This window comes from Pristiophorus japonicus, chromosome 6 (genome assembly GCF_044704955.1).
Source record: "Pristiophorus japonicus isolate sPriJap1 chromosome 6, sPriJap1.hap1, whole genome shotgun sequence".
In the NCBI taxonomy this organism is placed as follows: domain Eukaryota; kingdom Metazoa; phylum Chordata; class Chondrichthyes; family Pristiophoridae; genus Pristiophorus; species Pristiophorus japonicus.
This window is the reverse complement of record NC_091982.1, coordinates 215944085-216005032: the sequence shown is the minus strand read 5'-3', so window position 1 is coordinate 216005032 and position 60948 is coordinate 215944085. Positions and strand designations below refer to the sequence as shown.

The following is a 60948-nucleotide window of genomic DNA, read 5'->3' as shown; positions in this document are numbered from 1 at the left end:
AAAGAAAGCCTGGATCCACGCCTCACGCGCTAAACGAGCACCCGTAACTGAAGCTGAAATCTAATAAGGACAATTACTTTTTGCCAAAATGTATAAATTTACTGTATTACTGATTGTAGGTATTCTAGGCATAGGCCTACTTTTACTAGCCGACCCTCTGCACCAAAGAGAAATAGTAGAGTACCAAGGGAATTACATATATATATGTAATTTTTATATATGTCATATATATATGTCATATATATATGTAATTTTTATATATGTCATACATTTATGCCAAACAAGGTAACATTTCTAGTTGTTGGGTGTGTGCGCATATTCCTATTCACTCAAAGGGAGGGATTACCTTGAGGCCAGTTCCCTTGAATATCTCGGAAATGGCTGAGTGGATAATTAATCAAAACAAAACAGGCAAGGCATTTCAGGATACGGAAAACTGGGCACGTAAATGGAAGTCAGCAGGTTACAATCTGACTACCTTTGAAGGGGGTACCAACCGTGCTACAATAATTCCAAACAGCCCCCATTTTTTGTTATCACTAATACAACGGGAATAGGAAGACCGGGGGAATCGGTATGTCTGATTAGAAACATCAAAGGAGGCCAAAATATGGGGTATACTAGATGCTCCCGGAATTATAATGTAATCAAGCCACGGAACCATCCAAACTGGGCCAATGTGGGAATTCTTAATGTAACGGGGATTCTGAATAAAACAGATGGAAAAGCCTGGACAGGCCCCAGAGTGTTGCTGACAGAGAAACAGCTAACCTTCATTGCCTATAATGGCACCTATTGGGTGTGCGGCCACAAGGCCTACCCTTAGCTGCCCCAGAATTGGACGGGATCCTGCTATTTAGCCTACATTGTGCCATATATGTATCATATTAAGTCACTGTCAGAACATTTACACCGTCCTAAGAGAGCTATCACAGAAACAGAGAGGTTCTTTGCCATTCTGATCCCCAGGTATGGGACGCCAGACTGGCAAGGGAATCCATTAACATGGCATCCGTTGTGGAACGGGTAACCAATGATACCTCAGAGGCCCTAGTTAAAATCAGTGCAGAAATGGTAGTAATCCGCACAGTAGCCCTGCAGAATAGACTGGCCTTTGACTACATCCTGGCTGAAAAGGGAGGTACTTGCGCCCTACACGGAACTGAGTGTTGCACCTATATCCCAGATATCTCCGAAGAAATTACCCACTTAACGGCGCATATCCAAAAGGAGGTAGAAAAACTTAAGCAACCCCCATCATTCACTTTGTGGAGCGGAGCCACTGAATGGCTAGGTTCAATAGGAACTTCATTGGTGGAAGGTTTAATTCTATTAGTTGTAATTATTTTACTTTTATATTATTTGTTTATGTTGATTAAATGTTGTTGCGACCAGGCGGCTGTAGCTGCTGTCCCGCAGGTGAGATACCTTGCAGGTCCCAGCAGACCATCTGTATGTGGCACAGGGGTATGTTATGCTTAAGGGAAGGTTGGTTACTGGTTGAATTAAGATATTGATTTGGATTAAATTGGAATAAGGTTAATTAACCTACTAAAACCAGACTTCCATTGTGGTCACGATGGAATTCGGGTTGGTGTAAATTTGTGTGGAAGCTACTAGTCCGGACATGTGGCGAAACACATCAACACATTTTAGAAGGAAACTCTATTAACATATGTGAAATTATTTTGTAACCAGTGATACCTGATGTTTTATGATTCAGTTTGTGAAAGAATCAAAGGGGGAATTGGTATAGAATTCAAGCTCTGCAGCCTGGCTGCAGTTTTGAGAAAACACAGACCACATTGCATTAAGTCATCAATCAATTTGACATTTTAGGACCTTTGGTAGCGAGCCAATTAAAGGTTAACAGACTATCAATTGAGCCAATAAGGTCAAAGAAGGCGCGTTCTTTTCTGTAAATTGAGTCAGGTATAAGTACAGCCATTTTAGCCATGTGGTCTCAGAAGGACAAAGGCCTGGCTTAAAGCCAGAAGATTGTTGCTGCTGCCAGAATAAAATTACATTAAAACTACAACCGGAGTTCGCATTTCATTGAAAATAAAGAGATCTAACATGGGCGTAAGACGGATCGCCTCCGTTTTGGATTCGGTAGGCCAGATCCCATCTGCGGCTGATGGCACCCTTGGCCGTGCCCAGGAGCAGTCCTACGAGGAGGCCTTCGGACCTACCCGCTCCCCTCCGCACAGGGTGCCCAAAGATCAGGAGAGTGGGACTGAAGTGCAGCCAGAATTTCAGGAACAGCCCCTTCAAATAATAAAACAGGGGCTGCAACCTTGTGCATTCCATAAAAACATGCCCAAAAACTCGATCTCTGGGGCCAAAAACACCCACTTGGCCTTCTTCAGCCGCAGGCCTAACTGGTCCAGACCGCGTAGCACCTCCTTCAGGTTGTGGAGGTGTTCCTTGGTGTCTCGACCCGTTATTAGGATGTCGTCCTGGAATACAATTGTGCTGGGAATGGATTTCAGCAAGTTTTCCATGTTTCTCTGAAAGATGGCGGCCGCCGAACGGATGCCAAAAGGACACCTATTGTAGATGAATAAACCCTTGTGCACCGTGATGGTGGTCAGAAGCTTGGATTCTTCAGCCATTTCCTGAGTCATGTAGGCCGAAGTGAGGTCCAATTTAATGAACAGCTTGCCACCTGCCAACGTGGCAAAAAGATCCTCCGCCCTCGGGAGCGGGTATTGGTCCTGCAGGGACACCCGGTTGATGGTGGCTTTGTAGTCATCGGAGATCCTAACTGAGCCGTCCGCTTTAAGGACAGGAACAATGGGACTTGCCCAGTCACTGAATTCAACGGGCGAAATTATGCCCTCTTTGAGCAGCCTGTTCAGGTCACTCTCTAATTTCTCACGCATCACGTACGGCATCGCTCTGGCTTTTTGGTGCATTGGCCTGGCGTCTGGGGTGATGCGTATAACTACTTTTGTGCCCTTGAACATTCTGACACCGGGTTGAAACAGTGACCCAAATTTTTGTAGTACCTGTGAGCATGAGCTTCGCTCCACAGATGAAATGGCATGCACATCCCCCCATTTCCAGTTCATCTCAGCTAACCAGCTCCTTCCCAAAAGCGCAGGGCCATTTCCCGGAACAATCCAGAGTGGCAGCCGGTTCTGTGACCCATTGTGTGTTACCACCACGTTTGCACTGCCTAGCACAGGAATGATCTCTTGGGTGTACGTCCGTAGCTGCGTATTATTTTGTTCCAGTTTGGGCCTGCTAGCTCTGTGTGGCCATAGTTTCTCAAATTGTTGTGCACTCATGAGGGACTGGCTAGCTCCTGTGTCCAGCTCCATGTGCACCGGGATGCCATTCAATAAAACTTTCATCATCATGGGTGGCGTTTTGGTGTATGAGCTGTGGACGTCAGCCACATGAACCCGCTGAATTTCAGCATCCATGGCTTTACCCCAGGCATTGTCCTGAACTGCAAGCCCCTCGCCTGATTCCTCTGTTTCATAGATTAGCCTCGCTACCAGCTGTTTGCAAACCCTAGCCAAATGTCCTCTGGCATTACAATTCATACAGACGAACTGCTGAAATTTGCAGCTTTTCGCATAATGTCTGCCCCCGCATCTCCAGCATTGGCTGAGATCGTTGTTCACAAAAGGACTGTTAGCAGGCATTCCTCTCTGATTGTTCCCTTGGTTGTTTCTAAACACTCTGATGGTGGGTGTTAATGGTCCCCTTGATGGCGTGAATTGCCGCTCCCCTCTCCATTGTCTCTGTCGGGGGCCCACCTCAGAGTCGGTTTCAGCTTGGGCAGTTACAAAATGGCTTTTGTGTGACTGCTGCAGTTTCAAAATGCCTTTGCCTGACTGCGAGATCTTGAGCCGCGTTTATCACGTTAATTTCTTGGTCCGTCGCCACGATGGACCCAGGACTACTCGCATAAATTAGCTTGGTCTCTTCTTCCCCGGCTATGAAAGTTTGAGCTATCAATGCTGCCCCTTCTAGAGTTAAGTCCTTGGTCTCTATGAGCTTCCTGAAGATCCCGGCATGGCTAATGGCCTCAATGAAAAAATCCCTTAACATCTCCCCCCTGCAGGCATCTGAGAACTTACAGAGGCTGGCCAAGCGCCGCAAGTCTGCCACGAAGTCCGAGATCATTTGCCCTTCCCGATGTCGGTGTGTGTAGAACCGGTGCCGGGCCATGTGTATGCTGCTCGCTGGTTTTAAGTGTTCGCTGATCAGCTGGCTGAGCTTTTCAAAAGACTTGTCGGCCAGTTTGTGGGGTGCGAACAGGTCCTTCATCAGCGCATACGTTTTTGTCCCGCAGCTTGTTAGTAGACGTGCCCTCCGCTTGTCAGCCGCATCCTCTCCCAGCCAGTCCTTCATAACAAAGGTCTGCTGGAGTCTCTCCACAAAATCGTCCCAGTCTTCACCCACACAGTAACGTTCCTCTGAGCTACCGGTGGCCATCCTCTGGGTTCAGTGATTCCCGTTTCCCGTCGCCAGGTGTTGAGTCCTTAACTCTTAAACATTATCACACGAGGCACGTATTGCAGACACAGTCACTCTGTGACCTTCACCTTTATTACCTGGACCAAGGAGTGTTGGCCCTGCGAGGGACCTCCCCTATATACCTGAATCTCCAGGTAAGGAGTGTCTCCCACAAGTACACCCCCTGTGGTCAAGGTGTGCATTTCTAGTGAGTATGTACAGTATGTAGTGGCTACATGAGGGTTACAATTGTATAAGGGTTACAGTAGTATGCTGGTTACATACATGACAGACATGATGGGAACAAGGGCTAAGGGAAGCATGAGTGATTAGGAGAGGGGTGTAAAGGGAGCTGCTGGAGGCTACATTTTCCCCATAAACTCCACCCCTGTGCTATTTGCAGCTGTTGGTGGCTCCTTTCTTTTTCACACCATGAATACCTCCCACCCAAAAGGAAAGGGGAAAAGGCAGAGGCGCAAAAAGACAAGTTAGGGAGAGAGAAGCAGAGCAGAAAAGGCAGAAGGGAGACAAACAGCTACACAAAGACAGATAAAAGAGGAAACATATTCTCTAGGGTATAGATTAGTGTGTATAATATGTATCAAATGATAATCCATTCAACTGAATTAATACAATGACAAACAACCATGCAAATATATACAATAACTGCCATTTACGCAGACGTGTCAAAACAGATAGAAATTAAAAACTTCTAAATGGCAATCTTGTTTTTCTTTCAAACAATTTCATTGCGACTCGATATATATTCTGTACAATCTATGATTTTCAATTACAACAGCGTCTATTTTGTTGTATTTTGGCACGCAATCAGTTAATTCCAGTGTTAAAGAAGCAAGATTATCTGTCAAGTGTAAAGGTGTTCCCATTCCCCTCCTCCCCAACACACGCACAACTTCTAACTAAAATGTGCAGTTTGCATCAGATGCATACGGTGCAAATTAGATGTTTTTACCTCATAAAAACCTTTGACACTGTCAACCGTAAGGGATTATGGAGTGTCCTCCACAGATTCGGTTGCCCTCAAAAGTTTGTCACCATTCTCCGCCTGTTCCACGATGTCATGCAAGCTGTGATCCTGACCAAAGGATCCACCACAGACCCATTCCCCATTCGGACTGGGGTCAAGCAAGGCTGTGTCATCGTACCAATGCTCTTCTCGATCGTCCTTGCTGCGATGCTCCATCTCACCCTCAGCAAGCTCCTCACTGGATTGGAGCTAAATTACAGGACAAATGGGAATCTGTTCAACCTCCGCCGCCTCCAGTCCAGATCCAAGGTTGTCCCATTCTCCATCATCAAACTACAGTATGCAGACAGCGTCTGCATCTGCGCACACTTGGAGGCCGATCTCCAAGCCAATGTCAACACCTTCACTGAAGCATACGAGAGCATGGGCCTTACACTAAACATCTGTAAGACAAAGGTCTTCTACCAACCTGCCCCCACCACACTGCACTGCCCCCCTTTTACCAAAATCCACAACGAGGCCTTGGATAGCATGGACCATTTTCCATATCTTGGGAACCAACTGTCAACAAGGGCAGACATTGAAGACAAGGTTTGACACTGCCTTCAGTGTCCAGCCTTCGGTCACCTGAGGAACAGAGTGTTTGAAGACCAGGATCTCAAACCTGGCACCAAGCTCATGGTCTACAGGGCAGTGACAATACCTGCCCTCCTATATGACTCAGAGACATGGACTATGTACAGCAGGCACCTCAAAACACTGGAGAACTACCACCAACTCTGCCTCTGCAAGATCCTGCAAAGCCATTGGCAGGATAGGTGCACCAACGTCAGTGTTCTTGCTCAGGCCAACATCCCCAGCATCGAAGCACTGATCATGCTCAATCAACTCCACTGGAAGGGCCACATTGTCCACATGCCTGACACTAGACTCCCAAAACAAGCACTCTACATGGAGCTCCAACATGGCAAGTGAGCCCCAGGTGGGCAGAGGAAACACTTCAAGGACACCCTCAAAGCCTCCTTGAAAAAATGTAACATCCCCACCAACACCTGGGAATCCTTGGCCCAAGACCACCCAAATTGAGGAAAAGCATCTGGGAAGGCGCTGAACACCTCGAGTCTCTTCGCCGAGAGCAAGCTGAAGCCAAGCATCGACAGCGGAAGGAGAGCGCGGCAATGCAGGCACCCCAACCTCCCATTCCTTCAACCACCTTTTGCCCCACCTGTGACAGAGATTGTAGGTCCTGCATTGGACTCTTCAGTCACCTGAGGAATTATTTTTAGTGTGGAAGCAAGGCATCCAAGGGACTGCCTATGATGATGATGAAGTTTATTTGCTTGCGTGTTACTGGACCAAGATTTAGTTTACAAGCAATATTCTCTGAATTAATAACAAGACCGTGATGACATGTATTATACCAATGTAATAAAAATTGTTTCCAGAACGACTTGACATTTGAACGCAATTGGAATGCAGTTTCCAGTAGCCATTGCCTCTCATGGTACTGTTAACTGAACACATTTTAGGGTGGCATTCTCTAAAATCGTATTATCACAACATTTGATGCACATTTCTGTGGAAACTCGTGATATGGACATCCTTAGATCTTTATATGGGGGTGGGATGGGGAGACAATTAGTAGGTAGAAGGTACTTCTGACTATGCTAGACTGTTGGATAACAGTACTACACTGGGAGATTTTCTAATGATGATCTTGCTTTAAAAACTCCCGCATTTTTTCTGCCCATTGTAAGAAACAGCCAGAGCACACTGATTAAATGCTGTAGATTTTAATTGGCACCATTGGCTTTAATTGCATTGTTCTCAATCTATTGCACTGAATGGACATTAACCAGCCTCATCTGGCCAGGAGCCTTATTCTGGAAGATATAGAACTATCAAACCGATAGACAAATCTATCGACAGTCTCAACATATTAATGTGTGCTCTTCGAAGTGTACAACTACACCCATACATAAAGCAACATTATTTTATTTTAAAAATACCGAAATAAACATTAAGAATGTGCACAAGATTATTTTATTCATTCTTGGGATGTGGGTGTCGCTGACAAGGCCAACATTTGTTGTCCAACCCTAATTACCCTTGAGAACATGGTGGTGAGCTGCCTTCTTGAACCGCTGCAGTCCGTATGGTGAAGGAACTCTCATAGTGCTGTTAGGGAGGGAGTTTCAGGTGACCTAGTGACGATGAAGGAACAGAGATATATTTCCAAGTCAGGATGGTGTGTGACTGGGAGGGGAACTTGCAGGTGATGGTTTCCCATGCTCCTGCTGCCCTTGTCCTTCTAGGTGGTAGAATTTGCAGGTCTGGGAGGTGCTGCCGAAGAAGCTGTGGCGAGTTGTTGCAGTGCATTTTGTAGATGTTACAGACTGCAGCCGTGGTATGCCAATGGTGGAGGGAATGAATATAAGGTGGTGAATGGGGTGCCAATCAAGCGGGCTGCTTTGTCCTCGATGGTGTCGAGTTTCTTGAGTATTTTTGGAGCTGCACTCATCCAGGCAAGTGGAGAGTATTCCATCAAACTCCTGACTTATGCCTTGTAGATGGTGGAAAGGCTTTGAGATACTTGCCACAGAATACCCAGTCTCTGACCTGCTCTTATAGCCACAGTATTTATGTGGCTGGTCCAGTTAATGGTAACCCCCAGACTGTTGATGGTTGGGTACTTGGCGATGGTAATGCCATTGAATATCAAAGGCCGATAGTTAGACTCTCTCTTGTTGGAGATAGTCATTGCCTGGCACTTGTGTTGCATGAATGTTTCTTGCCACTTATAATTCCAAGCCTGAATATTTCCAGGTCTTGCTGCATGCGGGCATGAACTGATTCATTATCTGGGAGTTGCGAATGGAATTGAAGACTGCAATCATCAGTGAATATTCCCACTTTGACCTTATGATGGAGGGATGGTCATTGATGAAGATGGTTGGGCCTAGGACACTGCCCCGAGGAACTCCTGCAGCCATGTCCTGGGGCTGGGATGATTGACCTTCAACAACCACAACCATCTTCCTTTGTGCTGGTTATGACTCCAGCCAATGGAGAGTTCTCCTCCTGATTCCCATAGACTTCAATTTTACTAGGGCTTCTTGATGCCACACTCTGTCGAATTTGATTTCAAGGGTGATCACTCTCACCTCACCTCTGGAATTGAGCTCTTTTGTCCATGTTTGATCCAAGGCTGTAATAAGGTCTGGGTCTCAGTGGTCCTGGCAGAACCCAAACTGAGCATCAGTGAGCAGGTTATTGGTGAGCAAGTGCCGCTTGATAGCAATGTCGATGACACCTTCCATCACTTTGCTGATGATTGAGAGTAGACTGATGGGGCAGTAATTGGCTGTATTTGTCCTGCTTTTTGTGGACTTGATATACCTGGGCAGTTTTCCACATCATCGGGTGGATGCCAGTGTTGTAGGTGCACTGGAATAGCTTTGCTAGAGGAATGGCTAGTTCTGGAGTGCAAGTCTTCAGCACGATAGCTGGGATGTTGTCTGGGTCCATAGCCTTTGCTATATCCAGTGCTCTCAGCCGTTTCTTGATATCACGTGGAGTGAATGGAATTGGCTGAAGAATGGCTTCTGTGATGGTGGGGTGTCAGGAGAAGGCCAACATGAATTATCCACTCTGCACCTCTGGCTGAAGATGGTTGCAAACGCTTTTGCCTTGTCTTTTGCACTTCCATGCTGGGCTTCACCATCAGTGAGGACAGGGATAGTTATGGAGCCTCCTCCTCCCCTTACTTGCTTAATGGTCCACCACCATTCACGGACTGGATATGGCAGGACCGTAGAGTTTTGATCTGATCCGTTGATCCGTCTATTGTATGTCTATTTCCTTGTTTAGCCAACGCTCTCTCATTTGTCATTTACACTTTTTGTTTTATGGGAATTAAAAATCTTACGGTAAGTATTCGAGATGAACAACTATCGTAGTATCAATGGTAGACTTCTTGTTATCGCTTTTTTCTATCATTGCAATCTTTGTATGGGGGAGAGAATGAGCCGATTGAAAGTTTGTCCATTATCAGTGCTCTCTCTGTCTTATTGAATTTCATTTAAGAGCAGGGTTCACGCCAAGCAGACGTCACAAAATTGAGTTGGCTTTGCTGCCAATTTTTTTCCCAGCTTTTGTCAAGCGTTGTTCTCACCCGAAACTTGACAGTGAAGTGGATCCAGATCTTCATCTCAAAGTTAACTTCCCTTAGCACGTGATGGTACGCAGTGAAATCTATATAAAGGTCTGCAGTTTGCACGGACAGTAAACGGAGGCAGATAACTGGGCATAGCTGACTCGTCTCAACGGAGCTCCATGAATTCTTAACTAACTCCATCATTTGTTGGAAGTTTTAGAGACGCCTTTTATAACCAGTGGTAAGTAAATACCTTGTGATTTAAAAAATATATATACTGCAGGTTTGATTAATTTTCTGGACGACAGTTTCACCAAAATTACAAAAATGAAAGTTTGCTGTATTCCGGTTTAGAGTTTAATTATTTTAAATATAAAGTGCAAATATGCAATCTTAGACCCTTTTAGCATTGCAATAGCATGTAGCATTATATGCAGTTTAAAGTGCGTGAACTTGTAATTTGAACTGACATGCGCATTCTTTCTGCGCCAGGCTCATTCTCTGAAGGGAATAGCAGTCTGAGAACTCAAAGATGGAGAATTCAAACGAGACCAACTTCGCTGAAATACCAACTCAGACGGCCAAGACTGCAAGTGGCTCCGAAGATAACGAGTATCTGTACATTTTAATAGTCATGTCTTTCTATGGAGTTTTCCTCCTGGGAATAGTGCTGGGCTACATCAAATCCAAGAGACACGAACGGAAAGATGACATGCTGTTCCTGTATGATGACAGAGGGGAGTGGGCTGGGCTGAAGTCGGCGCACATGTCTTTGGTGTTCAGCGCCTTGCCAGAGAGCGTGGTGCCCGCTCTGTCCTGCGCTATGTGTTCCATGGAGAGCAGCGTGAGCTCGGAGACAGCACAGGACATCCAACTTACTGTCGAGGAAGAGGAGGTAGATAGAACTGAAAACCTGCTCAATGACATTTCAGGTAGCGGTGAGTGCGGCACTCATCCGCCAACTGAAAACACTTGTTAAAACAATTGGAAGTGGGAATTATCATGCTTAAAGTCACAGTAGGATGGGCAGATGGTGAGCAACCCCCATGATTTTGCAAGGACTGGACAGATGTTGACCAACTCAGTCGTACGCAAGTTGCCTGAATTATTCAGCACTTCTTCTGCTGTATGGTAGTAGCAAACAAATATCAAATGTCAATTATCACTTCAGTTCCAGATCCCATTGCACACAGCACACACATAATGATGTGTTGTTTCGTGTTTTCGTACACATATCTCCTTTCCAAAGAATTTGGAAGATGCACATCCGTTGTCACTCTTATTAGTCAAGATCTGCAAACATATTTGCACAGTTAGCACCAATCATATTAGGTGCACAGTATACATATTAACACATCCCATCGTAGCTCAACTAGAGAGTTGCTATTTACAGATTGTTAATATTTTTAGATTAGGAAATACCAGCGATTCTTTTCTTTTAAATGAGTAATCTAAAGATGATATTCTTTTATCTGCAAAATAAAAGAAAAGTTAGGATACTCAATATATTAGCGGGGACTAAACAACTACACCGTGTATACAATGTACGAAGGACACGCTCTTATGAAGTTTAAGCCGGGGATTCGGCAAAGTATTGTTTGAAACGGCAAGGAAATCTTACTGGCAATGAGCCTGGAAGCACTTGAAAACTGTAAACTCTTCCAGATTAAACTGACGTATGAGTGTGTCAAAATTTCCATAAACTCTCCTGTTAATTTTAAATTAATTTGTACATAATGTAAATAGGTTGAACTACAAAACATTTGTAAATATTTATTACTGAGTTGGATTAAAATCTTCTGAATTTAAGATCATCAGTTGTCTGTGTTTATTTAAAATGTAAAAGTCAAATGTAATGAAACCCGGTGCACCGCCCCATTTGGTGCCGAGCCAAGGAGGTTCCAGGTTCACTGACCTTGCTGAGTACACTAATCGCAAGCCAGCTGGGTCTCGATATTCCCAGGGTAAAGATGTGAAAGATCAGGCAAGGGTCGCACTCCTGATTGCCAGCATGAGCGATTTGGCGTGACGCAATGTGCCGTGACAATCCCTGTGAACATTTATTAGCCCGTAATCTGTGTTCAGCGGCGAAGCAAAGGCGCTTGCCATTGATCTCAAAGAAAGCTGCCCACAGAGATCTCGCTATCCCTGTGGCGAAAACCTGAGGTTTCTCAGCATGTAGCCCTGTGAATAGGGGATTCCTGGAGCGATGCAGCCGTGACATCATCAAGCAGCCAATCACATTGAAAAATTCTCACAGATTGCAAACCAGGAAACAAAAAGCAGCTTTTATCCTCACTTTTTCAGTGTTCCGGAGTAATGAATGACTGACCACAACTTAATGATTTCCACGTTTAGATGCTCATGTGCTAAATCCTGAAGTTGTGGTCGGTTTTAAGAGGGGTAATGATGGTGAACACTGCCAGTTTGCCATCATTACCCACCGCAAAATCTGGGCTATTGAGTGTGTGCTGCTTGCATACTTCACAAAACAGGCCTCCTAAACATGCTCATTTCTGAATTACCTGAGTAATAAACTATTTGGTCCAGTGATTACAAGGCTCACATATGATCAATGGCCACTTGGGGAGGGGGCAAAGTAGTGGAGTGATACTGAGGTCTTGCAACACCACGAGTCACTGCCTTCAGGAGAGCACAGAGAGATCACTGAAAATCAAATGAAATTAAATAAAATGGATTTGAGGGGAGGCTTCTTCATGCATAGAGTTGCAGGGGCCTGGAACTCACTGCCTGGAAGGATGGTAGATGCAGAAACCCTCACTACATTTAAAAGGTGCTTGGATGGGCACTTAAAGTGTTGTAACCTGCAGGGTTACGGACCTAAAGCTGGTGAGTGGGATTAGACTGGATAACCTCTTGTTGGCTGGTGCAGATATGATGGTAAGTACTGCAGGGAATCAAATATGGCCAGGGTGATCTCCTGGACTAGTTTCGATCGCCTGGATGGGTCGGAGAGGAATTTTCCCAGATTTATTTTTCCGCAATTGGCCTAGGTGTTTGTCAGGTTTTTGCCTCTCCCAGGAGATCACATGGCCCTGGTTGGGGTGGAGTGTAGAATGCTTCAGTGCAAGGGGTGTCGCAGTCATGTGGGGCGGACTAGTTGTTCTTTACCTGCCTGCCATTGTTCTTTGTTCCTAGGTTTATATGTAACCTTCAGGCCTGCTGACCAAGGGCCGTATGGTTCTTTGTCAGCCGGCGCGGACATGATGGGCCAAAATTGCCTCTTTCTGTGCTGTAGATTTCTATGTTTCTATGTTCTATGTTTCTATGAATATTGAAACGGATTTTGCAATTTAATTCAGATGATCTTGGTTAAAAAAGACTCCAAAGGAGCTTTATTAAAAATATATCTGACAATCATAAAGGATAGAGAAAAAGATTAAAGAAGCGTCGACTTCACAGAATTACTGGCAAACTTTTAATCTTTGTTGAAACATATAATGCCGTTATGTAAATCATACCAATACATGTCATTACATCACTTGCATGTGACAGTATCATAAACGTTCTGGCACTTCTCATCAGTCAAATGAAAAAAGAGTTTGTTAAATTACTTCAAGGAAAGAGTGCCCCTGAAATATTTCGTCAAAAGAAATCTGTGTCACAACAGCAGTTCAATATTGCCAATGTAAGAACTTCAGCTACAATTCGTCTAGTTTACACAAAGACTTTTATATCAAATCTTGCTTCAGTAAAGGAATGCACATCCTGGATGGAGCAAATTGATATTTGCAAAGATAATCTTTGCATATATTTTTACACAGAAAGTTCAGCTAGCATATTCGAAATACAGATATCAATGAATATTTTTTTCTAATTTGTTTAAAGCATGTAAGTTATATACAAGCCTATATAGTACTGTTAGGATCGGTTATACCACTATAGACATAGAAACATAGAAACATAGAAAATAGGTGCAGGAGCAGGCCATTCAGCCCTTCTAGCCTGCACCGCCATTCAATGAGTTCATGGCTGAACATGAAACTTCAGTACCCCCTTCCTGCTTTCTTGCCATACCCCTTGATCCCCCGAGTAGTAAGGACTTCATCTAACTCCCTTTTGAATATATTTAGTGAATTGGCCTCAACTACTTTCTGTGGTAGAGAATTCCACAGGTTCACCACTCTCTGGGTGAAAAAGTTTCTCCTCATCTCGGTCCTAAATGGCTTACCCCTTATCCTTAGACTGTGACCCCTGGTTCTGGACTTCCCCAACATTGGGAACATTCTTCCTGCATCTAACCTGTCTAACCCCGTCAGAATTTTAAACGTTTCTATGAGGTCCCCTCTCATTCTTCTGAACTCCAGTGAATACAAGGCCAGTTGATCCAGTCTTTCTTGATAGGTCAGTCCCACCATCCCGGGAATCAGTCTGGTGAATCTTCGCTGCACTCCCTCAATAGCAAGAATGTCCTTCCTCAAGTTAGGAGACCAAAACTGTACACAATACTCCAGGTGTAGCCTCACCAAGGCCCTGTACAACTGTAGCAACACCTCCCTGCCCCTGTACTCAAAGCCCCTCGCTATGAAGGCCAACATGCCATTTGCTTTCTTAACCGCCTGCTGTACCTGCATGCCAACCTTCAATGACTGATGTACCATGACACCCAGGTCTCGTTGCACCTTCCCTTTTCCTAATCTGTCACCATTCAGATAATAGTCTGTCTCTCTGTTTTTACCACCAAAGTGGATAACCTCACATTTATCCACATTATACTTCATCTGCCATGCATTTGCCCACTCACCTAACCTATCCAAGTCGCTCTGCAGCCTCATAGCATCCTCCTCGTAGCTCACACTGCCACCCAACTTAGTGTCATCCGCAAATTTGGAGATACTACATTTAATCCCCTCGTCTAAATCATTAATGTACAATGTAGACAGTATAATTTCCTCTGTTAAATAAATAATCATACATTAAACTGCCATTACTTTATTATGACAATTTAGTAAAAGAATCTGGGGTAGATGTTGCACTTTGCACGCAATCAGAAGATTGTGCGCAAAATGCATTTTAAATAGCGCAGGTTAGGTTACACCTCAAGTTTCTGCTACAAATAATTTGCATAATCACAAACATAAAGGCCCGTATTTTGCGGTCAGTGGCAAAGCAAAGGCATTTGCTGCTGGCCCAGAAGTAAGCTTTCTACATAGTTCTCGCGATCTCTGTGGCCAGAAGTTAGGTTTTTCTGACGTGCAGTTGAAATCAACGTAGTGCAGTGAGTATCCCACAGTGCGAGCTGCTGTGATGGCAACAAGCTGTACAAGCAGTATAAGCAGTCAATGACAATGCAGAATTCTCACAGATCGAGAACCAGGAAGTGAGTAAACTCCTTTGATTCTAACTTTAAAAAAATGTTAATAGAGAACAAAACAAAGATTGGTGCTCTCACATGGGGAAAAGATAAAGATGAACAAACTTCTAAAAAAAAACATTTTTTTTAAGTTTCTTAAAAAAATAATTTTTAACTAAAACGGATAAATTTGACACTGTACGAAATTAAAATTAGTCTTTCAAGATCTTAACATTTGTCTAGCAGTAGTTATTACTCAAATCGATGTTTAAAAACTCAGTTACACCTCATTTGAATGGGTCTAACTTTGTACGGGGTTTCTAACAGCGATATTTTCTTGAAAAAGAGGAAGTCTTAATCGAATCAGTGATTTCATTGCTTGCTGCCTCTGAGGGGGTCCACAACGCAGCCTGTGGAGGAGCAGTGAATGGCAGACCGTAACTGCAGGATTGCCTTGTTCGGCTGCGCATGCGCTAAAACCTGAAGTTGCAGTCAGTTTCAAAGGAGAATTGACTGCGAATGCTGCCAGTTCGCCGTCATCAGTGTTATGTATGTAAACAGTGTAACTGTGTAAGACTTGCCACCAGAGGGCGCAACTGCTGGAGGCCCAAGGGTCACCTGCACACCTCGTGCAAGGGTATAAAAGGTTGTCTGCCATGCTGCTTAGGCAGTCTGGAGTTGTAATAAAGAGATTAAGGTCACATCAGTTTTAGCTCACAGAACTCAGTCTTGTGGAGTTCTTCTATACTTAACAATTGACGATGAGTAACAGATTACAAATTTTCATGCGGTCATGGTTGCCGTTGGTATTTTAGAGAGATTTGTAGAGGGTGATGATTGGGAAGCCTTCGTTGAGCATCTTGACCAGTACTTCGTGACCAATGAGCTGGATGGGGACGATAAAGCGATCAAGCGCAGGGCGATTCTCCTCACCGTGTGTGGGTCCACAATATACGGCCTCATCAAGAATCTGCTAGCACCGGAGAAACCAGCGGAAAAGACATATACAGAGTTGTGTACACTGGTTCCGAAGCACCTCCAGCCGAAGGAGAGCATCTTAATTGCCAAGTATCGCTTCTACACGCACAACCACTCCGAGGGCCAGGACGTGGTGAGTTATGTCACCGACCTGAGACACCTTGTGGGAACTTGCGAGTTTGCTGGATTTTTGCGGGAAATGCTGCGGGACTTTTTTGTGCTTGGCATCGGCCCCGAGATCATTCTTCGCAAGCTGCTGTCCGCCGAATCCCTAGTCCTGAGCAAGGCTATCACGATAGCCCAGGCATTTATATCCATGAGCGATAATACCAGACAGATATCTTCCCAGCATCGAAGCTCACTGGCAAGTACTGTGCATAAAATAACGTCGCTAGCAGGCAGAACTGCATATGGCAGGGTCTACACGCCTGCAGCTGCAAGACCTAGGATGACTCAGAGTCCGCCATCGGGTGTGAATGCAATTCCATTAGCACCATGTTGGCGCTGCGGGGGTAATCATCAAGCGCATCAATGTCGATTCAAGCACTATGTGTGCAAAGGCTGCGAAACAACGGGGCACCTCCAGCGAATGTGCAAGAGTGCTGCGACTTACTACATGGCAGAGTCAGCAGAGGATGATCGATCGGCGTGGATCACGCAGAACAAACAAGAGAGGCAACTCAACCCAAGGAAGAAGTGTATGGGGTACACACCTTCGCCACCAAGAGCCCTCCTATTATGCTGAAAGTCAAATTGAACGGTTTTCCGGTATCAATGGAGTTGGACATGGGGACGAGTCAGTCAATTATGAGCCTTTTGAGAAACTGTGGGGCAACAAGGCACAAAGGCCCAAACTGAGCCCGATTCAGACAAAGCTGCGCACCTACACCAAAGAGTTCATACTAGTCATTGGCAGTGCGGCAGTTAAGGTATCGTACGATGGAGCTGTGCATGATTTATCACTGTGGATTGTACCAGTCGATGGCCCAACGCTATTTGGCAGAAGCTGGCTGGGAAAGATTCGATGGAACTCGGACGACATCAAAGCACTATCTTCAGTGGATAATGCCTCATGTGCCCAAATGCTGAGCAAATTTCCGTCGCTATTTGAACCAGGCATCGGCAACTTCACAGGCGCCAAGGTGCAGATCCATCTAGTCCCCGATGCAAGGCCCATTCATCACAAGGCTCAAGCTGTTCCATATACGATGAGGGAGAAAGTCGAGATCGAACTGGACAGACTTCAACGAGAGAGAATCATATTGCCAGTGAGTTCAACGAGTGGGCCAGTCCGATTGTTCCGGTGTTGAAAAGCGATGGCACAGTCAGAATCTGCGGAGACTACAAGGCAACGATCAACAGAGTCTCGTTACAGGACCAGTACCCAATACCCAAGGCAGATGACCTGTTCGCAATGTTAGCAGGGGGGAAGTCCTTCACCAAGTAGGACCTAACCTCCGCCTATATGACACAGGAGCTGGCTGAATCTTCGAAAAGATTGATGTGCAGCAATACACACAAAGGACTGTTTATATACCACAGGTGCCCTTTTGGGATTCATTTGGCTGCTACCATCTTCCAGAGGAACATGGAGAGTCTGCTAAAATCGGTTCCACGCACCGTTGAGTTTCAAGATGACATCTTGATCACCGGTCGTGACACCACCAAACACCTGCACAGCCTGGAAGAGGTTCTAAGTCGACTAGACAGAGTGGGACTCAGGCTGAAACACTCCAAGTGTGTTTTCCTGGCACCAGACGTCGAATATTTGGGGAGAAAGATTGCGGCAGACGGCATCAGACCCACGGACTCGACGACAGAGGCCATCAAGAATGCACCCAGACCACAGAATGTGACGGAGCTGCGTTCGTTCCTGGGACTCCTCAACTATTTTGGTAACTTTCTACCCGGGTTAAGCACTTCACTGGAACCATTGCACATGTTGCTACGTAAGGGTGATGACTGGGTTTGGGGTAAATGTCAAGAGACAGCCTTTGAGAAGGCCAGAAACCTACTTTGTTCTAATAAGTTACTTGTAATGTATGACCCGTGTTAACGATTAGTGCTAGCTTGTGATGCATCTTCGTACGGGGTCGGCTGTGTGTTACAGCAAACCAATGTACCGGGCAAACTTCAACCGGTTGCATACGCGTCTAGAAGTTTGTCTAAGGCTGAAAGAACCTACAGTATGGTCAAGAAAGAGGCGTTAGCATGTGTATATGGGGTTAAGAAAATTCACTAATACCTATTTGGACTTCGGTTTGAGCTTGAAACCGACCACAAACCGTTCATTTCGTTGTTTTCAGAAAGCAAAGGTATAAACACCAATGCTTCGTCCTGCATCCAAAGATGGGCACTAACATTGTCCGCCTATGACTATGTTATCCGCCACAGACCAGGCACGGAGATCTGTACTGATGCCCTCAGTCGGCTACCATTGCCTACTACCAGGGTGGAAATGGCGCAGCCCGCAGATTTGCTTCTTGTCATGGATGCTTTTGAGAGCAAGGGGTCACCCGTCACTGCTCGCCAGATCAGGACCTGGACCAGCCAGGATCCTGTGCTATTACTTGTAAAAAGTTGCATCCTCAATGGGAACTGGTCGGCCGTTCCCGGAAAGATGCAAGATGAAACTGAGCCGTTTCACCGACGCAAAAATGAAATGTCCATCCAGTCGGATTGTCTCTTATGGGGTAATTGCAGTGTTTTGCCAACAAAAGGCAGGGAAACGTATATACATGACCTACACAGTACCCACCCAGGCATAGTCATGATGAAGGCTATAGCCAAGTCGCATGTTTGGTGGCCCGGCATTGACTCGGACTTAGAGTCATGCGTACACCAGTGCAACGCATGCTCACAATTGGGCAATGTACCAAGGGAGGCTCCATTGAGTCTGTGGTCATGGCCCTCCAAACCGTGGTCCAGGAGCTACATAGATTTTGCTGGCCCCTTTCTCAGAAAGATGTTTTTAGTTGTGGTGGACGCATACTCTAAATGGATTGAATGCGTAATCACGACATCCAGCACATCCACTGCCACCATTGAAAGCCTCCGGGCTATGTTCGCTGCCCATGGCTTGCCCGACATCCTTGTCAGTGACAATGGACCGTGTTTCACCAACTTGGAATTCAACGAGTTTATGACCCGCAATGGCATCAAGCATGTCAGGTCTGCCCCGTTTAAGCCCGCATCCAACGGTCAAGCAGAACGGGCAGTCCAAACTATCAAGCAGAGCTTGAAACGCGTGACGGAAGGCTCCTTGCAGACCCACTTATCCCGGGTTCTGCTCAGCTACCGGATGCGACCCCACTTGCTCACTGGAGTTCCCCCTGCAGAATTGTTAATGAAGAAAGCACTCAAAACCAGGCTCTCCCTAGTCTACCCGGATCTAAATGATCACGTGAAAACCTAGCGTCACCGACAAAACATGTACCACGATCGCACGGCTGTATCGCATGACATTGATGTTACCGACTCTTGAATTACGCTCATGGTCCTAAATGGGTTGCTGGCACTGTCTTGGCCAAGGAGGGGATTTGAGTGTTTATAGTCAAACTATTGAATGGCCAAACGTGCAGAAATCATTTGGATCAGACCAAACTGCGGTTCACTGACAACCAGGAACAACCTGAAGAGGACATCACCATCATTGATCCACCAACACACACCCAACCAGCAATCGACCTCACTGTCAATCAAGAGGATGAACCTACCATTCCCAACAGTCCTGTCAGACCAGCCGCGCCGCAGTGCAGGCAACACACTGCCCATTTGGACTGCCCATTTGGACTGTTAGTTTGCGGGTCATAAACTCGTCCGACCAACTCACCCATGCCAGAGTTTGAACGCAGATGATCAACCAGGGTGTGTAAGGCGCCGGATCTTCTCAACTTGTAAATAATTTGTATCAAAGACTTTGGGAAGGAGTGATGTTATGTATGTAAACATTGTAACTGTGTAAGACTTGCCACCAGAGGGCGCAACTGTTGGACGCCCAAGGGTCATCTGCACACCTCGTGCAAGGGAGTATAAAAGGTTGTCTGCCATGCTGCTTAGGCACTCTGGAGTTGTATTAAAGAGACTAAGGTCACATCAGTTTTAGCTCACAGTACTGAGTCTTGTGGAGTTCTTCCATTCTTAACAATCAGGACCCCAGGCCAATATCTTCCATGAACCAGCACAATCGAGCAGTGTAATAGAATTGTTTATTTTTAATTTTCATTAAAAAAGAATTCCTTGATGTATTTAAGAGTGGTAACTTGGTGCAGTTTTATTAATACAGCTAAAAATGGTTTATCACCAAAATAAGCATTTTTAATAAGTAACCTGATTTAAAATCACTGAACATGACTTAAAAAAACTATACTGAACCATTTAATAGTTTCATTGGTGTACACTAGTCAGTTTCTTAGTAAATTAAATATTTTCTGATATGAAAAAACTTTTAAAATGTGCCTACTAGTGCCTGTATGCCTAAGAAAATTAGCATAATTTGAAGAGCCTTTCTGAACCAATGCAATCGGTAGAAGCTTGCAATTTTGATCTGGGGCGGCAGCCAGTTTTCTAGGCCGGGCCTGATCCGAGCAAATTACATCTTGAACCAGTGTGAAAGATCATGAAAAACACAAGCCTAACTGCTTTTGGGTGTAACTCACTTACATTTAAAATTCCCTGATATTTTGTGCTGGTTCATGCGATTCCTCCCAAATTGAACTGATATAACTAGCGGAGGCAAGTGGAAACTCAATCACCTCTTTCTTTAACTTTACACACAGAGAGAGGTTCATTATACCCTTTGGTGTGTCTGAAAAGTCCCGAGGAGAAGAAACCAACCCCCAGGAAAGTAGCCAAGAAAGCCAAGAGTAAAGTCACAGCATAGGTAGGTAAGAAACGGAGAAGGTGGAGGAAGGAGAGTTAAATCTAGAGAGTTAGCTGGTCTAGATCTATAAAGTGAGGAAGCAGGTTCACCCTGATACTGGCATCTCCTTCAAGGCTATGAGCATCATGAACTCATTTATGAACAATAAATGATTCTGACCCGCTGTCAAAAAAAAACAACTTTCCCCGACCCGCCACCGATTGCACCCACTACCACTATGGAAAATTCAGCCCAATAATGTTTTTTAAAGGCTGTTTTTTCCTCGGAGCATTGTTTTTGTAATGATAGACTACAGTGACGTGAACTGCTAACAATCATTTGTGGTCTGGATTCTGTTATGTTGATAAATGTAGTATGTAAGTTTGCTAAATATTCATGCTCAAACACATTCATTGTATTGTTTGCTTTACCCTGATATGAAACAAGGCCCCTGAATTTACTCCTGATTTAAAACAATGTTTTACCATCATGAGAATGGCACTATAGCACTTTGTGGGCTGCAGATTAGGATGGGACCCTTTTATGCTGGGTTTCTGCCTCATTTCCGGTCCAACTTGGGAGCTGTTTTCTCTGCACCATCCACCAACCCACCCCTCCTCTCATCCCGCCCCTCAAGTGGGAGCGCATTTAAATTTATGCAAGTCACAATGATTGTGCTGGGAACTGGAAATCCCATGATTTGTACAGCCATTGTATCCAGTGTAAGTGATGCCGTGATAAAAAAGGTGAATATGTCGGCAACATAAGCTGATGCTCGTGGAGTGTTTCTTATTTGCCGCTTCATATCTGGAGAAGCTACTTAGGGTTATATCTGGACATAGGAGATGTATTTTTGAGAACTGTTTTTGCTTTGGTGATATACAGAGATATGCTTACATCTGACTGATTGATGACCTATTTGGGGCAGTTTTGGTTCCAGATTAAGGCTTCTTATCAATCAACATGGATTTCCCTGGAGGAATTGCTTTGTTCACCATATTAATGGAGGAGGAAAACTGCATGGAGGAAAAGGCAGCACCTTAGGAGGATGTAGCTCACTCAATAATACCTCTAAAAAAGGGTCTGTAGGCCACACAGATTTTATGAAGAACTGAGTGAGGAGCTCTGCATGAGAAGAGTGAATTTCAATAAAGAATGGACTTCAGTCTGTAGCTGAACCCTGCCAGTTGCTGCGAGAAACCTTCAGCCAAGATCATCAGCCTGACCATCTCTTCCAAGAGCTATCAATGTCACGGCCACATGCAATTTGTTTGCCACTGTCATGTATCTTACATTATTATATCTAACTGTATCCTAACATGCTATACATGACTGTAATAAGATATGACCTGTAACCACCAGCATACCTTACCACCAGGGGTGCACTTGCAAGAGACAGGTATATAAGGACAGGTCTCAGGCAAGTGCAGCATTCCAAAGCTGTGAAATAAAGGTGCAGGATCAGAGTGACCTTGACTTCACTACATGCCTCGTGTGAATCTGTACTGAGGGGACAGGACTTTACAGCCACTAGCTCTTTTCAAGTGTTACGGGGGCGGGAACCTAGGGTGCAATCTGGGCTTGCATTTACCAAGTCACAGATACAATCTTCAGGAGAACTGGGGAATCCATACAATTTGGGTAACAGCATGAAAGGACTATACAGTTTTATTATGTTGCTACTTTGTCAAAAGTTCAAGGTGCAATAGATGGCATTCATGTTACACTTGATGCAACAGTTAGCCCTTTGAAATTCTGTACATGAAATGGCTATTACTTGCTTAATGTGCAAATAATGTGCCTCTTCTGAGGTGGGTTACTGTAATAGCCACATGCTCCATTGATGTCTGCAATGATGAAAACATTTTCTTGATGTTACTAGCAAGAGCATTAGCTCTTTGATAGCAGTAATATTTCTTCCTGCCACCTGTCTTTCATGGGCATTATGAGCTAGTTTCTCTTGAAACACGATGAAGTGCATTTGGTGAAGAATAGCAAGCGAAGGATCCAGGTGGCACCAGGTGGCACCAGAAAGCTGATAGTATAAATTGGCCGTTAGAAGCTCGTTGAAGAAGATGAAGATTGTGGGTTCAATTCCCACTTCAGAGATTTTAGCACAAAATCCAGTGCAATACTGAGAGTGTACAGCACAGTTAGAGGTGCCATCTTTCAGATGAGACATTAAACTCTGCTCTTTTGGGTCGGCTTAAATGATCGCATGGGAATATTTTTTAAAAGAGCAGGGAAGTTCACCCCAGTGTCCTGGCCAATATTTATCCCTCAACTAACATCACTAAAACAGATTATCTGGTCATTATCACATTGCTGTTTGTGGAACCTTGCTGTGCACAAATTGGCTGTCACATTTCCTACATTATAACAGATACTACACTTCAAAAAGTACTTCATTGGCTGTAAAGCAGTTTGGGGCATCCTGAGGTTGTGGAAATCACTATATAAATGCCAATCTTTCTTTCAGGGAAACTGAATGCAAAATTCCATCGTAGGGGACAGTGTTTAAATATCCCGTACACTGAGAATGTTTGAACAGGTTTGATGCTTATTTCTAGGTTGTTCCATTTTGGAATTTCCAGTGACATTTTTCTGATTTCCCTTCACTCTTTATTCCCTCTCCCCCCTTAGCATGCAGCATTCCCTAACAGGTAGAAGGAGTAAAGAGGAGAACTTCTTTCACCCAGAGGGTGGTGGGGATTTGGAACTCACTGCCTGAAAGGGTGGTAGAGCCGGAATCCCTCATCACATTTAAAAAATACTTGGATATGCACTTGAAGTGCCATAATTTATAAGAATATGGACCAAGAGCTGGAAAGTGGGATGAGGCTGGATAGCTCTTTTTCGGCTGGCACAGACACAATGGACCGAAGGCCCTCGTTCTGTGCCATAAAATTCTATGATTCTATGATTATATGGAACACATGCAAGCAATCAGCTCCCATTCCTCTATCAATACCATTCTTTTCATACCCTCAGTGTGAGGAATGATTTGGTTTTCAGTCAGTGTCTCCCTATGATAGATAGCATGCCCAGGATCAGAAAGTCACTACTTGAATCTGTGGTACAAATGATGAAATGATTAAAAAATTACCTGAATCAAAATCATTGCATTAGATCCAGTTCAGGAATAGATATACATTCTTTTTTCAAAACTAGTTAATTGAGTTTAAAAGCATTAACTTGTAAAATAATGTTTTCCTCTCCAAAAGGTCTTGTGTTGTTCAGTTTCTGGTTCAGACATCAGCACAACTGTTACAACTTCCTGGCAGGCGATTTATATAGCAAAGGTGTCTGTGTGCTATTACGTACTATTGTAATAAGCCAGGGCAGCTATACACATGCAGAACAATACCTGATTGCATCAATAGATAGTGGGAACACTCTGAACTATTTACAAACCTATCTTGCTTTCAAGCCAGAAAACGTGATGGCACAGAGCCCTGAAATAATAGATTCAGCCTATCTTGATTATAATAGAAACATAGAAACATAGAAAATAGGTACAGGAGTAGGCCCTTCGAGCCTGCACTGCCATTCAATGAGTTCATGGCTGAACATGCAACTTCAGTACCCCATTCCTGCTTTCTCACCATACCCCTTGATCCCCCGAGTAGTAAGGACTACATCTAACTCCTTTTTGAATATATTTAGTGAATTGGCCTCAACAACTTTCTGTGGTAGAGAATTCCACAGGTTCACCACTCTCTGGGTGAAGAAGTTTCTCCTTATCTCGGTCCTAAATGGCTTACCCCTTATCCTTAGACTGTGACCCCTGGTTCTGGATTTCCCCAACAGTGGGAACATTCTTCCTGCATCTAACCTGTCCAAACCCGTCAGAAATTTAAATGTTTCTATGCGATCCCCTCTCATTCTTCTGAACTCCAGTGAATACAAGCCCAGTTGATCCAGTCTTTCTTGATATGTCAGTCCCGCCATCCTGGGAATCAGTCTGGTGAACCTTCGCTGCACTCCCTCAATAGCAAGAACGTCCTTCCTCAAGTTAGGAGACCAAAACTGTACACAATACTCCAGATGTGGCCTCACCAAGGCCCTGTACAACTGTAGTAACACCTCCCTGCCCCTGTACTCAAATCCCCTCGGTATGAAGGCCAACATGCCATTTGCTTTCTAAACCGCCTGCTGTACCTGCATGCCAACCTTCAATGACTGATGTACCATGACACCCAGGTCTCGTTGCATCTCCTCTTTTCCTAATCTGTCACCATTTAGCTTTCCCTCAGACTTATGCTATTATTTGTGCTCATGAATGATCTTACAGCATTTTTTTTTGTGTTTATGTACAGTACAATTGGACTCCAATACATCTACAAACAGGTTTTGCTTCAGCATCATGTTATGTATTGTGGGTGAGTAAATGGGTTAAAGTAATGCTACAGAGATGACAGAGAGGATAATGCTAGGCATCATTTTTTTTTTGGGGGGGGGACTGAACTTAGACTTACATTTGCGATGTCAACTGCCCTCTACTGATTTCAGATCTGACAGTTCTCTATAGTTTTAAGAACATTAGAACATAAGAAATAGGAACAGAAGTATGCCATTTGGCCCCTCAAACCTGCTCCGACATTTAATAAGATCATGGCTGATCTGATCATGGACTCAGCCCCACTTCCCTGCCTGCTCCCATATCCCTTTATTCACTTACTGCTCAAAAATCTGTCTATCTCCGCCTTAATTATATTCAATGACCTAGCCTCCATAGCTCTCTGAGGCAGAGAATTTCACAGATTTACAACCTTTTGAGAGAAGAAATTCCTCCTCATCTCAGTTTTAAATGAGCGGCCCCTTATTCTGAGACTATGCCCCCTAGTTTTAGTTCCCCTATGAGTGGAAATATCCTGTCAGCATCCACCTTGTCGAGGCCCCTCATTATCTTATATGTTTCGATAAGATCACCCCTCATTCTTCTGAACTCTAATGAGTATTGGCCCAACCTACTCAACCTATCTTCATAAGTCAACCTCCTCATCTCCGGAATCAACCTAGTGAACCTTCTCTGAATAGGCTCCAATGCAAGAATATCCTTCCTTAAATACGGAGACCAAAACTGTACACAGTACTCCAGGTATGGCCTCATAAATACCCTGTACAGTTGCAGCAGGACTTTACTGCTTTTATACTCTATCCCCCTTGCAATAAAGGCCAACATTCCATTTGCACTTGGTTGTTACAGTACTAGCTGACAGTAGTGAGAATGAACCTAATGGGTCTGAACTGGGGGACTTTACTGCCACTGCTGCCGGCTGCCGCCGGGTTTTTTGGCCGGTCTCTCCTCGGTGCAAGTTTCCATTAAGCCTCCCGCCGGCGGATGGAGAGTACTGCTGGGAACTGCCCGCTGACAGCCATTGGTGCGCAAGTCGCATAAATATCCTCCTGCCTGCCGAGGTGCCATATTGGTATGGGCGGGAGTCGGCGGCAGCAGGGGGAAGGACCACGCGTGGAGACAGGTCTAACCCCAACGGTAAGTAAGAAGACCTGCAAAAAAAGGGTAGTGAACTTCTTTTAATTATTTTGTTTTCAGCGACTTATGTGTATGGAGTCCCCTGAAGGTGTTCCAGAGGGTTTATTTTTGTGAAAATGTTTATTTCTATGTGCTCCCCCTTCCCTGGGCCCAACTCAATGCTCGACGGCACTTTGGCGAGGATTGCATTTGCCGCTGAGATTGGGAGCTCCTGCCCGTTGCTGCCCACATTCACGGTGTAAGCCATTAATTTGCCACCGGGCGATACTGCCGTATCTTTTAGAGGAATCTTCTTGGCAAAGTACCGCTAGGTCTCTCGGCGGTCCTTTGGGCGGCACTTGGGCAGGCCTTGGCTTTCACCAAGTTCAGGCCCATTAATGACTTCATTTAATTGGCTTTAAGCCTCTTACATTACACATTTAAAATACTGTAATGCGTCTCCATTCAGTTAAAAAGTGAAAAAAAGTAAAGCACTTTTACGCTTGTCTCCTGAGCTTTTTAAACTCCCGTTAACAGCTGTCACTTGTTACTATCATTTTTCTTGTCAGCAAATATGAGATAGACTGGAACTCTCTTCACATCTCCCATTCCCAAATTCAAATGGTAGTGCCCTGATTTCAATGTCTTTAGAAACATAGAAACATAGAAAATAGGTGCAAGAGTAGGCCATTCGGTCCTTCGAGTCTGCACCACCATTCAATAAGATCATGGCTGATCATTCCCTCAGTGCCCCTTTCCTGCTTTCTCTTCATATCCCTTGATCCCTTTAGCCGTAAGGGCCATATCTAACTCCCTCTTGAATATATCCAATGAACTGGCATCAACAACTCTCTGCGGCAGGGAATTCCACAGGTTAACAACTCTCTGAGTGAAGAAGTTTCTCCTCATCTCAGTTCTAAATGGCTTACCCCTTATCCTAAGACTGTGTCCCTCGGTTCTGCACTTCCCCAACATCGGGAACATTCTTCCTGCATCTAACCTGTCCAGTCCCGTCAGAATTTTATATGTTTCTATGAGATCCCCTCTCATTCTTCAAAACTCCAGTGAATACAGGCCCAGTCAATCCAGTCTCTCCTCATATGTCAGTCCTGCCATCCCGGGAATCAGTCTGGTGACTCTTTGCTGCACTCCCTCAATAGCAAGAATGTCCTTCCTCAGATTAGGAGACCAAAACTGAACACAATATTCCAGGTGAGGCCTCACCAAGGCCCTGTACAACTGCAGTAAGACCTCCCTGCTCCTATACTCAAATCCCCTAGCTAGAAAGGCCAACATATCATTTGTCTTCTTCACCGCCTGCTGTACCTGTATGCCAACTTTCAATGATTGATGTACCATGACACCCAAGTCTCGTTGCATCTCCCCTTTTCCTAATCTGTCGCCATTCAGATAATATTCTGCCTTCGTGTTTTTGCTACCAAAGTGGATAACCTCACATTTAATCACATTGTACTGCATCTGCCTTGCATTTTCCCACTCACCTAACCTGTCCATATCATGCTGCAGCCTTTTAGCATCCTCCTCACAGCTTATACCGCCGCCTAGCTTCGTGTCATTTGCAAACTTGGAGATATTACACTCAATCCCTTCATCTAAATCATTGATGTATATTGTAAATAGCTAGGGTCCCAGCACTGAGCCCTGCGGCACCTCACTAGTCACTGCCTGCCATTCTGAAAAGGACCCGTTTATCCCGACTCTCTGCTTCCTGTCTGCCAACCAGTTCTCTATCCATGTCAGTACATTACCCCCAATATCATGTGCTTTAATTTTGCACACCAATCTCTTGTGTGGGACCTTGTCAAAAGCCTTTTGAAAGTCCAAATACACCACATCCACTGGTTCTCTCTTGTCCACTCTACTAGTTACATCCTCAAAAAATTCTGGAAGATTTGTCAAGCATGATTTCCCTTTCATAAATCCATGCTGACTTGGACCGATCCTGTCACTGCTTTCCAAATGCGCTGCTATTTCATCTTTAATAATTGATTCCAACATTTTCTCCACTACTGATGTCAGGCTAACCAGTCTATAATTCCCCATTTTCTCTCTCCCTCCTTTTTAAAAAAGTGGTGTTACATTAGCTACCCTCGAGTCCATAGGAACTGATCCAGAGTCGATAGATTGTTGGAAAATGATCACCAATGCATCCACTATTTTCTAGGGCCACTTCCTTAAGTACTCTGGGATGCAGACTATCAGGCCCCAGGGATTTATCAGCCTTCAATCCCATCAATTTCCATAACACAATTTCCCGCCTAATATGGATTTCCTTCAGTTCCTCCCTCTCACTAGATCCTCGGATCCTAGTATTTCCAGAAAGTTATTTGTGTCTTCCTTCGTGAAGACAGAACCAAAGTATTTGTTCAACTGGCCTGCTATTTCTCTGTTCCCCATTATAAATTCACCTGAATCTGACTGCAAGGGACCTACGTTTGTCTTCACTAATCCTTTTCTCTTCACATATCTATGGAAGCTTTTGCAGTCAGTTTTTATGTTCCCAGCAAGCTTCCTCTCATACTCTATTTTTGCACTCCTAATTAAACCCTTTGTCCTCCTCTGCTGAATTCTAAATTTCTCCCAGTCCTCAGGTCTGCTGCTTTTTCTGGCCAATTTATATGCCTCTTCCTTGGATTTAACATTATCTTTAATTTCCCTTGTTAGCCACGGTTGAGCCACCTTCTCCGTTTTACTTTTACTCCAGACAGGGATGTACAATTGTTGAAATTCATCCATGTGATCTTTAAATGTTTTATGTCATGTCAATATCACAGCTTTACCAATTGGGACTAGACTTGAAAAAGGAACAAGACAAATCTTCTGTACGTGCTTGGGCTGAAGCAGCCGTGGAAAATTCCATTAACAGCGTGATTTACTTCCAGCTTTGAGCTACAAGACAAACTAATAAAGTAAGGTCAGTGTGTTTATCTCTTCATCTCCAGCTCTTCATCATTACTTTATTTGCTTTCTTGCTCCATCTTTGTAGCCTGTTGCAGCTGTTCTCTATCTTACTGACAGTAGCTCCTTGTTTGTACCTCAGGCAAAATTTATGAGCTTTTAGGATTAGTTTCCTTTGGTTAAAGTTTTAGCGCTAAATTTGGCGAGTGAATATTTACCATGTATCCGCTACATCACCAAGACTGCCCAGTTCTACCTCTGTATCATCGCCCGTCTCCGACCCATCCTCAGCTCATTTGCTGTTGAAACCCTCGTTCATGCTTTTGTTACCCGTAGACTTGACTATTCCAATGTTCTCCTGGCCGGCCTCCCATCTTCCACCCTCCATAAATTGAACGCATCCAAAATTGTCAAATCCAAAATAGCCCATACCCTAACTTGCACATAGTTCCATTCACCCATCATCCTTGTGCTCGCTGACCTACATTGGCTCCCCGTCCGGCGTTGCCTCAATTTTAAGATTCTCATCCTTGTTTTCAAATCGCTCCATCACCTCGCCCCTCCCTATCTCTTTGAGCTCCTCCAGACCTACAACCCTCCGAGATCTCTGCACTCCTCCAATTTTGGCCTTTTGCGCAACCCTGATTTAAATTATTCCACCATTGGTGGCCGTGCTTTCAGCTGCCAAGGCCCAAAGCTCCAGAATTCCCTCCCTAAACCTCTCCACCTCTCTACTTCTCTCTCCTCCTCTAAGATACTCTTTACAACTGTTATGTTTGCAACTCTAGGCAACCTGTATCATACTGACACCAGAGGGCTTACCTGTTGGAGTCCCAAGGGATCCCAGCATCCGTTGGGAACACTGTATATAAGCAGGTCTCCCATGCGGTATGAGCACTCTGGAGTTTGAATAAAGGAGCTAAGGTCACACTTACTCATTGTCTACTGTACTCAGTTGCATTACATTATTTTGAGCTTAACAACTGGCGACGAGATAATGAACAACAACGCAAAAATGCAAAGAACTGTTGGTATCCTAGAGAAATTCTCAGAAGGGGATGATTGGGAGGCCTTCGTGGAGCGACTCGACCAATACTTCGTGGTCAATGAGCTGGAAGGAGATGAGAATGCTGCCAAACAAAGGGCGATCCTCCTTACCGTCTGTAGGGCAACAATCCATGGCCTCATGAAGAATCTTCTAGCTCCGGTGAAATCAACAACCAAATCCTATGAAGAACTGTTTACGCTGGTCCGGGAGCACCTAAATCCAAAGGAAAGCATTTTGATGGCAAGGTGTTGATTCTACACGTATCAACGGTCTGAAGGCCAGGAAACGGCGAGCTATGTCGCCGAACTAAGGCGCCTTGCAGGACATTGTGAATTCGATGGATTCCTTGAGCAAATGCTTAGAGACTTTTTTGTGCTTGGCATTGGCCATGAGGTTATCCTTCGCAAACTTTTGACTGTTGAAACACCGAATCTGAGCAAAGCCATAATGATAGCCCAGGCATTTATGCCCACCAGTGATAACACCAAACAAATTTCGCAGCATAAATAAGTTTCGGCTAGTACTGTACACAAAGTAACGTCGTTTTCAGGCAGGAATGCACATGGCAGAAAGTACACGCCGGCAGCTGCATGACCTCAGATGATCCAGAGTCCGCCATCAATCGTTAATGTGAGGCAGTTAACACCTTGTTGGCGCTGCGGAGGTGATCATCGAGCCCATCAATGCCGCTTCAAACACTATGTGTGCAAAGGCTGTGGAACAATGGGACACCTCCAGAAAATGTGCGGATGAGCTGCAAACCCTGCAAACCACCACGTTACAGAGGAGGATCGATCCACGGTGGATCAGGCTGAACTAGAGACTCGAACCACAGAGGCAGAAGTGTACGGGGTACACACCTTCACCACGAAGTGTCCACCGATCATGCTAAAAGTCGAACTGGACGGAATTCCAGTATCCATGGAACTGGACCCGGATGTGAGTCAGTCTATCATGAGCAAAAAGGCCTTCGACAGGCTGTGGTGCAACAAGGCACACAGGTCCAAGCTCAGCCCCATTCTTACCAAGCTAAGAACTTACACTAAAGAGCTGATCCCTGTTATTGGCATGCAGCAGTAAAAGTCTCCTATGATGGAGCAGTGCACGAACTCCAACTATGAATTGTACCAGGAGATGGCCCCACACTGATCGGCCGAAGCTGGCTGGGAAAAATCCATTGGAACTGGGATGACATACGAGCGCTCTTGTCCATTGACGATGCCTCATGTGCCCAGGTTCTGAGCAAGTACCCGTTGTTGTTTGAACCAGGCATTGGAAGTTTCTCGGGGGCGAAGGTGCAGATCCACTTTGTTCCCGGCACACGACCCATCCACCATAAGCACGGGTGGTGCCATATATGATGGCAGAGAAAGTGGAAATTGAGCTGGACAGGCTGCAGCGAGAAGGCATCATTGCGCTGGTGGAGTTCAACGAGTGGGCTAGTCCGATTGTTCCGGTTCTCAAAGGCGACGGCACGGTCAGAATTTGTGGGGACTATAAAGTAACAATTAACCGTTTTTCGCTACAGGACCAGTACCTGCTACCCAAGGTAGACGACCTATCTGCGACCCTGGCTGGAGGAAAGACGTTCACCAAGTTGGACCTGATCTTGGCCTACATGACGCAGTTGCTGGTGGAATCTTCAAAAGGCCTCACCTGCATCAACCTGCACAAAAGTCTATTTAGCTACAATAAATGCCCGTTTGGGATTCGATCGGCCACGGCAATTTTCCAAAGGAACATGGACAGCCTGCTAAAGTCGGTTCCGTGCACGGTGGTTTTCCAGAATGAAATACTGGTCACAGGTCAGGACACCATCGAACACTTGAAGAACCTGGAAGAGGTTCTAAGTTGGCTAGATCATGTGGGACTCAGGTTGAAATGCTCGAAGTGTGTTTTCCTGGCACCAGAGGTCGAGTTCTTAGGAGAAGAATCGCGGCTGATGGCATCAGACCCACCGATACCAAGATGGAGGCCATCAAGAATGCGCTGAGACCACAGAATGTGATGGCGCTGTAGTCGTTCCTGGGACTCCTCAACTATTTCGGTAATTTCCTACCTGGGTTAAGCACCTTGCTAGAACCTCCACATGTGTTGCTACGCAAGGGAGACGACTGGCTATGGGGGAAATCACAAGAAGCTGCTTTTGAGAAAGCCAGAAATCTGTTATGTTGCAACAAACTGCTTGCTCTGTGTAACCCATGTAAACATTTAGTGCTAGCTTGCGATGCGTCTTCATACGGGGTTGGGTGTGTGTTACAACAAGCTAACGAATTAGGAACATTGCAACCGGTCGCCTACGCGTCCAGGAGTTTGTCCAAAGCCGAAAGGGCCTACAGCATGATTGAAAAGAAGCTCTGGCATGCGTTTACGGGGTGAAAAAAATGCACCAGTATCTGTTTGGTCTCAAGTTTGAGTTAGAAACTGACCATAAGCCGCTCATATTGCTATTCTCAGAGAGCAAAAGGATTAACACCAATGATTCTACCCGCATCCAAAGATGGGCACGCATGCTGTCTGCATACAACTATGCAATCTGCCACAGCCCAGGCACAGAGAACTGTGCTGATGCTTTCAGTCGGCTACCATTGCCCACCACCGGGGTCGAAATGGCACAGTCTGCAGACTTGCTCTTGGTGATGGATGCATTCGAAAACGAATAGTCACTTGTTACGGCCTGCCAGATCGAGATCTGGACCAGTCAGGATCCTTTACTGTCCCTTATAAAAAAAACGTGTCATCCATGGGAGCTGCCAGTGGAGATGCAGGAAGAGATCAAGCTGTTCCAGCGGTGCAAAGACGAAATGTCCATACAGGTGGACTGTCTTTTGTGGGCAATTGTGTGGTTTTGCCTAAGAAAGGCAGGGAAACATTCATACGTGACCTGCACAATACCCACCCAGGCATAGTAATGATGAAAGCTATAGTCAGATCCCATGTGTGGTGGCCCGGCATCAACTCAGGTTTAGAGTCATGCATGCGCCAATGCAACATTTGCTGTCAACTGATCAATGCACCCAGAGAGGCACCGCTAAGTTTGTGGTCATGGCCCTCCCAACCGTGGTCTAGGATCCACGTTGACTTTGCTGGCCCGTTTCTTGGCAAAATGTTTTTGGTTGTTGTGGATGCTTATTCAAAATGGATTGAATGTGTAACAATGTCTGTAAGCACGTCCACTGCCACCATCGAAAACCTACGAGTTATGTTCGCCACGCACGGCGTGCCTGATGTCCTAGTCAGTGACAATGGGCTGTGCTTCACCAGTGCTGAATTCAAGGAATTCATGACTCGCAATGGGATCAAGCACATCACATCTGCCTCGTTCAAGCCCGCATCCAATGGCCAGGCAGAACAGGCAATCCAAACCATCAAGCAAAGCTTAAACGTGTGTCGGAAGGCTCCCTGCAAACCCGCCTGTCCCAAGTCCTGCTCAGCTACCGCACCAGACCCCACTCGCTCACAGGTGTAATGTCTGTAAGCTTGTAATGTTTGTAGCTCCACACTGTGGATGTGGACATATTGTGTACTGCAAGTGCAGGGTTAATAATAAGCAGAAACAGGCACCTTTCTGGAGACTTCCGCGAGAGCTGCCTGCCATGTTAGGAAGCTGTGTGTGCTGTGCTCTGTGAGTATATCACATTTGGCGACGGAAGATGGGATTTTTCGGATGATTTAAAGCTAAAATGTTGTTGGTGAAGGATTCAGCCAGCCGACAGAGACTTTGGAAGTCTCTGTCTTTGGAAAAAAGCTACAAAATCCGAGCTAAAATACAGCACACGATGTGAACAGCTAGAGATTAAAATGGCAGGTGCATTGGGACATTTGGGTGAATATAGACATGACCGGGAACATTTTAAAGCGTATGTGGATTGGCTAGAATTGTATTTCATTGCAAATAACATAATCGAAGTTCCAGACAATGCAGTCCAGAACCGGGCTGTGTTGGAACATAAGAAAGCGATCTTCTTATCAGAGGCAGGTCCGGCATTATATGACACTCTTGTAAATCTGCTTGTACCTGACGAGCAAAAGGACACAATGCTTAAAGAGATTTTAATGAAACTGGAGCAGCACTATAACCCCAAACCGTTAGAAATTGCTGAAAGCTATCGTTTCGGGATTCGGAATCAAAAGCCTAATGAATGTATCAGTGATTACATCGTAGCATTAAAAAAGCTGTCGATGCACTGTAATTTTGGAAACTTTCAAAACCGAGCATTACGGGGTCGTTTTGTTTGTGGGGTGAAAAATGATGTGATCAGGAGGAAGTTATTGACGACGGATGACTTGACTTTTGTGATTGCTTGTCAGACAGCGAGGTCGATGAGTATGGCCGAACAATATTCTCGAGAATTAAATAATGATTACGGTCGTCAGTCAACTGAGGTAAATCACCTGCAGGTTCAAAGTAAAAGACGGGCAGGGCCGAAAGTCTCAGAAACTGGAAATTCTAACAGGGCGTCGAAGTCGTGCTAGAGGTGCCTGGTACAACACATTGCTCAAAGTTGTCCATACGTGAATGCAGAGTGTTTCTTCTGCAGGAAGACTGGGCATCTTGCGAAGGCATGCCGACTGAAGGGTAAACCAGTTTTTAAAGCTACAAAGTCCAGCGTTCAAAGCTATGAGTAGAAATCCCAAGAGACTACATAGCATGGAAGAACAACAACAGGACGAGGAGATGTTAGAGTTACACATCATCAGGAGCATGAGGTTAACGGACAGCGATTCGGAAAGCATCAAAATCCACATAGATGTTGCGGGATTCAAGATATCAATGGAAATCTACAAGGGTGCATTTGTGAGTGTAGTGCCAGAGTCACTGTACCTCGACAAATTGCGTGATTTCCAACTGGAGAAATCCAAGATAGAGCTGCGAGGCTACTTGGGAGAGAAAATTCCTGTGGTAGGTCGTATCACCGTACCGGTGAAATACAAGGATCAATTTCAGAACTTGCCTCTAATAGTAGTGAAAGGAGACAAGCCTGCCTTACTAGGAAGAAATTGGTTGAGTTCACTGAAGCCGAATTGGAGTGAGATTTTCCGTGTTGAAACAAGATTTGCATCAACGGATGATGTTATCAAGAGTTATCCGAAGGTGTTCTGCGAAATGGGCAATCCGATCCAAGGCTTCAAAGCGAGTGTCAGGGTACAGAAGGATGCTAGATTTGGCACAGTCCGTAGCAGAGACACAATTAATACAGAAAGAGAATCAGGATAGAGGTAGAGTAAAAGAGAGAAGTGTGAAATTAAACCAGAAGGTGAGAGTGAAGAACCATCACCATAAATGGTTAAAGTGGTTACCAGGAAGAGTGGTGAAGATATATGGTCCTCGCACATATTTGTTAAAGATGTTTGATAATGGATAGGTTAGGTTTGTTCATATTGATCATATTTTACCTACAGACATGGAAGGAGTTGAAGGTGGGAATGATTCAATTATTTCTGACTCATCAGATAGTTTTGATATACCAGTCGCAAATCCTAAATCCAATGTACTGGAAACAAATCCAGGAGAGAATCAGAATGAAAGTCTGAGTACGAGTCAGGCAAACAAAGAGCCTGAAGTCAGAGTGAGTTCCAATGAAAATCAAGGAAATTCCGTGGAGGACAACGTTCCTCAGGATGAGCCTCGAATGAGTTTAGATTCGACACCATGTTTGGAAGGTTCTGTTCGAGAACAAAGGTATCCTCTTCGAAACAGAAAACAAGTGGTAAAGTTAAATTTGTAAATATGGAAAAGAAAAGTTTATATCCTGTGTTATGTATAAACATGAACGCATGTATGATGTTTGTTATGATGGCTTCTTCATTAAGGAGGGAGAAGTGTAATGTCTGTAAGCTTGTAATGTTTGTAGCGCCACAGTGTGGATGTGGACGTATTGTGTACTGCAAATGCAGGGCTAGTAATAAACAGAACCTGGCACCTTTCCGGAGACTTCCGAGAGAGCTGCCTGCCATGTTAGGAAGCTGTGTGTGCTGTGCTCTGTGAATGTATCATAACAGGGGTTCCCCCAGCAGAGCTGCTCATGAAAGGGGCACTCAAAACAAGGCTCTCTCTTGTCCACCGTGATCTCCATGATCACGTCGAGGGCAGGCGGCATCAACAAAGCATGTACCATGATCACACAAATTTGTCACGCGATATTGAAGTCAATGACCCTGTATTTGTACTCAACTATGGACATGGTCCCAAATGGCTTGCTGGCACCGTCATAGCCAAAGAAGGGAGTAGGGTGTTTCAGATCAAACTTGCCAATGGACTAACTTGTAGAAAGCATTTGGACCAAACCAAACTGCGATTCACAAACAGCCACGGGCAACCCAAAGAGGACAGCACCAACTTCAACCCTCCAACACACACACAATTGGCAACCGACATCACGGTTGACCACGAAGCTGCACTCACCATCCCCAGCAGCCCAGCAAGGCCAGCTGAGCAGCCCAGTGAAGAACCAGCCAACTTATCCACACCTGCATTTGTACCGAGACAATCGACAAAGGAGTGAAAAGCCCCAGATCGCCTTACCCTGTAAATAAGTGTACTATTGACTTTGGGAGGGAGTGATGTTATGTATTCAACCCAAGGCAACCTGTATCATACCGCCACCAGAGGGCTTACCTGTTGGAGTCCCAAAGGATCCCAGCATCCCTTGGGAGCACTGTATATCAGCAGGCCTCCCATGCTGTACAACCACTCTGGAGTTAGAATAAAGGAGCTAAGATCACACTTACTCATTGTCTACAGTAGTCAGTTGCATTACTTTATTTTGAGCCTAACAAAAAACTACCTCTTTCACCTGTCCAAAAGTCTCATTTGGTGGCCCAGTGTCAAATTTTGTTTGATAACTTTCCCGTGAAGCGTCTTGGCACGTTTTACTTCGCTAAAGGTGCTATAGAGATAACGGAGAGAATAATGCTCGGCATTATTTGGGGGACAAGTGAACCTAGACTTGCATTTAAGTGACAAGCAGTCAGCTGATCTGTTTAGACTGGGTTCTGCCATATCACTATGATGAGTTTCATGAAAATATAATACTTTAGATACAATACAAGAAAATGTTAGTTGTAATATTAGAGAAAACGACATACTGGAGGTATAACCAAAGGAAAATGAATTTGAACATTGCATGCCCTAAATTGTTCCTTTCACAAAATAGTTATTTTCATATTACAATAGAGTTTGATGTAAAGGTTTCAGAAAAGTTTATGTTCGTATTGTATGTGAGAAAATACCAAGGAGTTGAACATTTTAGTAAATAACTGCAGATATTTTGCCTCTCTGCATTCATCTTTTTTATTATAGCCCAGAATTTGCTGGAGCGGGTCATCTCATGGCAGCCGTTTTAGTTAGGCATGTTCCTGCACCTTTCAACTCAAAATTTATTTGAGCTGTAAGTTGTTGAAAGTGTGAGCTGATAACGGTGTGGCAAAGACAACAGGGCATCTGGGACCTTGGTGAACAACGTAATCAATAGTGTATCTCTTTAACTAATGAGATTTAAGGATTGAGAAATAAACAGAGGAAGAACTGAGAAGGAGCATGAATTAGAATGAGTGAATTCAATGCGAAATTAGGCAAAGAGAAAAAACAAGCATAAAAGACAGATTGGATTGAGAGAGAAGGAGATAGAAAGGAAAAGTAAGAATTTTTTAAAAAATTGGCATTTAAAAAATGTCCATAAACATTTCACTACATACACGAATGAGAGTCCATCATTTTAATGGTTCACTTTCTTGGCCATAGAGGTTGATTAGCAGTCAATAACAATTAACATGGTGTACAAAAGGGAATTTATGCTTTTAATTACTAGACTAAACTTTCAGTAGCGAGTTTAATGGGCAATAAATGTGCAAATACAGCAATTTGATGAAGAATCATACATAGGTTAACTGCAAAATGTCATTTTAGCTAAGCTATTTGTGGGGCAGCACAAATTGTCCATAAGCTTGTGGTAATTCATAATTCATGGGGTATCTCTTCACCAAAAGTTGTTGACCAATTTACATGTTAATAACAGCGTACATTTTTCACACATCATTATTTCTTTCAGCAAATTCTGAGTCTATGATTTTTCTACCTGGGATTAATCAACGCAGCCTCTTATCCGTAAATCATGAAATGAGTCTGTATAATATCCATGGAAATTGAAAATGTATCAAAAAAGAAAAGAGGAAGGCAAAATACAAATTATTAATTTATCTTCATTGAATACAATAAATAGGAAGACTGACTTGCTGTACTGGTGACTGCCATTTCTTGCTGATATCCTGATCCCTTGGCACTAATGTATAATCAGCCCTGTTATATTCAAGTCAGTTGACATGAAACTTTCATATCTGAAAACTTCCATTGCATGCCACTGGGCTCCATGGTATTCACAAAGGAATATATGTGATACTATCCAGTTTGCCTTGCAATATATTATTGGACGCGACTGCTGGCAACGAACCGGAAGCAGTTGCGCATGCACAGTTTCAGTGCTTTTTTGTTTGTTGTCACCGGACTTCCCAAAATGAGGAATAAAGAAGCTGATTTAGAGAATTCTGTTCCAACCATTAATTTTAACTAAGATTCGAACTGTGAGTTTATTTTAAAAGTTATTGTTTGTCCTTCGCGACAACGGTTCATAAATTGGAAAAATCACCACTAACATTAACCCAACGTAGTAACATTAACCCAACCTTGTAACATTAACCCAACCTTGTAACATTAATCTAACTATAGTAACATATATCAAACAAAGTTAACTTAATCCAACCACAGTAACATTAATAAAACTTTATTAGTGATGTGCTGCAACAGATCCTCCATCTGTTCTGGTGAACGTTGTTTTTTAAATTAGGGAATTGATAGTTATGTGCAGAATGCTTTTGTGCAGCTTCCGGTTCGTTGGCAGGAGTCAATCTGTTAAATTATAGGATTGAAATGCGCTCTGGGACTCCCCATAGCCGGCAATCAGTGAAATCAGTTGAACTGATGAAAATGGCTTTTCCGACAAATATGCTGTTAAACAGCCCATTACAAGTTAAGTCATGTTGGAATAGGTGTAACTGATGGTTTAACGATGTATTGACTTCTGAACAACCATTTGTGGAATGTCAAATTTCTCCATTATGATAGAAAATTACTAGAATTTTAAAAAATTAAAAAAAGTTACTTTTAATTTTTTTTGGAAGTTTGTTTATGATATTTTATCTTCTACATTAATCCCATGTATATATCCCAATCTTTATTTTGCTCTCTGTGAATTTTTTAAAAAGTGAATTGAATCAGTGCTTTTTATTTCCTGGTTTGCTGTCTGTGAGAATTCTGCTATGTGATTGGCTGCTTAGGCAGCTTGATGACATGACTGCTGCTCTGCACATTGAGAAATCTAAACCTTTCGCTGCAGGGATTGCGAGATCTTTGTGGGCAGCTATCTTCGATGTCAGCAACAATCGCCATCGCCTCGTCGCTGACCCAGCCATTGAATATTACAATGGATTGGAGATACATAAATTAAGGCATTCTGGAACAGGAACTCCAGTTTATTTTCAAATGCAATACAATCCATGTACTACTTTCATTATTTCTGTACAATGGAGTCTAAATAAAAGAATATCTAATTCCATCCAAGCAGGAAATTCCAACATTTTATTTCTACTCACTATTGTTATGTGGAATTATTTAGCAGTCACAGTTACCATCCTCTACATCTATAAAATCATGTAATTAGCCAACTCTTCTTAAAAGAAAGTAACATTTTCCAAAGAAAAGAGCTAATCTTAACTTAAAGTGATCTTAAACAGAAATTCGCTTTTCTGTAATTATCCTCCACATTCTTCATTTAGTCGCACTAGAAATGTTACAAGTGGAATGTTTCCATTACACTACATAAACAAGTAGCTGAAGGAAAACATAAAAACAAAACTTGTTTTTTTTAATTATGAAGAACATCTTCCTCAATTCAGAATTTATGAAGAAAATCCTGACATTGCTCTTAAATGAAATGTGCTCTTATGTTTACTTGACAGGGTCACAATGGGGGCTATTGAGACTGCATCCATGGGAACTGAACATTGTGGGGTTCATTTCAATTGGTATTGCCTGTCCCGGCCTCAAAATGGGATTGGTAACTTTACCACCCCGTTAAACCTGATGATGTGGCTGGCACCATTTTGAAAGGGGCCTACTACTGGGCGCTCGAAGCACTTGCCTGTTTTAGGTGACAGGACCATTTCAATATGCAAATCGGAGCCCTAGGGCACCAATTGCCTTTTGAGGTTGGAAATTGCACTGGGCCCTATTCAAGTATTTTTAGCTGCTGCTACGCTGGGATCCCTCTTCTGCAATCACTAATCCCCCCTGCCACTACAGCACTTACCTTTCTGCTGTCCTAGGTGGCCTGATATTAGTAGGCCTCAATCCAGTGAGCTGCATTGGGACACCCATTCGGCACCTCACAGCTCGCTCGCCTGATGCTAATGAGCTGGGCTCAAATTCAATGGCACTTCTTCACAGATGTTATAGTTTGATTAATGTTACAGGGTTGGGTTAATGTTACTGGTAATTTTTACAGTTTAAGAACCACTGTCTCGAAGGACAAACAACAACTTTAAAAAATAAACTCACTGCTCGAATTACACTTCACCAGTCAGTCTCCCAAACTCAACATCAATGTAAAATGACTAAGGTACCATGTTCTAGCATTGTGTTGTGTGCTGGTGGAAATCAAAAATACTTTGAAAGCATGGGATGCCACAGGAAACGCAGATGGATCAGAGACCCACCCCATAGATGCAGCCAGCCTAATCAAAGAGTTAGGGGTCGAAATTCAGTCCCGCCATTTTTGAGGCGGTGTCACCGTCTGAATGGAGATTTTACCACCTGGCAGCAGTTGCCGCCACTAACCACAAAATTCAGTTTTGCTGCCTGAAAAGGGGATTGCAGAGTTAAATCAGGCGTTGCATGCTACTCTGGAGGCGGTAAGGGGTACGGCAAGTCAGGTGTCAACATCCAGGTGGAAATCATCATTTGCAACTGCGCCACAAACATACTGTCGCCATCTGGATTCAATTGAGCTGGTGATTGGGCGTGGCACTGCTTCGTGCACATCTTCGCTTCCTACGCACTCACTCACAGGGTGAAGATGGCAGATGCAGCACAGCTCACCAGCGCGCTCACCACTTTCTGACGTCGCCGTCGATGCACTGTTTGATGCCCTGGAGAGGCGTCGAGAATTACTGAGGGTGGAGGCTGGCAGGAGGCCACAGCCCCAGACATTTCGCAGTCTCTGGCAGGGAGTCGCCGAAATAGTATCAGCGAGTGACACAGTGCCCACGACAGCGACCCACTGTCGCAAGAAGTGGAACGACATGACTTGGTTGCCGAGGGTGAGTATATTTTACATTAACCTGAACATGCCATTCACTGAGCACAATGAGCAGTCTCTCCTCAATGTGAATGTGTCTGACCCCATACTCTACGTGGGTGAGGCCAGATGCAAGGTTCACATTTACAGCTTCACCCACTCCAAGGGCCTGTACACGCTGTTAACCTTCCTACTCCATTGTGGAGACACACCCCTCATCTTGTTACCTCCTCAGTCTTCATATGTATCTGGAAGATGCTATCCTCACAGTAACTGTTACGTCCTCGCCCCCTCATTCAAGCATTGCCACAAGTACTCGCAGCTAATGGAAGTTACATCGACCATTAAAGACTCTCATATACTAACATGTTCTGAACTATGTAAGGCACTTCGAACAGACAGATAGAAGGCCACTAACTCTGATATTCTCTTTAATCTTGCAGGCCAAGCTCGCACAGATCAGAAGAGACCAGCTGCAAACCGGAGGAGGGAACTCTGAGGTGCAACACCTGACTCCTGTGGAGGAACGCATCTCGGCCCTGATGGGCGCACAAGTGGGTGCGGTGGCGGTGGGTCAGGCCGAGCCCCCTCGGGACAGTTACGGTATGTTGAGTTCCTTTGCAGCCTCTAGCAGGCTATTTAGCCCTCACAGCACAATCCTTCACCACTTTCCATGAGAGTGGCATTTCCGAACACCTTTCCCGGCCCCCTCCTCTGCATGTAACCACTCTTCTCTGGCTTTGTGCTTTCAGATGATGACTCAGACGGCCAAGGGCTTGTACGTCAGCCTTCCACTGCGGATGACGGTGGAGAGGAGGAGGAGGAGGCAGAGGACACCTCTCTGGACGTAACCGAGAATCCAGTGTCCTCAGCGAGAGGGGTCAGCAGCTTTGTGGTGGACAGCGTGGTCGGTGAGATGAAGGTGGATGATGCTCCGGGACCCAGTGGCCTGCAGCAATGCCACGGGGGAGGGCAAAGCAGGGGGCCAGCTCCCCGGAGGGTGATTACGTGCCTGAGTGATGCTCAGCAGCACTCTGATGATGAGCCCAAATAAAAGCATGTCGCAAGACAGTCCTTGCGGATGCATAGCAATCTGCTGGGTGCACTGTAAAGGGTGCCCGAGAGTGTCGATGCACTAGCTGTGAGGATGGAGAAGTTTGCCTCAACTATTGTACATGCCTTTCAGCAGCCCGTGGAGCCCATCTTTGGTAGATATCAACGGATGTTGGTTGCAAGTGACCATGGGGTCCCAGGCATGGGGCACGGGCTATGGCTGACGTGAGAGTTGCCATTGAGCACCAGGCCAGCGCTATGGTAGGCTTGTAGACTGTCATATCATCAGTACATGGTGGCATCAATCAGCTCTGTGGCATGGTACAGATGCAGTCTGCCCTGATGCAGAGCCAACTTGATGCTACGCATGCACTGACCGCTGCCATCATGTCTGAGGCCCCATCAGTTCACCCAGATTGCTCCAGATGCTGAGGCTCTGCCGTGGGGGAGTAGCAGCGTGTCGGACCTGTTGGAACGTGATGTCCTCACTGTCGCCCATGCTGAGGTGATGCAGTCTTCCAGGGCCCAAGCTGGTCCCTGGAACGTCCTGCTAGGCCATCAGGTCTGGCAGCGGCGCCAACAGAGCAGCCTTCTACCAGCCTTGCTTGGGAAGGGGGAGAAGGGAAGGGATGGGAAAGCACTCAGAAAGACATGCTAAATATGTGTGCACAAGTGGCCAGAGATGGTGACATTGTTCGAATATGAACTCATGTCAATAGTTGCACTTGTATGAACCATTAAAGAATTGTGTAATAGTGACCAGAGATACTTTCATTGTTTGAGTATGAACTAATGCAAATAGCTGCATGTGGATGTGGGTGAGAATGTTTCAAGGGGTCTGGTTTCAATTATTATTTATTATGGATGGTGGCATCCTTTAGTGCTCCTTTACAGTATTCTATAGTTTTTGTTGTAAATAAAAATTATTTTAATTTGTCACAATCTGGTCTTGCCATTTATATACACGAAGGCTTGGAGGTTGGGCACGATGTCTTCAGCAGATCGCCAGGTGAATAGGCTGGCCATTTGGCACATATTGTGTCATTCACTGGAATCGATGTGTGGTGAGTCTCTGATGAACAGCCCTTGCAGTCGCAACGGTGTCAGGCTGCCTCCTCCTTGGCTGAAGCTGCTCGTCTTCCTCTTCATCGTTGTCATCCTCCTGAGGTGGAACATCCATCCCTGCTGGTAATGGTTGGCCCCTCATGATTGTCATGTTGTGCAGCATGCAGCACACAATGGTGAACATGGAGACTCTATCAGGTGAGTACTGAAATGCCCCTCCAGAGCGGTCAAGGCAGGGGAAATGCTGCTTCAGAACCCCAAAAGTTTGCTCTATAATGGCCCGGGTTGTGGTATGGCTGGTGTTGTAGCGCTGCTCCGGTGGTGTGGTGATATTGTGGAGGGGTGTCATCAGCCAGGTGGCGAGACCACATCCTTTGTCACTGAGGAGCCAGCCACATCCTTCATCCGATGGCTGGAATAGTCGTGGCACACTGCTGTCCCGCAGAATGAAGACACTGTGGCAGCTGCCAGGATAGCGGGCATTGACAGCAAGGATCACCTGCCTGTTGAGGGAGTGGTAGCCCTTTCAATTGTGAAACACTTCTCCATTGTGAGGTGGGGCCCGCAATGCCACATGTGTACAATCAATGGTCCTCTGAACCATGGGGAAGCCTGCTATCCTGGTGAAGCCACAAGAGCGCTCATCCTGACTCTGCCTGGACATGCTGAACTTTATGTAGTCTATGTGTCTGCTGTAGAGAACACCGGTCACATGGCGAATGCAGCAATGCACTGCAAACTGCGAGATGTTGCATATATCATCTACAGGAGACTGGAAGGAGCCGGTAGCATAGAAATTGAGGGCAACTGTCACTTGTACTGACACTGACAGCGAGGTCCTGGTGCTGATGTCAGTTTCGAGATCTGTCTGCAGGAGATGGCAGAGATCGGTGACCACCTCCTTGTGGAACCGCAGCCTTCTTATGCATTATTCCTCAGACATATCAAGGTAAACATAGAAACCTAGAAAGTAGGTGCAGGAGTAGGCCATTCGGCCCTTCGAGCCTGCAGCACCATTCAATATGATCATGGCTGATCATGCAACTTCAGTACCCCATTCCTGCTTTCTCTCCATACCCCTTGATCCCTTCAGCCGTAAGGGCCACATCTAACTTCCTTTTGAATATATCTAATGAACTGGCCTCAACAGCTTTCTGTGGTAGAGAATTCCACAGGTTCACAATTCTCTGAGTGAAGAGGTTTCTCCTCATCTCAGTCCTAAATGGCTTACCCCTTATCCTTAAACTGTGACCCCTGGTTCTGGACTTCCCCAACAACGGGAACATTCTTCCTGCATCTAACCTGTCCAATCCCATCAGAATTTTATATGTTTCTATGAGATCCCCTCTCATTCTTCTAAATTCCAGTGAATATAAGCCTAGTCAATCCAGTCTTTCTTCATATATAAGTCATGCCATCCCGGGAATCAGTCTGGTGAACCTTCGCTGCACTCCTTCGATAGCAAGAATGCAAGAATGTCCTTCCTCAGATTAGGAGACCAAAACTGCACACAATACTCAAAGTGTGGTCTCACCAAGGCCCTGTACAACTGCAGTAAGACCTCCCTGCTCTTATACTCAAATCCCCTCGCTATGAAGGCCAGCATGTCATTTGCCTTCTTTACTGCCTGCTGTACCTGCATGCCAACTTTCAATGACTGATATACCATGACACCCAGGTCTCGTTGCACCTCCCTTTTACTAATCTGACACCATTCAGGTAATAACCTGCCTTCCTGTTTTTGCCACCAAAGTGGATAGCCACACATTTATCCACATTATACTGCATCTGCCATGCATTTGCCCACTCACCATACCTGTCCAAGTCACCCTGCAGCCTCCTAGCATCCTCCTCGCAGCTCGCACTGCCACCCAGCTAAGTGTCATCTGAAAACTTGGAGATATTACATTCAATTCCTTCGTCTAGATCATTAATGTATATTGTAAATAGCTGAGGTCCCAGCACTGAACCCTGCGGCACCCCACTAGTCACTGCCTGCCATTCTGAAAAGGACCCGTTCATTCCGACTCTCTGCTTCCTGTCTGCCAACCAGTTCTCTATCCACATCAATACATTACCCCCAATACCATGTGCCTTAATTTTGCACACTAATCTCTTGTGTGGGACCTTGTCAAAAGCATTTTGAAAGTCCAAATACACCATATCCACTGGTTCTCCCTTATCCAGTCTACTAGTTACATCCTCAAAAAATTCTAGAAGATTTGTCAAGCATGATTTCACTTTCATAAATCCATGCTGACTTGGACCGATCCTGTCACTGCTTTCCAAATGGGCTGCTATTTCATCTTTAATAATTGATTCCAACATTTTCCCCACTACCGATGTCAGGCTAACTGGTCTATAATTCCCTGTTTTCTCTCTCCCTCCTTTTTTAAAAAGTGGGGTTACATTAGCTACCCTCCAATCCAACTGAACCAGAGTCTATAAAATGTTGGAAAATGACTACCAATGCATCCACTATTTCTAGGGCCACTTCCTTAAGTACTCTGGGATGCAGACTATCCAGGCCCTGGGGATTTATCGGCCTTCAGTCCCTTCAATTTCACGAACACCATTTCCTGACTAATAAGGTTTCCCTTCTCGCTAGACCCTCGGCCCCCTAGAATTTTCGGGAGGTTATTCGTGTCTTCCTTAGTGAAGACAGAACCAAAGTATTTGTTCAATTGGTCTGCCATTTCCTTGTTCCCCATTGTGAATTTCCCTGATTCTGACTGCAAGGGACCTACATTAGTCTTCACTCATCTTTTTCTCTTCACATATCTATAGAAGCTTTTGCAGTCAGTTTTTTATGTTCCCTGCAAGCTTTCTCTCATACTCCATTTCCCCCTCCTAATTAAACCCTTAGTCCTCTTCTGCTGAATTCTAAATTTTTCCCAGTCCTCAGGTTTGCTGCTTTTTTTGGCCAATTTATATGCCTCTTCCTTGGATTTAACACTTTCCCTGATTTCCCTTGTTAGCCACGGTTGAGCCATCTTCCCTTTTTTATTCTTACGCCATTCAGAGATGTACAATTGTTGTAGTTTATCCATGTGATTTTTAAATGTCTGTCATTGCCTATCCACCGTCAACCCTTTAAGTATCATTCTCCAGTCTATCCTAGCCAATTCACGTCTCATACCGTCGAAGTTTCCTTTCTTTAAGTTCAGGACCCAAGTCTCTGAATTAACTGTGTCACTTTCCATCTTAATAAAGAATTCTACCATATTATGGTCACTCTTCCCCAAGGGGCCCCCCATGACCAGATTGCTAATTAATCCTCTCTCATTACACAAGACCTAGTCTAGGATGCCCTGCTCTCTAGTTGGTTCCTCGACATATTGGTCTAGAAAACCATCCCTTATGCACTCCAGAAAATCCTCCTCCATAGTATTGCTACCAGTTTGGTTAGCCCAATCAATATGCAGATTAAAGTCACCCATAATAACTGCTGTACCCTTATTGCACGCATTCCTAATTTCCTAATTTCCTGCCATCCCCAACCTCCCTACTACTATTTGGTGGTCTGTACACAACTCCCACTAATGTTTTCTGCCCTTTGATGTTTCGCAGCTCTATCCATATAGATTCTACATCATCCACGCTAATGTCCTTCCTTACTATTTTGTTAATCTCCTCTTTAACCAGTAACGCTATCCCACCTCCTTTTCCTTCCTGTCTGTCCTTCCTGAATATTGAATACCCCTGAATGTTGAGTTCCCGCCTTGGTTATCTTGGAGCCATGTCTCCGTAATCCCAATTACATCATATCCGTTAATAGCTATCTGCGCAGTCAATTCATCCACCTTATTACGAATGCTCCTCGCGTTGAGACTCAGAGCCTTCGGGCTTGTTTTTGTAACACTCTTTGTCCTTTTGTAATGTGGCCCTTTTTGATTTTTGCCCTTGATTTCTCTGCTCTCCACTCTTGCTTTTCTCCTTCCTACCTTTTGTTTCTGCCTCCTTTTTACTTCCCTCTGCCTCCCTGCATAGATTCCCATCCCCCTGCCTTTTTAGTTTAAACCCTCCCCAAAGCACTAGCAAACACTCTGCCCATGACATTGGTTCCGGTCCTGCCCAGGTGCAGACCGTCCGCTTTGCACTGGTCCCACCTCCCCCAGTTCCAATATCCCAGGAATTTGAATTCCTCCCCATTGCACCATTCCTCAAGCCACATATTTAGCTGAGCTATCCTGCAATTCCTACTCTGACTAGCACGTGGCACTGGTAGCAATCCTGAGATTACTACCTTTGAGGTCCTATTTTTTAATTTAACTCCTAGCTCCCTAAATTCAACTTGTAGGACCTCATTCCATTTTGTACCTATATTGTTGGTACCTATATGTACCACAACAGCTGGCTGTTCACCCTCCCCCTCCAGAATGCGCTTCAGCTGCTCTGAGACATCCTTGACCCTTGCACCAGGGAGGCAACATACCATCCTGGAGTCTCGTTTATGACTGCAGAAACACCTATCTATTCCCCTTACAATAGAATCCCCTATCACTACAGCTCTCCTACTCTTTTTCCTGCCCTCCTGTGCAGTAGAGCCATCCCTGGTGCCATGGGCTTGGCTGCTGCTGCCTTCCCCTGATGAGTCATCTCCCCCAAGAATACCCAAGGTGATGTATCTGTTTTGGAGGGAGATGCCCGCAGTGGACCCCGGCACTACCTTCCTTCCACTGCTCTTCCTGATGTTCACCCATTCCCTATCTGCCTATGTAACCTTTACCTGCGGTGTGACCAACTCACTAAACGTGCTATTCACGACATCCCCGGATGCTCTAGAGTGAATCTATGTGCAGCTCCAGTGCTGAAATGTGGTCTGTCAGGAGCTGCAGCTGGATACACTTCCTGCACATGTAGTCGTCAGGGATACTGGAAGCGTCCCTGCCTTTCCACATAGCACAGGAGGAGCATGACACGGAGTCTGGGCTCTCCTGCCATGACTTAACAATTAAATTACTTAATTTTGCAACAATGCCAAAGGTTTCTTACTGCTAAGAACAAGAAAAAACACGAAGAAAAAGACAACGACTCACCATTCAATCAGCCAATCACTTACCGTCTTGGCTGTGACATCATCCTTCGATTACTTTTTACTTCTTTCTTACTTTTGACCCTGATGCAGCTAACTGCTCCTCCTCCGGCCACTGCTCCCTCTCTGCCTCTGATCCCGGACTGCCGCTGGGTCTTTATAGGCCGTCACTGCTCCTCCTCCGGCCGCTGCTGCCTCTCTGCCGCCGAACGACCCCGGACTGCCGCTGGGCATTTATAGACCACAGCTGCTGTTCCTCCGGCCGCTGCTCCCTCTCTGCTTCCTCCTGCATCTATATGGCCTCTTGCCCTGAGGTCTGGGGACTCGCCTCTGGCATGGACCCACATTGGCCTGAAGCCGTCTCTGTAGCCGGCGCCTTTGAAGTCTTCGCCGCAGGACAACGTGGTATGGCATCACTGCCCCCATTATGGTACAGAAGATGGCTGCAATACACTAGTCACCAATGGATGTGACCTGAAACCCTTATATGTTTGTGAAATGCTAGTTGTGAAGCTGAGTAGCTGCAGCACGCCAACACCTACACACTCTGTGAGGAGAGAACGTAGCACTGAACGTGACCTCTGTGGCCCACTGCAACTCCCTTTAAATACCCGCCCAGAATCTTTACCTCAACTTGTGAATGCCAATCTTTTGTGGCGTGTTCTCTGCCAGCCGGTAAGTGAGGCGGCAATAATGAATTTTGCGAGACCGGCGCCAAGGAGGCGTTGTACTCATACTGACATCAGGATTTCCATGGAGGTATTTGGCGAGACGGCAAATCTTTATGCCGTTGAAAAAGCACAACCGAATTTCCCATCAGGCGGCATCCCTGCCTAATGCCGCCGCCCAGCCATTGCCGTCTATCCCAGGCGGTATCAGCTGGCGCTAGCAACTGAATTTCGACTCCTTAGTATCATATTATTTCCTTAGGTTTCCTGCGGTGTAGCATAGCATCCTGGTTGAGGGAGGCCATGTTGATTTACAGTTCTAAAATCAGATTGTGGGACAGCAGGTGTAACAGCCTCTGAAAAATAAAGAAAAGTCAACATTTTGGGTGCAGCTTTCCTTCAGAATGAATTTGATCATTCACTTGTTGATGCAGGAGAATTAGCAGATGAACTGGAATACCTTCAGAACTTCTTTGCTACAGGAGCATAGATATTTAAGAACAGGGGAACAGTCAAACTACTGAAGACACTAAATGGAACTTTGAAGTTGACTTTTCTTTTCAATCAATGGCTTGGTGCTAGTCTGGGATCACTCTGCGATGGACCAACTTCATCAGCTTCAAAAGGAATTTAGCCGAGGAAAAGACTCAGTAGAAAAACTCAAAAGATAAACTTTTGACATTGAAACATGCCTTTACGGATTTCAATAGTGAGTGCTCAAATATGAAAGACATAAAGTTTGACTCTGGTGACAGTACTGGTGAACGTGCTAAGTGCTGAACACAATGGGGGGAATTTTAAACCCCAAGAATGGGTGGGTTGGGGTCGGGTGGGAATTAAAAATTGAAGAAAATTGAAATGCGATCACAACCCGGCTCCAACGCGCCCATATCCAGATTTAACAAAGACATGTTTGGTTGTGTGAGAACAAACTGCTCGCCGGAGTTGGCACAATCATTAGGACAGGTGGATTGTAATTAGCACAGCCGGTAACATCATTAGGATATGGCAATGACAAACTTTTCAATTGAATTAAAGAGGCTTTTGAATTTATCATCAGCACGGGTTGCCCAGGGCTCAGGAAACTCATCAGTGAAAAGGAGACAAGATTGAGGTGCACTTAATGTGGGGCTTTAAAGATTGCTTCTCAATAATGGCTCAGTGCTTACAGCTTTGTCAGTTCCCTGAAGCAAACATTTCACAGAGAGTTCTTGTCAGCATTTAGGTTTTTGAGAAATTTGTTGGCTTTCAAACGGACACCAGCAGGATGAGAGGTGCCATGGATGTTTTCTTGAGAGCATCGGATGAAAAAGACAATCGTTATTCATGGCAGCAATGTTGTGTTGTGGTGATATCAACAGGTGCACAGGAGAGGGGTACGGAGCAACAGAGGGAAGATCAACTGAGGGGCTGAGGTCGCAGGAGGCACGATCTACCCGAGAGGGTTTACTGAGAATCAGCCTCCTTGACCTATCTGAAGAGCAGGTTCAGATTGACACGACAGGTGGTCGCAGACATCTGCAGCCTCCATCAAGAAGAGCTGCTCCCTGCTAGATTGGGTGGCCACATATTGCCCGTCACTGTCAAAGTCACCACCACTCTCAATTTCTTTGCCTCTAGCTCCTTCCAGTATGCCACGGGAGACATCTCAAGGTCACTAAATTGGCTGCCCATAAATGTATATCACAGGTCATGGATGGGTTGATTGCCAGGACATTGACTTCCCCTATGATGAAAATTGCCAGAATGAGCGGGCATTCATATTTGCCTCTCTGCCTGGCTTCTCACAGGTACAGAGTGCCATCGATTGCACAAGCATGACAATCCGAAGACTGCCACATCAACCAGGAGCTTTTATCAACCGTAAGGGATTTTATTTCATCACTGCGCAGTTGGTGTGCACCACAAGAAGAGGTTCATGCAGGTTCATGCCAGAATTCCATGGGAGTTGCTTGATGCTATATACAATGGCAGTCTAACATTCCCAACCCTTTTGTTTCAGGAAACAGACTTAAGGGCTGGCTCGTGGGCTCATGAGGAACCCTACCAATGAGGTGCAGGAGCAGTACAATGAGAGCCACATGACCACCAGGTGTGCCATCGAGCAAGCCATTGGCATGTTGAAAATGCGTTATCAGGTGCCCAGATCGGTCTGGCGATGCCCTTCCGTACTCGTCAGCGAGTGTGTCCAGAATCATTGTGGTGTGTGGCATCCTGCGCAACATTGCGCAGCATAGAGGATTAGAGGTGGAGGACAACCAAGGCGCTCATCAGGCATCTTCTGATGAGGAGGCCATTGAAGAAGAGGAGGAGGAATATGAAAATGGGGCACCCATGGCCAAACCAGCCATGTACATTGCTGCCTGGGATGCCGTCATAGCTCAAAGGTTTAGTTCGTTATTGTGACTGGAACAAATAGCAAATGAAAGCTACATTGGCAACCTCCAGTCCTCTGCCTTGTAATTTGGGCTCTCTTCTCCTACAAGGGGTGAAAAAACAAACAGGGGAGATTGAGTGGGTAAAACATGAAAGTAAGGTTAGCCAGATGAATTCTCTGATTTCAACAGAATTAAACCACTTCCTGCACTGCATGCAATCTGGGGCACAATGTTCCTGCTGTTCACCTCCTTAGCCACCTCCAACCATGCCTTCTTAGTGACAGCAGCAGGTTTCTTCCTCCCAGTGATGGGGAAAAGTATATCCCACCTGCTCCAGACTGCACCCAACAGTAATTCAAGGGAAGCATCATTGAATCGGAGTGCTGCCCTTGCTCTTTGTAAATCTATCTTAAACAACTCCTGGTTCCTCCAAATTTCATTTTTTAAAATTTGTTCCTGGGATGTGGGCATCGCTGGCAAGGCCAGCATTTATTGCCCATCCCTTATTGCCTTTGAGAAGGTGATGGTGAGCGCCTTCTGAACCACTGCAGTCTGTGTGGTGAAGCAACTCCTACAGTCCTTTTAGGGAGCAAGTTCCATGATTTTGACCCAGTGATTATGAAGGAATGGCGATATATTTCCAAGTCAGGATGGTGTGTGACTTGGAGAGGAATTTGGAGGAGATGGTGTTTCCAAGTGCCTGCTGCTCTTGTCCTTCTAGGTGGTACAGGTTGTGGGTTTTGGAGGTGCTGTCAAAGAAGTATTGACGAGTTGGTGCAGTGCATCTTGTAGAGGGTACAGACTGCAGCCACGATGCACCGATGGTGGAGAGAGTGAAAGTTTAAGCCGGTGGATGAGGTGCCGATCAAGTGGGTTGCTTTGTCCTGGCTGGTTTTGAGCTTCTTGAGTGATGTTACAGCTGCACTCATCCAAGCAAGTGGAGAGTATTCCATCACATTCTTGACTTGTGCCTTGTAGATGGTAGAAAGAATTTGGGGATTCAGAAGGTGAGACACTCGTCACAGAATACCCAGCCTCTGCTCTGCTCTTGTAGCCACAGTATTTATGTGGCTGGTCTAGTTCGGTTTCTGGTCAATGGTGACCCCCAGGATGTTGATGGTGGGGGATTTGGTGATAGTAATGCCATTGAATGTCAAAGGGCGGTGGTTAGACTCTCTCTTGTTGGAGATAATCATTGCCTGGCAGTTGTGTAGCACAAATGTTATTTGCCACATATCAGCCCAAGCCTGAATGTCGTCCAGGTCTTGCTGCATGCAGGCATGGACTGCTTCATTATCTGTGGAGTTGCAAATGGCACTGAACATTGCGCATTCATTAGCAAACATCTCCACTTATGACCTTATGATGGAGGGAAGATCATTGATGAAGATGGAGATGGTTGGGCCTAGGACACTGCCCTGAGGAACTCCTGTAACAATGTCCTGGGGCTGAAATGATTGGCCTCCAACAACCACAACCATCTTCCTTTTTGCTAGGTAGTCGAGAATTTCCCCCTGATTCCCTTTGACTTCAATTTTACTTGGGCTCCTTGATGACACACTCATTCAAATGCTGCCTTTATGTCAAGGGCAGTCACTTTCACTGGCCCTTTAAATAGTGGACTTCAGATTGTGTCATAGGGATGCGCATTAGGCCTGCTGTGCAGCTTGAAGTCACGAAACCTGAAAGGAAAAATTTAATGATTCAATCAAGTTGAAATTGGAGAATCCAGTCCGCTAACTTTACTTCCGGGTTTCGCCCACGCAATCTTCACCGTCCCTCCGCTCCTCACCACCCTAGCTCGGAACCTGCCTTTGCATTAATATCAGGACCAATGTTCTAAAGCTAAAACACATCATGATATTCTTAAAGTCTACAATAAGTCAGGAGCATCTCTCTCAAGTAGTTTTAGACATTCAATATGAAATAGAACACTGAGTTTAGGATGACAATCTCACATGCGATTTTCTGATCAAAACTTAGATAAATTCCATTTATTTAGAAAATAGTGCCGTGTTATTCTTCTGATACCTTTATTTTAGCAGATCAGTGAAAAATGTTGTTTAACTATAAATTTTAAAACATTTACATGCACATGGAAGCTTTCTATGATTTATTTGTACAGGACTCATTACTCATTACATTGGATTTTTGGTTCTGCTGGTACTTCTATATTTTAGTTATCCTATTACCAAACAAATATTGTATCACAGGCAATGTTGGCCTGATCTTGAAAATGCACATGTAGGAGCAACCAATCTTAAAGAATACAGATGCAACTTTAATTGAAGTTGTTTTTGAACTTTGTCAGCCTCCACTACCAGTATTTTATTTTCTGTAAAGAAAAGAGTTAGCATCAGAGGTTCATGTTAATCTGAAGCAGACAAATCTGGAAAAAAAAATCTAAATCGATTAATGGGGCGTCTAACTCAGATCCATAAAACTGAACTCTGCTGTAGATCTGCTCTAACTTCTTGTCGGTGTGTACTTTGATAAATTCATAAAATGTGAAAATTAATTATACATTTTAGAGTACACTCTACTGACTGAATCCCAAAGAACCTTTGTGGGAAATAATGAGTTCTTGCTCAATTTATTGCTTATATAAACAATTACATTGTGATATAAGCACTAAAAATTGGATACTGGCCATTAATTACATTGTGTTTAAAATAGTCAACAATCCAAGTTAATCTGGCGTTTTAAATGATTGCATATTAAATAATTAAATAATATAATTACATCTGTGAGGTGGCTAATAGATTTTTAGGATTATCATTTAACATCTTCAAGACCATACAGATAAAGATGCAACATACACATGGAAAGCGTTGAAGTCTCTGCATTCCAATGTGCTTGCAGATCATCATAAGCAGTCCCTCGGAATCGAGGAAGCCTTGCTTCCACTCTTAAAATGAGTCCTTAGGTGGCTGAACAGTCCAATATGAGAACCACAGTCCCTGTCACAGGTGGGACAGATAGTCGTTGAGAGAAAGGGTGGGTAGGACTGGTTTGCTGCACGCTCTTTCCTGCGCTTGATTTCTGCATGCTCTCGGCGATGAGACTCAAGGTGCTCAGCGTCCTCCCAGATGCACTTCCTCCACTTAGAGCGGTCTTTGGCCAGGGACTCCCAGGTGTCAGTGGTGGTGTTGCACTTTATCAGGGAGGCTTTGAGGGTGTCCTTGTAACATTACCTCTGCCCACCTTTGGCTCGTTTGCCGTGAAGGAGTTCCGAGTAGAGTGCTTGCTTTGGGAGTCTCGTGTCTGGCATGCAAAAAAAGTTGCCTGCCCAGCGGAGCTGATCGAGTGTGGTCAGTGCTTCAATGCTTGCAGATATTCATGTCTTGGTAATCATGTTTGTACAGTTCTGATGTGCTATGTACAGCAGATAAACTCTGAATCTGGGATTAAATACACCACAGACACCAAGGTTGCTTGAGTCGAAAATATATATGTGTCTAGTGCCTCACAATGGAATGCTGAACATTACAAATATGGTAAGCAGCATAAACATCCCATTCTTTCCTTATAAACAATAATCTGTGAGTGGAAGGAAGAAGTGAAGTTTGCTACATTTTTAGAAATGTGCAAGAATATTGCCAGATGTGATATTAGCATTACCACAAATTCTCGTAGTACTTTCTTGCAGGAGAGTATTCATTTTTTTTTAATCGGGGTGATGATTAAATTACACGATGAATGATATCTTCTGTGTTGACTGCAGGCAAATACCAAAGGTTTGATGAACAGTTTTCAGTAATAGTGATCATCCTGTTAATTGGCATCTTCTTTATTTCCATTTGTTAAAAGAAGAGGGAAATATCTATCATAACTAAGCAATTAAAAACCGAACCTTTCCAAAATAATTGAAATCTGCGTACTGTGCTGCATGGAAAGTTCCATGAATTCCCCAAGTTAGATCATCTGATACTGAGTGTTGCTTTTTACCCAGCAACAACTGCTCAAACTCCTGAGTGCACTCTACATACCCTTCGTGGCTATTTCAGTGCTGGGTATGAGCAAATGAATACGTAAAAGAGCCCCTCTCAAGGTCTGCACAATTACTTCACTTTCACTTTAAAAAATATAAACAAATTCTTGGTAACACACATAAAATATTCATCTCAGGGAGCCTCTGAGAGCCTGTTTGTGGCCATTGAGTCAAGGGAAATTACCTTGGCAGCTTCGCAAAGTTTGTTCCATTTAATTGTTAGCTGCTCTGCACTTCCTTATGGGCGCTAGCTTCTCATTACATGCAGCAAAAGGAATACAAAACTCGGAGAAAATGCAGCTTTGTGTTTGTTCTTGAGGAAAAATGTACTTTCATGAACCATTTCTGACTGTATTGTTTTGAACTAAGGAATTTACAAGCATCTGTTTTTCTTCCCATTCCTTATTCTATTAAGTCATAGAAGACTGACCTTAATTAAGCCTATTTCCACATAATTTCAATGAATGCAATAAATTTTATAGTGTTACACATAAAACCGGTCATACAGTTAATTCCCATATGTTAAAATTCAAACAAAGTAGCTGGCTTGAGGGCCTGCTCCTATTTCTTATGTAACACACTTTATTGGAGCAAATTGTTGACCAGAAGTTATTTCAAATGTAAGATTTCATTCTTTCATTTAAAAAATTTTTTATCCCCTGCGTTTCGAATCAATTTGTTGCTCTATCTGAACATGAACTATTCCTTGAACATGGGCAGATACTGTGTTCCAAGCCTCTGTCACTCACTGTCTGTCTTAAGATGGCTGCTGGAATGTGTAAAAGAGCAACATTGTGACACCTGATTCTCATTCTTCCCTTCTGCTTCACTGTGAGAGTTACAGAAAATGACAATTACCTACATAGATCCTAAACTTGGGGAAAATAATTAGTACCAACCACCTTCTGTGTAAATATTCATTTTTTAGTTGTAGACGAGCTTGCTAATGGCTTCATTTTGGAAACTGGCCTATTGTTTAATGGCGGTTTTTAATCATTAGAAGTTTGTAATCTTACCCTCTTATATATAAATAATATAGGGAAATCAGAGGTAATCAAAATCTTGTTACAATGTGATTTTTGTGTAACCTATTAGCTTTACATTGTGCATAGCACTTTTGGAATGATGAATTTGAATGGACTATGGCTGTCTCTCTTTTGCAATCAACTATTTGCTTTTTAAATCTTGAAAAGGAAACTCTGTTGGAAACCAATTTTATATTTTAATTGCATTTGTCTTCCTTTTAGATTCTCAAATGTCACACACTATTACCCTACTAAAGGCAGCCTGCTTCCAGATCTCTCTCATTGCTGCTCCTGCACTGGCAAGAATGACTCAATTTCTGATTCGCTCTCCTTCCCTTACAGATAGCATCTGCAATCTGTGTCATCTCATGATAGCATGCTCAGGGTTGGAATCTCTATATAAGTGGAGAATTATAGCCATAGGTTTGCTTACGACCACTTCATAGCACAACTCATCAGTGAATCAATGTCCAACTGATTGCTCAGAGCACAATGGAAAAGCCAGCTAATGCAAAAATACCTCACTTAACATTGCTGCTGAATAGTAATGAGGCTTGAGTAAAGCAGCTGGAGCTAGAGACATATAACTGGACGAGATCATTTTCTGATACAAAATTAACTGGAGTCTAGAATAATGTGTATATAACATTAATGTATGTCAGCTTTTGGCACACTCACCTATGTGTCAGAAGGTTGTGGGTTTAAGTCCCACTCCAGGAACTTGAGCACATAAATCTACGTTGACACTCTGGTTCAGTGCTGAGGGAGCGCTGCACTGTCAGAAGTGCCGACTTTTGGATTAGATGTAAACCGAGGCCCCATCTGTCCTCTCAGGTGGACATAAAAGATCCCATGGCCACTATTTTGAAGAAGAGCAGGGGAGTTATCCCAGGAGACCTTGTGAATATTTATCCCTCTATCAACATAACAAAAACAGATGACCTGGTCATTATCACATGGCTGTTTGTGGGAGCTTGCAGTGCGCAAGTTGGCTGCTGCGTTTCCTACATTACAACAATGATCACACTTCAAAAGTACTTTATTGGCTGTAAAGCGCTTTGAGACGTTCGGTGGTTGTGAAAGGCACTGTATAAATTCAAGGCTTTCTTTTTTTTCTTTTAAACATCCCAGTCATTAACCATCCATTGTTTCTGGTTATTCTTGACTCTACGTACCTTTTAAACATTGGTGAATATTTCAGGCAATTTATATGCAAAATTTCTTATGCTGTCCAAGAAATCTAATGTTATCACTATAAAATTCATCTTTCAAGGAATTATTTTCTTTTGCTGTTGCACAATCCTCTATTGATTTAAAATGACTTGAAAATATTTGGCCTTCTCCATGTTTTAGACAGATTTCCTGACTTTAAAGTTTTCATTTTCTTCATACCAAATTAATTAAAGTATAAATGAACAATAATCTTATTAATTCTACATTGCATTGTTTAGTTTCATTTGCATCAGAGAACCCAAAGGAATGTATATATTCATTCATTTCCAAATGTCATAATGATCATAAAGTTGTCCCTTTAAGGTATTGAGCAGAATGTCTTGTTTCAGTGCAATGTTTCCCCAATATACACTTTCGTGAACTCTTTTTCAATATGTATGTTTGTTTTTCCTGCATGTTTTGAGATTGATTAGAGGAGGCAGATTTAATCAAGAGAGTGCCTTACATGGCATATGTTTAACTATGACATTTTTGTTGTCATCTGGAATCTGGATATTGTAATTGTAAATCATTTCACAAAATTGACTAATCTGAGGAAAGGATTATTGCACACTCAGACACCAGCTCAATGGATGGAATTTTATGTTTAATTCACAATTTGAGACAATAGTAGTGTAGAAATAGGATTAATATGTACAAATCCCATTGAAGAATTATATATCAGCTTTAAACTTTGGTAACATTGACATTTTTGCCAAATTTTGCACTGGGACACTAAAAAAATCTTGAGAACATCTCACAGCATGCCCTGTTAGAGTTTTCACTCATGCATCAAATCGAAAAAATTTTGTGGGCAAATTACTGGAAGTACGAGCTGATAATGATGCAATGAGGGCAACGGAGCATCTGAGACCTTGGTGAACGATGGGACCAACAGTGTCTCTCCTTAACCAATTAGATTTATAGATAGAGAAAGAAACAGAGGAATGAAGGAGAAGGAAATAGGTTGAATTAAAGTCAAATCATATACAGAAAGAGAAATAGAGAATGAAAAATTGGATTGAGAGAGCGAACAGAACGAGACAGAAAGAGAACAGAAAGAGACAGAAAGGAAAAGTAAATGTTCAAGCTTAAAAATCTTTAAGAACAATTTACTACCTGAAGGAGTGAGGAGGAGCAGGAGTTGAGTGGCATTGCAGGAACATCAATCTCATTAAAAGGTACTTATGCTGTTAAGTACCAGCCCTAACTTTCAGTGGTGCATATAATTGGTAATTAATGTGCAAATGCAGCAATCTCTTGAAATTCATGGGGAGGTTAAGTGCAAGATGCCATTTTCACAAGGCTAACAATGGAGTGGCGCAAATTGTCAGCAATTTATGATGATTCGTAACTAACAGCATATCTCTTCCTCGCCACAAATCGCTAGACGATTTACACTTTAATAACAGCATGCATATTAAACAAGCATTACTTAACAATTTAATTGTTATTTTATTATTTACCTATTATTGAAACAAATTATTTTATGTTCACAATTTTTGTGTGTGTTTATTATGTTATGAATTATCTTTAGAAATGCAAAGCACAGTTAAGTGATCAATCCACATAGTGGCTCAAAGAGGTTTTAAAATTATATATGAGGAATTTGATTGGACTTTCATCCTTTTAGATTGTTTTGTTTTAAAATACTTTTATAAAGGAAAAACTTTTTAGAGATAGTGATTTTGATTGGCTGTTTTTTAGGGAATGGGACATTTGAGCAAATCAGAATACAGACATTTTCCCATACTTTACAGACCTGCAGCAGATGCAAAATATTTTGTTACATAGAGAAGTATTTCTGCAGCCTTAATGTCCACTAAGAATGAACACTGCAAAGCTCTTCTTACCTTCCGCACAATCCGACTTCTTTCATTCCTTCCACACAAACCACCTTCTTGCAAAGTCTGTAAGCTTGTAATGTTGTGGATGTGGACATATTGTGTTACTGCAACTAAAGGTGAATAAATGAGTCAGCTGACCAGAAGCTTTTGGAACTTCTGAGATGCTGTCTGCCATTATAGAAAGCTGTGTGTGCTGTGCTCTATGAATATATCACATTTGGCGACGAGATGGGATTTTTCGGATGATTTAAAGCTGAAATATTGTTGGTGAAGGATTCAGCCAGCTTCTCTGTCTTTGGAAACAGCTACAAAATCCAAGGTAAAAACTAGCACACTAGTTTAAACAACAAAGTCAAAATGGCTGCACCCATAGCAGTGATGGATCATTTAGGTTAATATAAATGTGATCAGGAGAGGTTTAAGGCATATGTGGACTGGCTAGAAATGTATTTCACTGCAAACAATATAATCGAAGTTCCACAGAATGCAGATCACAACCGGGCTGTGTTGGAACGGAAGAGAGCTATCTTCTTAACAGAAGTGGGTCCTGAGTTGTATGAAACCCTGATAAATCTGCTTATGCCTGACGAGCCAAAGGACACAACGCTTAAAGAGATTTTAACAAAGCTGGAGCAGCACTACAACCCGGTACTGTTAGAAATTGGTGAAAGCTATCGTTTTGGGATATGGAATCAAAAGATTGATAAAAATATCAGTGAGTACATTGTAGCATTAAAAAAGCTATCTATTCACTGTAATTTTGGAACTTTTCAAAACCGAGCATTGCAGGATCGTTTTGTTTGTGGGATGAAAAATTATGCGATCAGAAGAAAGTTATTGACAATGCCTGACTTGACTTTTGATATCGCTTGTCAGGCAGTGAGGTCGATGGGCATGGCTTACCAATATTGCCGAGAATTTCATAATAATTACAGTCATCAGACAACCGAGGTGAATCACCTGCAGGTTCAAAGTAAAAGGCGGTGGGGGCCCAAAGTCTCAGAAACTGGAAATTGTTACAAAGCATTGAAGTCGTGCTATTGTGCCTGGGACAACACATTGCTCAAAATTGTCCATATGCGAAGGAAGAGTGTTTCTTCTGCAGAAAGA

General features: G+C 44.1%; 1 protein-coding gene and 1 long non-coding RNA gene across 3 annotated transcripts; both read left to right on the top strand.

Annotated features, from left to right (window-relative positions):
• The first annotated feature begins 9694 nt into the window (after positions 1 to 9694).
• On the top strand, positions 9695 to 11395 carry kcne4 (potassium voltage-gated channel, Isk-related family, member 4). Its single transcript, XM_070882354.1, has 2 exons — positions 9695 to 9858; positions 10110 to 11395. Exon 2 carries the CDS (start codon positions 10150 to 10152, stop codon positions 10594 to 10596), a length of 447 nt encoding a protein of 148 aa, XP_070738455.1. The 5' UTR covers positions 9695 to 9858; positions 10110 to 10149; the 3' UTR covers positions 10597 to 11395.
• Positions 11396 to 14867: 3472 nt separating this feature from the next.
• Positions 14868 to 22251, top strand: LOC139265378 (uncharacterized). Of its 2 annotated transcripts, XR_011593547.1 has the most exons (3): positions 14868 to 14958; positions 20688 to 20791; positions 21699 to 22251. It is a non-coding gene; the product is annotated as an uncharacterized lncRNA (long non-coding RNA). The 2 variants fall into 2 exon arrangements; XR_011593546.1 differs by lacking the exon at positions 20688 to 20791.
• The last annotated feature ends 38697 nt before the right edge of the window (positions 22252 to 60948 follow it).

Bases quoted from the DNA above. Each gene is read 5' to 3' on its own strand.
- kcne4 (XM_070882354.1), top strand. From the start codon at position 10,150: ATGGAGAATTCAAACGAGACCAACTTCGCTGAAATACCAACTCAGACG.